Consider the following 71,089-nt stretch of genomic DNA (forward strand, 5'->3'; position numbering starts at 1 on the left):
TTAACGGTCAACAAAATGCAGACATCACTAAACAATAATCTGTCCTCACTGTTCAAACATTAGGAGCCACTATGTGTTGACAGTGAGATCTGAATAACTCCTCTGTTTACCAGAGCATGGTGCTGCACACATGTGTGTGTACCAAAAACAAATCAGCGACCGTACCTGGGAGTTGAATTTACCCAAATAAACACGGTGAGTCCACCCCAGCCACAGGCCAATGGACAAAGGCCAGACTCAGTGACAATTCTGGACCATGTGGATCGCAGTCTGTGCCAGCACACCTTAGCATCTCAGGAATGACAGGGGAAGAGAGGGGTTGGGAGCTGGGTGGTGGAGGGGGGGAGGTGAGGGGGGGATCACTCAGGGCTCCCTGAGCACCGTGAGAACGTGGCGATCTCTCCTATGGTATGCCTGTGCCCGCTGGAAGCCCACCATCACCCCATTGTCGCTTTGAGATGGCAAATCAGTCGGGCAGTCAGCTTTCCTCCACCAATCCCTACCTGGAAGAGGACAAGGATTGGGAATGGCTGCAACTCATACCATTCCTTGCAGTTCAGCAGAGGCCATTTGGCCCTTCAAGCCAGTGGAGGCGAGATCATTGGGTACATTTAAGACAGAGATAGATAGGTCAGGGGATCAAAGGTGGGAGAATGGGGTTGAGAAACTTATCAGCCATGATTGAATGGCAGAGCAGGCTCATTGGGCCGAATGGCCTAATTCTGCTCTTGTACTTTATGGTCTTGTGGACTCTCTGACAGAGTTACTTACCCAAGCCCACTCCCCCGCTCTATTACTATAATCTCACACATTTAACATCACTAATCCCCTCTAACCTATACACAGACACTGCACCAACTTACCAACAGAGCACCTTACCCAGGTCCTATCCCTCCTCATATTTACCCCACTAATTCCCTCTAACCAACACGTATTTGGAAACTAAGGGGCAATTTAGCAATAGCCAATCCACCTAACCCGCACATATTTGGACGCTGAGGGGCAATTTAGCATGGCCAATCCACTTAATTTGCAAATCTTTGGACACTAAGGGGCAATTTAGCGTGGCCTAGCCACCTAACCTGCACATCTTTGGACTGTGGAAGGGAACCGAAGCACCCGGAGGAAACCCGTGCAGATACGGGGAGAATGCGCAGACTTCACACAGATAGTGACCCAAGCTGGGAATCGAACCCTGGTCCCTGGTGCTGTGAGGAAGCAGCGCTAACCACTGTGCCTCCGTGCCGTGATGGAACTGAGCAACACTCTGGCCTCCTCCTGCGCCAGTAGAGTCGGGAGATCGGGGGTGAGGGAAATTTATGAATGATTCTGCGGATTGTGAGTGGCTTTATATTTGAATGAATAACAAGTTCATTCATTGGCTGTAGGACTCAGGCGAGGTGGTGGCACAGTGGGAATGTCATTAGTAATCCAGAGGCGAATGCTCTGGGGGAGTGGGGGTGGCGGTGGGGGGATTGGATTCCACGGTGTGGGTTGTGTGGGGGGGGGGTGGTGGATTCCACGGTGGCACAGTGGCAGTGGTTGGCACTGCTGCCTCACAGCGTCAGGGACCCAGGTTCAGTTCCTGGCTTTGGGTCACTGTCTGTGCAGAGGCTGCACATTCTCCCCGTTTCTGCGTGGGTTTCCTCCAGGTGCTCTGGTTTCCTTCCGCAGTCTGAAAGATGTGCTGGTTAGGGGGATTGCCCATGATAAATTGCCCCTTACTCTCCAAAGGTGTGCAGGTTCGAGGGACCGGCCATGGTAGACATGTGGGGTTACAGGGATAGGGCAGGGTGAGGGCCTGGGTAAGATACTCTGTCAGAGAGCATCAGTGCAGTCTCGATGGATCAGATGGTGTCTTCTGCACTGTCCGGACTCTATGAATCTATTTCCCCCCATCTCTCCAACCCCATGTTGGCATGTACCCTGCCTCCCCCAGGATTGATCCCACAATCCAGACCACCCCCCAACCAAACGCTGCAACCTCCAACTCTGCCCCCACACCCTCCAGTTCCCCTATACAGCCCCCCATCCAGGAATGACCCTTCCACCCACCAATCCTGGAACCAGTGAGAAATCCACTGTCTCCCATCCATGCGGTGGCACAGTGGTTAGCGCTGCTGCCTCACAGTGCTAGGGACCCGGGTTCAATTCCAGCCTCGGGTCACCGTCTGTGTGGAGTTTGCACGTTCTCCCCATGTCTGCATGGGTTTCCTCCGGGTGCTCCAATTTCCTCCCACAGTCAGAAAGACATGTAGGTTAGGTGCATTGGCCATTGCTAAATTCTCCCTTAGTGTCCACAGATGTGCGGGTTAGGTTGGTTGGCCGTGCTAAATTGCCCCTTACTGTCCATAGATATGTAGGATTGGCCATGCTAAATTGCCTCTTAATGTCCAAAGATGTGTAAGTTAGGTGGATTAGCCATGCTAAATTGCCCTTAATGTCCAAAGATGTGCAGTTTAGGGGGATTGGCCATGCTAAATTGCCCCTTAGTGTCCAAAGGTATGTAGGTTAGATGGATTGGCCATGCTAAATTGCCTCTTAATGTCCAAAGATGTGTAAGTTAGGTGGATTGGCCATGCTAAATTGCCCTTAATGTCCAAAGATGTGTGGTTTAGGTGGATTGGCCATGCTAAATTGCCCTTAATGTCCAAAGATGTGTGGTTTAGGTGGATTGGCCATGCTAAATTGCCCCTTAGTGTCCAAAGATATGTAGGTTAGATGGATTGGCCGTGCTAAATTGCCCCTTAGTGTTCAAAGATATGTAGGTTAGATGGATTGGCCGTGCTAAATTGCCTTTTAATGTCCAAAGTTGTGCGAGTTAGGTTGGTTGGCCATGCTAAATTGCCCCTTAATGTTGAAGGGGTTAGCAATTTAAATTCTTGGGATTAGCGGGATAGGGCCTGGGTGGTCAGTGCAAGCTCGATGGGCCACATGGTCTCCTTCTGCATTGTAGGGATTCTATGATTAGGATTGGTCAGTGAACAACACTCACCCTGACATGCGCCACCCACCCTAGAGTCTGCTGCGGCCTAACTCACTGGAGCAAAAAAAACACAAGATATAAAAAAAAACCTGGGCGGATTTGTCGGGGCAAAGTTTGTATCTGCTCGATGACTTCACAAAATGAGACTTGTGTAATTAACTGATAAGGTGAAGGGAGCAAGGATCGCAGGGCACGGGGGAGATAACGGGATTGGACTTTGTGACAATCCGGAACCTCAGAACTGGCCAAGTCCAAACAACATGCAGAGAGAAGGGTCATAAAATAACACACTGTACCAAATCCAGCAACTCAGATAGAAGCTAATGGAGTTTGTGGCACACTTTACACACTCCCACGGACAGTATATCAGCGTGCTTTTCTTTCTGAATGAGTTTATAATTTATTTATTCATCACAGCTAGGCTTACATTAACACTGCAATGAAGTTACTGTGAAAATCCCCCCGTCGCCACACTCTGGCGCCTGTTTGGGTGCACTGAGGGAGAATTTAGCACAGCCAATGCACCCTAACCCGCACGTCTTTCAGACTGTGGGGGGAAACCGGAGAATCCGGAGGAAACCCACGCAGATACGGGAAGAACATGCAGGCTCCACACAGACAGTGACCCCAAGCCGGGAATCGAACCCGGGTCCCTGGCACTGTGAGGCAGCAATGCTAACCACTGTGCCACCATTAAAGATAAAGTTTACTTATTAGTGTCACAGGTAAGGCTTACATTAACACTGCAATGAAGTTACTGCGAAAATCCCCTAGTCGCCACAGTCAGGCACACTGAGGGAGAATTTAGCATGGCCAACACACCTAACCAGCACGTCTTTCAGACTGTGGGAGGAAACCGGAGCTCCTGGAGGAAACCATGTGAGATGGAGGAGAATGTTCAGACTCCACACTGACAGTGATCCAAGCTGCTAATCGAACCCGGGTCCCTGGCGCTGTGAGGCAGCAGTACTAATCACTGTGCCACCGTGCTGCCCATGCAGAGGTTAAAATATGAAAGAAATGTCCATGACCCACCCCACGCCCCACCCCCCCCATCCCCTGGGATGGTTCCCCACACACACATCACCACATCAGGCAAATGGAGATGAGAGAGTTGGATCAGCCCAGTCACTGGGTACCGAGAACAACTGAACTCTACTGCACAGATCTCAGAAGCTGCAAATTACAGAAATTCATTCACTCAAAGAACAAAGTAAAGTTCAGCTTAGGAACAGGCCCTTCGGCCCTCCTAGCCTGTGCTGATCATGATGCCCCAACTAAACTAAAAATAAATCTTCTGCCCTTACTCAGTCCGTATCCCTCTTCTGCCTCCCTATTCCTGTACCCATCCAAATGCCTCTTAAGTGTTGCTAATGTTTCTGCTTCCACCACCTCCTCTGGCAGCGCGTTCCAGGCCCCCGCCACTCCCTGTGTGAAAAACCTCCCCCCGCACATCTCCCTGAAACTCTCCCCCCTCTCACCTTGAATCTGTGCCCTCTTGTAATTGATACTTCAACCCTTGGAAAAAGCCTCGGATGCTCCACCCTGTCTCTGCCTCTCATCGTTTTGTAGACCAGGTCTCCCCTCAGCCTCCGTCTTTCCAGTGAAAACAATCCTAGTTTATTCAAACTCTCCTCACGGCCAACACCCTCGAGGCCAGGTTAACATCCTGGTGAACCTTCTTTGCACTCTCTCCAAAGCTTGCATACCCTTCTGGTAGTGCGGTGACTAGAACAGCACACAATACTCCAGATGTGGTCTAACCAATGTTTTTACATAGCTGCAACATGATTTCCCAGCTCTCATAATCCTCCTTGGAACTGTGCATACCTCTTCTTAAGCAGTTTCTCGGGAGGGAGGATGATTTGTTTCCTCTCTGCTTCAGTGGGTTCTGAGACGCTTGATGAATCCAGCGTGTGACCTGCACCGCAGCCAGATGTGTGAGGCAGCTGGTGCTGGCAGGGTCGGGTAGACGGGTTATTTGGAGCTTTGTGTTTGAAAGGCGGAACCTAGGGTAGTGCTGCATTTGCACCGTGCTGCACTGGAATCACCAGATTAAAGGCTCTGCATAGAATTCCTACAGTGCAGAAGCAGGCCATTCAGCCCATTGAATCTGCACTGATTCTTTAATACAGCATCTTACCCAGGTCCTATCCCTGTGACCCCGCTATTTACTGACTAATTACCATAGCCCACACATCATTGGACACTAAGGAGCAATTTAGCATGGCCAATCCAACTAACCTCCACATCATTGGACAATTAGGAACAATTCAGTATGACCAACCCAACTAACTTGTGCATCTTTGGACACTAAGGGACAATTTAGCATGGCCAATCCACCTAACCTGCACATCATTGGACACTAAGGACCAATTTAGCATGGCCAATCCACCTAACCTACACATCATTGGATACTAAGGACCAATTTATCATGGCCAATCTGCCTAACCCGTACATCTTTGGGCTGGGGGAGGAAACTGGAGCACCCGAAAGGAACCCACGCAGACACAGGGGGGGAGAATGCAGAAACTCCACACGAGGCTGGAACTGAACCCGCTCACTGGAGTTGTGAGGCAGCAGAGCTAATCAAATTAAACACAAACGTATCATGAAATGTGTGCCTATGTCAGTTCCTAGATGTGTACAGGGTGGTTAAGGAGATAACAACTCATTCCAGCTCGATTTTGCAGTGTCTCTGTGTCAGCTCTCGTAATGTTAATGCAGAATGATTCATTCAGCTGTGAAGTATTGCGGTGAGACTGTGGGAGTAAAGGCTTTGTAAAGGATGAATTGGCACTTATATCTAAACTTATAATGTGCATGCTCCATACATTTATACAAATATACCAGGATACATTAATGAATGGACACGCAAGTGCATATTGATGTACACAGACTGTAGTCTGACGTCACATACCAACCAACTCAAGAACAGCTTCTTCCCTGCTGCCATCAGACTTTGGAATGGACCTACCTCACATTAAGCTGATCTTTCTCTACACCCTAGCTATGACTGTAACAAGGGTGTGGCACGGTGGCACAGTGGTTAGCACTGCTGCCTCGCAGCGCCAGGGACCCAGGTTCAATTCCCATCTTAGGTCATTGTCTGTGTGGAGTTTGCACTTTCTCCCCATGTCTGTATGGGTTTCCTCCCACAGTCTTAAGGACATGCTAGGTACATTTACTCGAACAGGTGTGTGGCGACTAGGGGAATTTCACAGTATCTTCATTGCAGCGTTAATGTAAGCCTTGCTCTGGACTAATAAATAAATTTTATTCTGTACTCTCTTCTCTCCTTCTCTATGAATGGTATGCTTTGTCTGTATAGTGCGCAAGAAACAATACTTTTCACTGTATCCCAATTCATGTGACAATAATAAATCAAATCAAACCAGACATTGGATCTGAAGGATGTGCTGGTTCGGGTGCATTGACCCAAACAGGCACCGGAGTGTAGCGATTAGGGGCAGTTCACAGTAACTTCATTGCAGTGTTAATGTACTCCTTACTTGTGACTAATAAATAAACTTGAAACTTTAAAGTTTATGGATGTACACACAAACCAGGACATAGAAACATATGTATGGACACATACAGACATAAGGCAAGGAAGAACACCCGCAAATACACATTTTCTGAAGTTTAAACCAGTAAGTGTCTCAGGCATGGCTTTGTGCTGAGTTGGTTAATGTGCTGGTGACCTTGAGACTTTGACTTGGTTTTCTGGCTGCTAAAACAATTGAAATCCTGTCATTAGTCATTGTGCAAAAATAATTTACTGATTAGATTAAGCCACCTTTGAACCTTCACCTTTGTTGACTCCCGGTCATTAATTCCAACTTTATCCATCCTCAACAATCTAAATTGTTCATTATGTTTCGCAAAGTTCAACTTAAAAGACAAACATAATTGGCTATTGTCGCAAACTGTTTATCGGGTACGTACTTATCGTACCGCGCCAATAGAATACAGATCAAGGATCTAGTTTCTTGTTGCGTTACTATCGCGAATGTTTGGGAACGTCATTCCAAACAGCAGCAGAAACTGCTCCCAACATTAGGCTGCCAATGAAATCCCTTTCGTTAAATTAAATTTAAAATGGGTGGCACAGTGGTTAGCACTGCTGTCTCACAGCACCAGAGACCCAGGTTCAATTCCCAGCTGGGTCACTGTCTGTGTGGGGTCTGCACATTCTCCCTGTCTCTGCATGGGTTCCCCTCTGGGTGCTCCGGTTTCCTCCCACGTTCTGAAAGACCTGCTGGCTAGAGTGCATCGGTCGTGCTAAATTCTCCCTCAGTGTAGCCGAACAGGCGCCGGAGTGTGGCGACTGAGGGATTTTCACAATAACTTCATTGCAGTGTTAATGTAAGCCTTGCATGTGATTTTGGGTCGGCACGGTGGCACAGTGGTTAGCACTGCTGTCTCACAGCGCCAGGGCCCCGGGTTCAATTCCTGCCTTGGGTGACTGTGTGCAGTTTGCACATTCTTCCCATGTCTGCGTGGGTTTCCTTCGGGTGGGGGTTAGATGGATTGGCCATGCTAAATCGCCCCTCAGTATCAGGGGGATTAGCAGGGTAAATATGTGAGGTTACGGAAATAGGGCATGGGTGAGATTGTGGTCAGTACAGACTTGATGGGCTGAAGGGCCTCATTCTGTACTGTAGGGATTCTATGACTAAGAAATAAACTTTTAAACTATTTTAAAATAAAATTTATTTTTCAGGGGGTTCAACAGCACCTGCTGCCCATCGCTAACTGCCCCTGACCTGGAGTCACATGTAGGCCAGACAGGGTAAAGATGGCAGATTTCCTTCCCTAAAGGATGCTAGTGAATCAGATGGGGTTTTTTTTACAACAATTGACGATGGTTTCATGGTCACCATTCCACCTTCTTATGTCGGGAAAAAGATACAAAAGTCTGAGGTCACGTACCAACCAACTCAAGAACAGCTTCTTCCCTGCTGCTGTCAGTTTTGAATGGACCTGCCTCATATTAAGTTGATCTTTCTCTACACCCTAGCTATGACTGTAACACTATATTCTGCATTCTCTTCTTCTCTTTTCTATATGCGGATTGCTTTGTCTGTATAGCGACCAAGAAACAGTAATGTTTTACTGTACACTAATACAGGTGACAATAATAAATCAAATCTTCAAACTTCACCATCTACCATAGTTTAAAGTTTATTTATTAGTGTCACAAAGAGGCTTACATTAACACTGCAGAGAAGTTACTGTGAAAATCCCCTAGTCGCCATGCTCCGGTGCCTGTTTGGGTACACTGAGGGAGAATTTAATACGGACAATATACCTAAACAACACGTCTTTTGGACTGTGGGAGAAAACTGGAGCACCCGCAGGGAACCCCATGGACAGAGGAGAACATGCAAACTCCACACAGGCAGTGACCCAAGCTGAGAAATGAATCCGGGTGCCTGGCACTGTCAGGCAGCAGTGCTAACCACTGTGCCACCGTTAAGGGTTATCTATTCGTGTCACAGAGAGGTTTACATTATCACTGCAATTAAATTACTGTGAAAATCCCCTAGTCGCCACACTCCGGCACCCGTTCGGGTCAATGGACCTAACCAGCACATCTTTCGGACTGTGGGAGGAAACCGGAGCACCCGGAGGAAACCCACACAGACATGGGGAGAACATGCAGACTTCGCACAGACAGTGACCCAAGCCGGGAATCAAACCCAGGTCCCTGGAGCAGTGCGAACCACTGTGCCACCATGGGAATCGATGGTAGTCATGATGTGGATATGCCGTCCATTCACCTGACGAAGGGGGTAACCTCGAAAGCTAGTGAGTTTACTATCAAATAAATCAGTTGGACTTAAACCTGGTGTTGTCAGACTTTTTACTGTGCCACCATGGGAACCCACATTCCCCCACTCCCCCGAGCGTTATCCTGGGTCTTTTGCTTACTAGTCCCAGTCAACACCACGGTACCACTGCCTCCCTGTAGACTGTAGGGTCTGTGCATATGTTACCGCAGAGCAGTCAGGAATGTACCAGGCCCCGATACAAACAAGCTGCTCACGCACCTCTGAGGGTTCAATGGCTTTTAACATTTAACTTGCCCTTGGATGTAAAAGTAGGTACCCAGAGGAGTTCGCAACGTGACAGAAAAACAATTTCGAGAGATCACTGATCACGGGATGAGTGTGTGTCACGCGGCAGATCTCTTCCCCACTTGTTCCCCATTCCCAGCTGGGACACTGTGTTACCGATACTTATCTCCCATTTTGCTAATCTAGCTCCCTCACATTGCTGAGTCACTCTGAACAACACGTCATTCGAGCTTACAACATTACATTGTTGAAATGCTGGGAAGATGTCACTCCATTTGGCAATTCTGGGGGAGCCGTCAGCACAATTACTTCAGTGACTTTGCAAATTTTTCAGATTCCAATCCCTGGGCATTTTCATCTTATGTTTATGATACCACTGGGGCTGGTACAAATTGTCCCTCAGTCGGAGAGGTTCCATTTGATTTGATTTTTGATTTATTATTGTCACATGTATTAACCATACAGTGAAAAGTATTGTTTCTTGCGCCCTATACAGACAAAGCATACCATTCACAGAGAAGGAAATGAGAGAGTGCAGGGTGCAGTGTTATATCCCGCCCTTACACAACAGCTTCCTGTTACTGCAAAGCCTGACAGACAGACTGTCTAAAATCACTTCAGGTATGAGTCACTGCCAGGAACTGTTAACACTGACTGTGCAGTCTCTACTACTGTGCAGAATACTGTGTTAATACAGTTACCTAATATCAAGCACCACGGGGCAGCTTTGTCACAGAGTCAGATCCTACAAGCGTGCAGTGTGTCAGCTGAAGGGGATTAATTTTCTCCCATTTATTCATGTACATGTCATGTGTACATGTTTGTGTGTACCATAGAATCATGCAGTGCAGAAGAGGCCCTGTGGTCCATCAAGTTTGCACCCACACATTAGGAAGACGTGAACTTGTATGTTTGTATATGTGTGCGTGTGTGTGTGTGTGTGTGTTTGTATGCGTATTTGCGTGTTGTGTTTGTGTACATGTGTGTGTGTTTGAGTGTACATGTGTATGTGTATATATGTATTTGTGTGTATGTATGTGCATGTGTGTTTGTGTGAACATGTGTGTGCATTTGTGTGTTTTGTATCTGTGTGTATGTGTGTGCGAATGCATGTGTTTTTATGTGTTGTGTTTGTGTGTGGACGTGTGTATGTGTGTGTATTTGTGTGTTGTGCGTGTGTGTCTTAGTGTATATTTGTGTGAGTGTATACCTGTGTGTGTGTGTGTGTGTGTATTTGTATTTGTGTGTATATCTGCTTGTTTTGTGTGTATGTATGTGTGTATGTATGCGTGGGTGTGCTTGTATATTGGGATGGCAGATCTGTCATATGAGGAGAGACAAAGTTGGTTAGGATTATATTCACTGGAGTTTAGAAGAGTGAGAGGGGGATTGCATAGAAACTTACAAAATTCAAACAGGGTTAGACAGAGTGGATTCAGAAAGAATGTTCCTGATGGTGGGGGAAGTCCAGAACTAGGGGACATAGTTTGAGGATAAGGGGTAAACCTTTTAGGTCTGAGGTGAGGAGAAATTTCTTCACCCAGAGGGTGGTGAATGTGTGGAATTCACTCCCACAGAAAGTAGTCGAGGCCAAAACGTTGTGTGATTTCAGGGAGAAATTAGATATAGCTCCTGGGGCTAAAGGGATCGGGGGATATGGTGGGGAATGCGGGGATCAGCCATGATCAAAATGAATGATGGAGCAGGCTCAAAGGGCCAAATGGCCTCCTCCTGCTTCTAGTTTCTATGTAAAGCACATCTCCTTAACAAAAGGTCTGGTTACTTTTCTTAACATCTCCCTACAAGGTAGCCCTGAGTCACATTTTGTTACCGTACTCTGGCATGTGACTGTCCATTCCCCCCCCCCTGCGCCCCCCCCCCCCACCCCACCCCATACGTGTGCAGCGTGCATCAGGTAAAAGGGAACCATTCTCTTTCGGTGGAACGATATGACTCACACATGTCTTCACATGACATCTTTCTGTCACCTGCGGTGCACAGGCAGTAGAGAGGAACAACCACGACCTGCATTTATGTAGCACCTTTAACGGTGGCTTGCGGGACTAGCAAAGTGGAGCCACGTTGTGATCTTAGTCACAGAGGTCGGTTCACTGGGGATTTTAAAGAGGAAGAGAACTGCTTAGAGGAAGGAATCCCAGAACTTAGGGCTCAGGCAGCTACGAGTACAGCCACTAATAAGTCATCGGGGAGGTGATGGCCTAGTGGTATTATCGCTAGACTATTAATCCAGAAACTCAGCTAATGTCCTGGGGGACCCGGGTTCGAATCCCGCCACGGCAGATGGTGGAATTTGAATTCAATTAAAAAATATCTGAAATTAAGAATCTACTGATGACTGATTGTTATAAAAACCCATTTGGTTCACTGCTGTCCTTTAGGGAAGGAAATCTGCCATCCTTACCTGGTCTGGCCTACGTACGACTCCATAGAATCTATGGCACGGAGACAGGCCCTTCGGCCCAAATTGCCCATCTAAGCTAACCCCATTTGGCCCATATCTCTCTAAACCTTTCCTATCCATGTATCTGCCCAAAAGCCTTTTAAATGTTGTCAATATCTCTGCCTCAACAATGTCCTCCCGTAACTCATTCCACACACGTACCACCCTCTGTGTAAAAATGTTGCTCCTCAGGTTCCCATTAATTCTTTCCCCTCTTGACTTAAACCTGTGCCCTCTAGTTCTCGATTCCCCAGCCTTGGGAAAAAGACTGAGTGCATTCACCCTATCCATGCCTCTCATGATCTTATGCAGCTCTATAAGATCACCGCTCAGTCTCCTACGCTCCAAAGTAAAAAGTCCTAGCCTGTTCAATCTCTCCCTAAAACTCAGTCCCTCGAATCTGGCAACACCCAGAGCAACAAGTCTCACAACACCAGGTTAAAGTCTAAGGTTGGACGTTAACCTGGTGTTGTGAGACTTCTTACTGTGTTTACCCAAGTCCAGCGCCAGCATCTCCCCATCATAACATCCAGAGCCACAGCATTGTGGTTGACTCTCAACTGTCCTCCAACTAGGGATGGGTAATAAATGCGGGCCAACCAGCGACGCCCATGTCCCATGAATGAATAAAAAGTATCTAAAAAAGAAATTGCATTTATATAGCATCTCATCATACCAACTAGGCTCCCATCTATTGACACTGTCCACACTTCCTGCTGCCTTAGAAAAGTAGCCAGCGTAATCAAGGACCCCGGACATACTCTCTTCCACCTTCTTCCATTGGGAAAAAGTCGGAGGACATGTGCCAACTGACTAAAGAACAGCTTCTTCCCTGCTCCCAACAAACTTTTGAATGGACCTACCTTGAATTAAGTTGGTCTTTCTTTACACCCTAGCTATGACTGTAATGCTATATTCTGCACTCTCCCCTTTCCTTCTCCCCTACGTACTGTACGAACAGTATGCTTTGTATAGCGCGCAAGAAACAATACTTTTCACTGTATCTCAATACACAGAATCATAGAATCCTACAGTGCAGAAGGAGGCCATTCAGCCCATTCAGTCTGCACCGACCACAGTCCCACCAGCCCTTTTCCCAATAACCCCACATATTTACCCTACTAATCCCCCTGACACTAAGGGGCAATTTAGCATGGCCAATCCACCTAACCCGCACATCTTTGGACGTGTGACAATAATAAATCAAATTAAATCAACTGTTGCATTCTCGAGATATTCCAAAGTTCTTCAGGTTTTTTTTTGGCCTATTCTCACTGTTATGTTGAAGGCAAGTTTGGTAGACAACTGTAAGCACAGCAAGATCCCACAGACAGGTCAGGCTCCCGAACAGAGGCTCGCTGGTCGGAATTTTACCGGCACGTACGCCCCGATTCCGGCATTCTCCGTCGACCTCGGACGGGATCTCACGAACCTTGGGCAGACGTGCCAGTAAAACTCCCCCCAAGCGTCTGGCCTTTCTCACCGAGGTTAGACTGGGAACACAGGAAGAACGACGTCAACCGATGACAGGTCGGTCAGCACCGACAAAAGGGAAGGAACGTCAGCATGATTCAGCCAAAAGAAAGTCATGGGTTCGAGCAGCATCCCAGGACCTTGTGCTTAACACACGCAGGACGAGGGAGAACATAAACCAAAACACTGCAGGCGCTGAAAATCTGAAACAAGAGCAGGAAATGCAGGAAAGGCTCAGTGAGTCAGGGACCCAACGGGGAAAAGATATGGGGGTGTGGGGCGAGGGGGCAATTCTCCGACCTCGCCACACCATCGATTCCAGAGAATATCACGCAGCCAAAAAAACCTGCTTCACATCCACAGTTTGAGATTCTCCCAGACCCTTCCTGATGGTGCAAGTCCGATTAACATATTTGAAGTACAATTTAAGTATGCAGCCCGTTCTACGACCCCCACACCACCACACCACCCCCCCTCCCCCAGCACATGGAATTCACCAGCACAGTGCAGTAACAGTGAGAATCACCTGGTGTGATGGTCACACTGGGGAGGCTCTTAGGCCATTGAAGCTCCCCCCCCCACTGTCCGCCTGGCAGTGCCCACCTGGCACACCGGCAGTGCCCGGCAGTGAACACCAGACAGCTCTGGCAGTGGCAGTTGGGCACCAACATTGTACCGTGGCAGTGCCAAGTGGGTAGGGCCTCAGCAGGGCCTATTAGGGGAGGGTGGGGCTATGCAGGGGCATTATGGCGGGGGGGGGGGTTCGCGATGCAGAGGGCTCTCAAAGATGGGGGGGGCTATGCAAGAGGGCTCTGAGGGAGGTAGTTATACAGGGAGGCTATGAAAGGGGAGCTTTGATGGGGAAAGGTTATGCAGGGGTGGATCACATCAGGGATTCTGACTGGGAGTTGGGGGGCATGTCAGGGGTCAGGCAGAGGATCTCTTTGGGAGAACCCCAAGGCCAGTGACCAATGTGGGGGAGGGGACGGAGGGACATGCTGCCATCCATTGGCACTGGGGTGGGGTCCCGATGTCTGTAGAGGGAGTGAGGGGGTCTCCCTCTGAGACTGGGGCACACTCAGGTGCTCTGAAGCCATGTAGCTTCCAGCAAGCATGAGTGAGCTGCCTCACAAAATGTATCAGTGTCACAAGTAAGCTTACATTAACGCTGCAATGAAGTTACTGTGAAAATCCCCTAGTTGCCACACTCCGGCACCTGTTCAAGTACACTGAGGGGGAATTCAGATGGCCAATTTGCCTAACCAGCATGTCTTTGGATTGTGGGAGGAAACCGGAGCATCCGGAAGAAACCCACGCAGACACGAGGAGAATGTGCAGACTCCGCACACACAGTGGTCCAAGCTGGGAATCGAATCCAGGTCCCTGATGCTGTGAGATAGCAGTGCCAATCACTGTTCCACCGTGCTGCCCCAGGTTGACAGCTAAACTTAAATCGGGTGTCAGTGTAATTATTAACACACTCAGGATTGTTCCGTGAGTGCTGTCCAATCAGGGACTCACATCTAATGCTAGACGTGATGTGCTGAGTTTTGCGAACAGGGATTCGTTGAGTACAATCAGTACTGTACCTATTATAAATACTCAATACCCACGTTCTGTATAAAGTGCTTGATGTCTTTGAGGGCATGTTGGAACAAGGTGCTTGGAATCACCGAGGGATATTTAGAAAGTATTTTGTTTAACTCAAGTGAGAAGATCCAATGACTTGGCATATTATTCGAATACCTGCACAAACAGAAGGAGGCCATTTGGCCCAGTGAGACTGCACTGACAAAAATCCCACCCAGACCCTATCTCCGTAACCCCATTTATTTACCCAACTCATCCCTCTGACACTAAGGGGCAATTTACCCTGGCCAATCGATCTAACCCGCACATCTTTGTACTGTGGGAGGAAACCGGAGGAAACCCACAGAGACATGGGGAGAACATGCAGACTTCGCACAGTCAGTGACCCAAGGCTAGGATTGAACCCAGGTCCCCAGTGCTGTGAGGCAGCAGTGCTAACCACTGTGCCGCAGTGCCGGTTATTATATGTTGTGTGGTGATAAATAGTAGTGAGTCTGATTAGAAGCTAGAATAAAACAGAATACAATCTCTACAGCACAGATGGAAGCCATTCAGCCCATTGAGACTGCATCAACAACACTCCTACCCAGGCCCTATCCTGGTAACCTCATGTATGTGCCTTGCTAAAACCCCCCAACACCAAGGTGCAATTTAGCACGGCCAATCATCCTAACCTGCACGTCTTTGGACTATGGGAGGAAACTGGAGCACCTGGAGGAAAACCCATGGAAACATGGGGAGAACGTGCAGACTCTGCACTGACAGTGACCCAAGGCTGGGATTGAACCCGGGTCCCTGGCGCTGTGCTAACCACTGTGCGCCCTTCCCTTCTGCACCTCCAATTTATTGTGAAATAATGGGCCTCAGTTGAACAACTCATTTGAAAGGAGAACAAGTAGCCAGTTAATCTGTTTCAGGTGATGTGGATTGAGGGATGAATGTTGACCAGGACCCTCTTAGAGTTCTTCCTCTTCTTAGTGTCACAGAGATCTTTTACACCCTGAATGTGCAGACGGGATTTTGGGATTGACATTTCGGCCAAACAACGGCACCTCTGACACTACAGCATTCCCTCTATGCTATACCAGTGAATGTGCTTAGATATGTCCTCATGACCTCATGTAAAGCGGCAACTCATGATCTTATGACTCCCAATAGGAATATCGCCACCAAGGCCTGCTGACAGGCCTTTATTTCTCAATGGGTGGGAGGGAGGCAGCAAGACCTTCAGTAGCTGATATCATTTATATTGCTCTCTTAATAATGATAGACTTCATAAAATACTCTGTTGCGTTATATGTCCTGGTGTGTGTTAAACGTGCTTGCAGTCACATACCATGTCCACTGTAAATATTTATAACCCACTAATCAGCTTTGTACCCTGAACATTTATATTTGCTGCTGACACTTTCACTTAGCTCGAATATCACCAGATCTTTAAAGAAAGAACATTTGGTGCCTTTTGCATCCTTCTGCTATCTCACGCAGTACAAGTTATTTTTGAAAGTGCGTTCTGTTGTTTTATAGGCAAACACAGTAAATAAATCAAAGCCTCTCGAGCAACAACATGATGAGCAACCTCATTAACGTGGTCCAAAGATGTGCAGGTTAGGGGGAATTGGCCATGCTAAATTGCCCCTTAGTGTCCAAAGATGTGAAGGTTAGGTGCATTGGTCATGCTAAATTGACCCTTAGTGCCCAACGATGTGCAGTTTAGGTGCATTGGTCATGCTAAATTGACTATTAGTGTCCAAAGATGTGAAGGTTAGGTGCATTGGCCTTGCTAAATTGACCCTTAGTGCCCAACGATGTGCAGGTTAGGTGGATTAACCATGCTAAATTGCCCCTTAGTGTCCAAAGATGTGAAGAATAGGTGGATTGGCCATGTTAAATTGCCTCTTAGTATCCAAAGATGTGTAGGTTAGGTGCATTGGCCATGCTAAATTGCCCCTTAGTACCCAAAGATGTGCCGGTTAGGTGGATTAACCATGTTAAATTGCCCCTTAGTATCCAAAGATGTGCAGGTTAGGTGGATTGGCCATGCTAAATTGCCCCTTAGTGTCCAAAGATGTGCAGGTTAAGTGGATTAACCATGCTAAATTGCCCCTTAGTGCCCAAAGATGTGCAGGTTAGGTGGATTGGCCATGCTAAATTGCCCCTTCATGTCAGGGGAACGAGCTAGGGTAAATGCATGGGGTCATGGGGGTAGGGCTTGGGTAGGATTGTTGACAGTGCAGACTCGATGGGCCGAATGGCACAGTAGGACTCTATGATTCGATTATTAGCCTGTCCTGAAGGTGCGCAAAGGATAAATCTTTGCCTCTAAAGTGAGAGATTTCCTCACTCTTTTTGTCACCACCCCTCAGTGGTCTTTCACATCCCAAGTTTCCAATTTCAAATTGCCGATAGGAAAGAAAAGATTTACATTTAGGAAGGATCTTTCACAACCACAGGATGTCCCAACATGTGATTACAGCTGCAACGTAAGAAATGCCACAGCAAATTTGTACACAGCAAGCTGCCACGAACAACAATGACCTGTTACCCCGTTTTTTGTGATGTTCACTCAGGCGTAGATATTTGGCCAGGAACTGGGCTGAAAACCCCTGCCACCTCTTCCAATTGGACCATGGGGGTCATTTAGTCCACTAAAGAAAATGGACCAGTTTCTCCTCTGGCTGCTCCGGTTTCCTCCCACAGTCCAAAGACATGTGGGCTAGGTGGATTGGCCGTGCTAAGTTCTCCCTCAGTGTACCCAAACAGGCGTCAAAGGGTGACGACTAGAGGGTTTTCACAGTAACTTCATTGCAGTGTTAATGTAAGCCTACTTGTAATACCAATAAGTAAACTTTTAAAAAAAACATTTTAACAGATGCATCACAGCTTGGTATGGGCTCCTGTTCTGCCCAAGACTACAAGAAACTACAAAGCACTGTGACGGCAGCCCAGTCCATCACACAAACCAACCTCCCATCCATTGACTCTGTCTACACTTCCCGCTGCCTTGGGAAAAGCAGCCAGCATAATTAAGGACCCCACGCACCTCGGACACATGCTGGAATCTTACTGTCTCGCCTGCCTGAGGTTCATAAGATCCCACCTGAGGCTGATGTAAAATGCCATTCTGTGAACCTTAGGGCAGGTGTGCTGGTAAAATTCCAGCCATATTCTCTTTCACCTTCTTCCATTGGGAAAAGGTCTGAGGTCACGTACCAACCGAGTCAAGAACAGATTCTTCCCTGTTGCCATCAGAGTTTTGAATGGACCTACTATATATTAAGCTGATCTTTCTCTACACCCCAGCTATGACTGTAACACTACAATCTGTACCCTCTCGTTTCCTTCTCTATGAACGGTATGCTTTGTCTGTATAGCGCGCAAGAAACAATACTTTTCACTGGATGTAATACTGGTGACAATAGTAAATCAAATCAAATTGAATCAAATTAAACATTGTCCCCTATTTACCTGCACCCTGGTATGACCCAGGGGAGGAGGGGTGGGGTGGGGGGAGGACAAACTCTTGCGCTGTTTGTGTGCAATTATATAGAAAGGTGGTAAATTTTTTATTGCTCGTTCTAAAGGGGAAAAGCGCTTCCATTTTGTGGATTAATCACTTTTCGTCTTGATACTTTGTTCTGTAAACTTGCAAGAATAAATTTTTCTTATAAGAACCCCTTATAAGATAGAAGCAGCAGTTTCTTTTTCTCTGAACTGAAACTGTGAGTCCTGACTCATTTGAAAAAAAACCTGACACATTTTTAATAATCTCTCTTACTCAGCATGACACTGAAAGATCAGTCTAGACCAGCGCTGGGCAATCTGTAGGTTGGAGGGCCCCATTGTGACTAATCTGGGCCCTGAGTGCGGCCTCCAAGAGACACTTTGTTGACCATTGACCGAGGGGCAGGGCTGCCACATTCCGCTGATTCCCGTCCAAGTAGCTTTTTTCCTACCGAGCGGATTGCTCACAACTTTGACTGTGAGAGCTGCACGCTCCCTCTGTGTCCAAAGCATCAATATTTCTATTGTTTTTACCATGTGAAGTTGAGGAAAGTTTCTCTTAATATATAAACGATTCAGCATTTTCTATAACCCGTTATGAAATATTCAGTGTGGATTCAATGTATTTAATCTTATTCACGGGTCAGTGAACAAGCTCGATTTCAATGTTGCAGCCTACTGAAAAGTTCATTTATTAATATTCACAAGTAGGTTTACATTAAAGGACAATCCACCTAACCCGCACATCTTTGGACCTTAAGGGACAACTTAGCATGGCCAATCCACCTAATCTGCCCAATTTTGGACACTAAGGGGCAATTTAGCATGGCCAATCCACCTAACCTGCACATCTTTGGACACTAAGGGACAATTTAGCATGGCCAATCCACCTAATCTAGATATCTTTGGACACTAATGGGCAATTTAACATGACCAATCCATCTAACCTGCCCATCTTTGGATACTAAGGGGCAATTTAGCATGGCCAATTCACCTAACCTGCATGTCTTTAGACTGTGGGAGGAAACTGGACTACCCGGAGGAATTAGAGTTTCTTCATTTTGTCCATGGGGTATAACATTAGACTATTCTTAAATTTTGTCATTTTACTTCGTAATTCAGTTATTGTTTGACTTCTGTAGATGGTGGAAAGTATTTCTGTGGTTAACAAGTCATTTAATAGGCAGTCCCTGTGGAGCAGTGGGGGGTGAGCTGTCTCCTTGAACCTTTGCTATCCATGTGGTGTAGGCACATCCACAGTACTGTTAGCGTGTTCCAGGATTTTGACTCAGTGACAGTAAAGGGATGGTAACACAGGTGGACAGCAAGTTCTGGGTCCGAGACCCACACCATGACTCGATCTCCATGGAAGGTTGGTTCATATTATGGTTACACAGAGATGGGAGAGATCAGCTATTCAATGGAAAGAAAGATGGAACCTCAACCATCACTATCCAGAGCCAGACTACAATATGGATGTAAAATGCATTTGTACACCACAAGTGATATACAGAGGCAGCACAGTGGTTAGCACTGCTGCCTCACAGTGCCAGGGACCCGGGTTCGATTCCTGGCTTGGGTCACTGTCTGTGTGGAGTTTGCACATTCTCCCCATATCTGCGTGGGTTTCCTCTGGGTGCTCCAGTTTCCTCCCACAGTCCGAAGATTGCAGATTAAGTGAATTGGCCATGCTAAAATTCTCCCTCAGTGTACCTGAATAGGCACCGGAGTGTGGTAACTAGAGGATCTTCATTAACTTTATTGCAGTGTGAATGTAAGCTTACTTGTGACACTAATAAGTTAACTTTAAAACTTTTACTCCTCTATGGGGCATCTGTAAAAGTGCCGCTGTGCCACCAATAATTGCCAATAAAACTAGCTGGCTACAAATCAATTGCCTCCTTTAGAAAGGCACAGATAATAAGAGTAAACTGTAAATAAACTAATTTAATTTGATTTATTATCGTCACATGTATTCATATGCAGTACTGTTTCTGACGTGTGATACAGACAAAGCATACTGTACATAGAGAAGGAAAAGAGAGAGTGCAGTCTCCCTGTGTTAGTGTGGGTTTCTCCCATGGTCTGAAAGACTTGCTGGTCAGGTGCATTGACCCGAGAGTGTGGCAACTAGGGGAATTTCACAGTGACTTCATTGCAGTGTTAATGTAAGCCTTACTTGTGACACTAATAAATAAATGTTTTAACTTTTAGAATGTAGTGTTACAGTCATAGCTGGAGCGTAGCTTCTCCCACCCATTGGGTTAAGTGGTGGAATTAGAAGCCCAACATTGATGCAGAGACGCTGACATTGGACTGGGGTGGGCACAGTGAGAAGTCTCACAACACCAGGTTGCGGTGTCCGCAGGCGCAGTCAACGCCTTCTGTGCCTGTTGGGCACCGCAGGGGCTGAGGTGCGTTATAGACCCCGACAATCACGTTTTGATTTGACATGTCTTAAGTTTCCTTTGTACTTTTTGTTTCTGTTCAGGCCGTTCCCCCTCCTTTTGGGGAGCTGCCCCCTTTTTCTTTGTCCGAATGTAATTTAAGTTTGTTTGCTTGGTTCGGTGCACCCAAAAGAACGACCTGAAAGACCTCAAACTGGGACAGTTAGTGAGATTTTGCAAACCCAGGCAAGTCGTTTGGGGTTTACAGATTATCTTGTAAGCAGCACACAGCAAAATCTGAAACATGTATATAGTATAAAGTAATGAAGTGTAATGTGTAAATAAGCACAGTATTGTACTGGGAAAACAATTCTTTTTTGCACTGTTTGTAATTTTTGCATCTGTCGTTTTGCAATGGTTTATTTGAGAGTTTTTTTATGAATAAAGTATATTTTTTAAATAAAAACAATTGTGTCTTTGCCTACATATGCCTTGTGAAACAAATCCTGCACTCACCTGATGAAGGAGCAGCACTCCGAAAGCACTTGCTACCAAATAAACCTGTTGGCCTTTAACCTGGTATTGTGAAACCCTGATGTGGAGATGCCGGCATTGGACTGGAGTAAGAAGTCTCACACAAAAAAAAGTTTATTAAGGCAACAGAGCAGTCTGAAGCCGCTGGCGTCTCCGCAGAGCAGAGTGAGTCCCTTCCCACACAGGGAGTGAAGGATGTCAATGTCTTCAAGAGAGAGACCTGGGTCAACCTTTCCAGAGTCTGCACCGTCACTGGATTCACTCCCTTTCCCTTCAGTTGCTGCAGGTTCCCCCTCAGAATGAGAAAAGAAATGGGAAGGGGGGAGAGAAGAAAGTGTTTTACTCGCAGATGTTGGCCTCTTTTAAGGTCAAACCAAATTTAAAAAACTCAAGTTAAACCAGGACAAAGGGGCAGCTCCCCGAGAAGTCTCGCAACACCACCAGGTTAAAGTCCAACAGGTTTATTTGCTAGCACAGCATTGTAGGGGTTAACCAGTTTGTGCTGACTCATCTGTGAAGGGCGGACCAAGGCTGGAGGCGGTGACTTGTTCAAGATATAAGAAGGGTTGGTGTGCGATCGGCTCAGAATCTGGGTAGTATTCTTGCTTCAACAGTGTTTGAACGGAATAGAACCCATCGGCTTCCTACTTTCAAGTTTTTTTGGAGGAAAAAAAATTTAACACTTGTTTCGACAACTTGCTGATTTTGGGAACAAGAATGGCTTGTCAAATTCGCCAGAACTACCACCAGGAATGCGAGGCAGCGATTAATCGCCAGATCAACATGGAGCTGTACGCTTCCTATGTCTACATTTCCATGGTAAGGTTACAATTGTTCTTGGGGAGGGAGAGAAATCTGAATAGTGGGGGACACTAGATGCTAAATTCCATCTGTGAGTGGGAGAAAAGGAGGGGGGTGGTCAGATCTTGAGGAAATCCCCTTATCTTTCAGACAAAGACTTCTTCACCCAGACCCCGTCTTCGCTTTGTGATTAGAAGGGAGTGGCCCCACTTCAAGCTTTAAAAAAAACCCCTGATCTAAGCTGGTAAACATCTCCAATAGTTTAATTTGTAGCAGATTCGAATTTCATAGAATCTCAGTGATATTTGGGGGAATTTGTAAAATTTTTTTCAGTTCTACTTTAACTCTTTTTCTCCTTTCCATTCTCAGTATGCCTTCTTCGACAGAGATGATGTCGCCCTGAAGAACTTTGCCAAGTTTTTCAAAGACCAATCACACGAGGAGAGGGAGCATGCAGAAAAGCTGATGAAATTCCAAAACCAGCGTGGGGGCCGTGTTATCCTGCAGGATGTGTCGGTTAGTACAAGAGGGCTGCCTTTCTCTCTCTCTCTCATATTCTGTCTCTCTCAATTTGTGATCTAATCACTTTTTTTTGTCTGTCTTCTAGAAACCAGACCGGGATGAGTGGAGTAATGGTCTTGAAGCCATGAGATGCGCCCTTCATCTGGAGAAGACCGTGAACCAATCCCTCCTGGATCTGCACAAACTGGCTTCTGACAAGGGCGATGCACACGTATGTATCAGCAGCCTCTTTGTTCTACCCACGGCCAGTTTTCTCCTGCTTTTAAACTCTCTCCAAGACTCCTTCCGTTAAGGCTGTGTGGACTGCAGACTTATCTAACAAGTATTAATAACTTTGGATTGTAGAATATTGAGAGCATACTGTTTATTAGACTTACCATCTGAAAGCAAAGTGCAGCTGGGGGCTGGTGTGTGTGTCGTAGACCCTTACAATCACATTGATTTAATGTTTTGAGTTTCCTTTGGTTTCTGGGCTATCCCCCTTCCTTTTTGGGGGGCTGCCCCTCTTAATTTGTCCCAAGTTAATCTGAGTTCTTGGGTACATGAAAAGAACTACCATCTGAAAGCAAGAATTTTCCTGTGGGAAGATGGATGGAATAGTCTATGAATCATGAATCTTTTTTCATATCTTGCAAGTGATTTGTTGCTTAACTGGTGGCAGTGGTTGGCACTGCCTCCCAGTGCCAGTGACCTGGGTTCAATTCTGGATTTTGCACATTCTATGTCTGTGGGTTTCCTCCCACAGTACAAAGATGTGCCGGTTGATTACCCTTCTGCATCAGGCAGATGAGCAAGATAAATATATAGGGGGACAGGGCCTGGTTAGGATTGTGGTTGGTGTGGACTGGATGAGGTAAATAGCTTCTTCATCTTGTATGATGCTATGTCAGTCACTCTGTTCACATGGTAGTTAGCACTACTACCCCCTCAGCTCCAGAGACCTGGATTCAATTCACAGCTTGGGTTGCTATCTGTGGAGTTTGCATGTTCTCCCAGTGTCTGTGTGGGTTTCCACCAAGTGCTTAGGTTTCATCACAGTATGTAAGATGTACTAGTTAAGTGCATTGGTCATGGAATCAGAATTCCTACAGTACAGAAGGCCATTCAGCCCATTGGGTCTCATCTGTGCCTGCTGGGTACAGCAGGAGCTGAGGTGTTTATAGACCCCAACAATGACATTTTGATTTGTATCTTAAGTTTCCTTGTACTTTGGTCTGGGCTGTTCCCCTTCCTTCCTGGGGAGCTGCCTCTTTTTACTTTGTCCCAATTTAATTTGAGTTTGTCTATTTCTTTTGACCTAAAAGACACTGATCACAATCCCACTCAAGCCCTATTCCTGTAACTCCACACATTCACCCTGCTAATCTCCTGATTACTAGGGTCAATTTAGCATGGCCACTCAACCCAACCTGCACATCTTCAGAGACTGGGAGGAAACACTCTCAGACACAAGATGTGCAAACTCCACACACTGACCTGAGTCCCTGGCACTGAATTCATGTTAATTCTCCCATAGTGGACCCGAATAGTCACCATACTCTGGTACCTAGGGAATTTTCATACTAACTTCATTGTGGGTTAATGTAAGCTTTTGACTAAAACTTTACTTTTACTCTTGACTACCTAACCTTCAGGATAAACCAAACTGATGTTAGTTTATGATGGCCAAAGACTGATTAAATATTGTACAAGCTAAACAATAAGGATTTAATGGAGCAGTGGTCAGTGTCTCCCAGTACCAGGGACCTGGAATCCAATTCTGGCCCTGATTAACTGTAGCTTGCATGTTCTGACATGTCTGGGTTTTCTCCCAGTAAAAGGTATATAGGTTAGATGGATTAGCCATGCTGCATTGCCCCATAGCATCTGAAGATGTGCAGGTTAGGTTGGCCACAAGTTGCTTTTTTCCAGAGTAAAATGTCAGTTACCAGGGATATTTCCTGGGTAGGATTCCAACTGGAGTTGGTGCAGGTTTGAGGGAAAATGGCCTCTTGCACTATAGAAATTTTTTAATGATCAATATTAACCATTTTTTAAATTCTTGCTCTAGATGTGTGACTTTCTGGAATCTCACTACTTGAACGAACAGGTTGAAGCCATTAAGAAACTTGGTGACTTCATCACCAACCTGGTCCGTTTGGGAGCTCCCCAGAATGGCATGGCGGAATATCTGTTTGACAAGCACACTCTGGACGAGAGCAGCTAAACACCCACCAACAGAACAACCAGTGCCTATATTTCCACCACTTTCTCTATTGATGCTGTTGTTTGTCTACCATTTTTGAACTTGAGTCAGTTTTTTGGTATTAACTTGATTTGTAAGTTTTATAAATGGAAAGGTTAAGATCATGTTATGAAATGAACATTTTTTCCTATCAAATTGGCACAACTGGTTTAAGAAAATAAAAGTTGTTCAAGTGTTAATGTCTGTTTTCTTGTAGAAACATTGCAGTTACTTGCCAGAACTCTGGGGCAGAATCCTTTAATCTCTCATTCCAGCCTAATTTCCCCCATGCACCACTGACACATGAGTATAACTAGTTTTCATTTGAGCTATAGATGTCAGTATTAGGTGGTGCATGTTGTAATACTCCATGCATTAGAGGGTGCAAACATTATCAAAAATTAGCCACTGACATACCTATGCTGGCTGTCTGCAGCTGGACCTGCTATAGAACTATAAAGGGTTGCTGGTCCAGTATTATCACTGCAATATTTAATACACAGCTAATATTGTGGAGGCCTGGATTCATAGAATCCTACAGTATACAGGAGGCCATTTAGCTGACCAAGTCTGCACTGACCACAAACTAACCCAGACCCTATCCACATAAGCCATGTGGTTATCTTGGCTAGTTGGTACAGTGGTTAGCATTGCTGCCTCTATGGGACTGCATTTTGATTCCCAGTCTCTGTGGCTTTCACAAATTCTCCCTGGATTTGCATAAGTTTCCTGCCATAGTCCAAAAAAATGTGCTGAATGGATTTGATTTGGCTATGCTAAATTGACCCCCCACCCCAACTGCCAGGGGCTTAGTTGGGTAAATATGTAGGGCTATGGGAATAGGGGCCTGGATGGGATTGTTGCCAGTGCTGGCTCAATGGGCCAAATAACCATTAACCACTGCATTGTACAGTGGTTAATGCTGCTGACTCTCAGTGCCAGGGACCTGGGTTCAATTCCTGGCTTGTCACTGTGTGGGATTGACACATTCTCCCTGTGTCTGTGTGGGTTTCCTCTGAGTGTTCCAGTTCCTTCCCACAAGCTTAAAGAAGCATATCTTGGTGCATAGGCTGTGCTAAATTCTCCCTCACTGTACCCAAACAGGTGCTGGAGTGTGATGACTAGGGGAAATTCACAGTAACTTCTTTGCCATGTTAACACAAGCATTACTTGTGACTAACCTTAAAGAAAGGATTCTATAGTTTCCCCCTGACATTAAGGGGCAATTTAGCATTGCTAATCCACTGCATATCTTTGGACTGTGGGAGGAAACTCTGCCAACATGGGGAGAATATGCAAATACACAGTGACCCAAGCCAGGAGCCAAACTCTGGAGCTGTAAAGCAGCAGTGCTAACCAATGTGGCAGATAGTGGAATTTGAATTAAATAAAATTGTGAATTAGCATCAATGATAATCCATTGTCAGGAAAAACCCATCTGATTCACTATTTAGGGAAGGAAATCTGCTGTCCCTGCCTGGTCTGGCCTACGTGTGACTCCAGAGCCACAACAATGTGGGAGGATACATTGACTTTTATCTGTCCTCAGGCAACTGGGGTTGGGCAATAAGTGCTAGCCAGCCAGCAATGCCCAATGAATTGAAAAAAAAATAGATTAGCTACTCCTTCCCCGAGGAGTAAGTTCAGCCCCACTCAAAATAGTTTGTGGCTGGTACAGTGGTTAGCACTGCTGCCTCACAGCGCCGGGGACCCAGCTTTGATTCCTGGCTTGGGTCACTGTCTGTGTGGAGTTTGTACATTCTCCCTGTGTCTGTATGGGTTTCCTAGGCTGGCATGGTGTTACAGTGGTTAGCACTGCTGCCTTGCAGTACCAGAGACCTGGTTTCAATTCCCAGCTTGGGTCACTGTGCAGTTTGCACATTCTCCCTGTGTCTGCGTGGGTTTCCAACTGATGCTCTGGTTTCCTCCTTCAGTCCAGAGATGTGCTGGTTAGGTGCATTGGCCACGCTAAGTTCTCCCTCAGTGTACCCTAACAGGTGCTGGAGTGTGGTGACTCGGGGATTTCACAGTAACTTAATTGCAGTGTTAACGTAAGCCTTACTTGTGACTCTAGTAAATAAACTTAAAAACTCCAGGTGCTCCGGTTTCCGCCCACGGTCCAAAGATGTACGGGTTAGGTGGATTGGCCGTGATAAATTGCCCCTTAGTATCAGGGGAACTAGTTAGGGTGAATGCATGGGATTATGGGGATAGGGCTTGGGTGGGATTGTGGTTGGGACAGACTCAATGGGCTGAATGGCCTCCTATATTGTAGGATTCTATGAGTTGCCTTGCCATTTCCCCAACAACATTTTCTTCAAGGGCCATGGATGTCACTGGCTAGGACTGCATTTAATTGCTCTTGTTCTGTCGTGGCTGAGAGTCAACCACATTGACTAGGTCTGGAGTCACAAATAGGGCAGACTGGGTAAGGATGGCAACTTCCTTTGGTAAAAGGTGTTGGCAAACTGGATTTTTTTTTACACAATTGGACCAGTGTCCCCCTGAGCATGAGGCTTAGTCTCCGGATTACTAGTATAGTGACATTAGCACTACAGCGGTGTATTCATACATATCGTGAGCAAATGAACTTGCCCAAAGATGGTGGTCAAAGGTTGGTTACTAATCAAATGGGGTTCAGTTACATTTCAACAAAATTGCACTGCATGAAGCCTATTTCAATGGCACAGTGGTTAGCACTGCTGTCTCACAGCACCAGGGATCCAGGTTCAATTCTCGGCTTCGAGTCACTGTCTGTGTGGGGTCTGCACCTTCTCCCTGCGTGGGTTTCCTCCGGTTTCCTCCCACAGCCCGAACGACGTGCTGGTTAGGTGCGTTGGCCGTGCTAAATTCTCCGTCAGTGTACCCGAACAGGTGCTGGAGTGTGACAATTTTCACAGTAACTTCATTGCAGTGTTAATGTAAGCCTACTTGTGACACTAATAAATACTCTTTAAACTTTAAAACTTCACATGCATGCATAGATATAATGTTCAAATTTACAAATTTGAACAACTGGGCACTTAATACAGCTCTAACAAAGGGTCATCCAGCTTGAAATGTTGGCTCTATTCTGTCTCCACGGATGCTACCAGACCTGCTGAGATTTCCCAGCATTTTCTGTTTTTGTGTGGGCACTTAATACAGTTTCAGTATTATTGGTGTAACCTAATTGCTCCTGAGTGACTTCCTTTAATGTCGAACTCTAGCTTTTCAAACCTGTGTGCTGGCATTTTACCACCGCGCCCAGACCACGGCTCACAGAACGGTATTCTCCGCTGGCCTGGGGTGGGATTTTACGAGCCTTGGTCATGATCACCACTTCTTAGTTTTAGCCCAATCTGGAGGTTACTCTTGTCTGACGCTCTCAGTGCAATTTTGAGGGAATGCTGCACTTTGCACACAGCTGTTTTGTGTGTCAAACCTCCCAAGTCAGTATTAAAACACCCTTCGTATCATTGGGAGAAGGGTGGTTGAATTCTCCAGTTGTCCTGGTTAATTCATCCCTCAGCCAGCTAGAGGCCCTGTCAGAATCCGGTTACGGCAGATGCTGGAATGTCAATTCTACAAAAATATCTGGAGTTAAGGATGATGACCCATTGTTGATTGAGTGTCAGAAAAACCCATCTGGTTCACTAGTGTCCTTTAGGGAAGGAAATCTACTCCTTTCCTGGTCTCCATGATGTGGAGTTGTTGGCATTGGGCTAGAGTGGGCACAGTAAGTAATCTTGCAACACCAGGTTAAAGTCCAAAACGTTTATTTGGAGCATCACTCCTTCATCAGGTGAGCTACTCTTTTTATAAAATTCATTCATGAGACTTGGGTGTCACTGGCTGGGCCAGCATTTATTGCCCATCCCGAGTTGCCTGAGGGCAGTTGAGGGTCAACCACATTGCTGTGGCTCTGGAGTCACACGTAGGCCAGACCAGGTAAGGATGGCAGATTTCCTTCCCTAAAGGACATTAGTGAACCAGATGGGTTTTTCCAACAATGGGTCATCAGTAGATTCTTAATTCCAGATATTTTTTATTGAATTCAAATTCCACCACCTGCCATGGTGGGATTTGAACCACGTCCACGGAGTGTTAGTGGAGTTTCTGGAATGATTAATGGTATAGCCATAATACCACTAGGCCATCACCTCCCGCTCTTGTTCCTTTAAGAATTCTGGAATACATTGTCAGGTGTGAGACAGAGCCATAATCGATCAGGAAGGTTTCTGGTTCAGTTTTACATCAGGCAAGTTGCCTTAAGTGCACCAATAGTCAGAGGACAAGGATGGACCCTGGAATTCTGAAGGTTTTGTGGGAAAGCTAGCATCCTTGTTTTGGTCACTATATTAAGAAATGACAGGCAGGAGAAGACATGCGGAGTCACAAAAAACGGCTGGTCATTCGGCCAAATTCCAGGATAGCTAGCTACTCACGTGGCTGGTGTGAAAAGGGACCCTAGTCTTTCCCTGTGGATCCAAACAACACTAAGAGGCAAAAGAGTAAAGGTTTAACAATTTTTATTTGGGAACAGATTGCAAAGTTGTTCTTTCTGGAACTTTTGTCCAGTGGATTACTGTTGCCAGATGGGAACACTTTAATGTCACATTGCAATTACTGCAACAGTTTTGGTAACAAGAGTGTGGTAAACGTAACATACGGGGCAGCAAGATCGACGGCCCGTCTGAACAATGGAACCCTCTCTGGCCAATGATGAGTTTGCAAAAAAAAACTAGGGAAGGCAGACCTAACAAGACGTCAGCTGGACTCTAACAAGTCAAGGTTGGCCCAATGTTACCCATCCTTAACTGCTCTCCCCCAGGGTGTGCTTATCAAACAGGTACTCTCCCATGCCATTCTCAGGGGCTCCCAGTCTCTTCAGGTTGGTGATGTGATCTCCAAGCTTTTTGATGGCCTCAATTTGCTCATTCAGGTAGTTTGATTCCAGGAATTCGCATAGCTGGAACAGAAAGAAAATGCAGTCTCTCCATATTGTAGCTTAGTTCACCAACTGGACCCACCCCAGCTTACTATGACCAGACCCTGCTGATGGTTTTAGTGTTAGCAGCTCCAATTCTTTTGCATCGTCCAGTTATTTAATACAACGCATTTCAAGGTCGAAATTGTTCATAACCAATTAAATATTACCAGATCCTGTCTCTGAGTGTCCCAATACAAAAAAAAAGCCATCCCTTAGACATCTTTACTTTCCTTCAACTCTGGCGAACCTTGATTTCATCAGTTCAACACTGGTAAAGGCACAGCGGCACAGTTGGTTAGCACTGCTGCCTCACAGTGCCAGGACCCAGGTTCAATTCCAGCCTCGGGTGACTGTCTGTGTGGTGCCTGCACGTTCTCCCCGTGTCTCTGTGGGTTTCCTCTGGGTGCTCCAGTTTCCTCCCACAGTCCAAAGATAAAAGTTTATTCATTAGTCATAAGTAAGGCTTACATGAACACTGCAATGAAGTTAGTGAAAATCCTGTAGTCGCCACACTCCGGCGCCTGTTTGGGTACACTGAGGGAGAATTTAGCAAGGCCAATGCATCTAACCAGCATGTCTTTCGGACTGTGGGAGGAAACTGGAATACCCAGAGGAAACCCACGCAGACATGGGGAGAACATGCAAACTCCACACAGACAGTGACCCAAGCTGGGAATCAAACCCAAGTCCCTGGTGCTGTGAGGTAGCCACCCCTTTCTTCCAAAAAAGGACATCAGTGAACTAATTGAGTCTTTCCAACAATGGTTTCATGGTCATCAGTAGATTCTTAATTCCAGATTTTTTAAATTGAATTCAAATTCCACTATCTGCTGTGGGGGGATTTGAACCCAGATCCCCAGAACATTAGCTGAGTTTCTGGATTAATAGTCTAATGATAATACCACTGGGCCATCGCCTCCAACAGGGATCTGGCTTCTAAAGCTGCAGGGATGTAACTCTGAGGGAGTTCTGTGTCAGGGTGGAACTTGTCTCTATATTTTACTCAGTCAATGTTGGGGTAGGGGGACACTGTACACACTCCCCTTCCCGATTCTCATTCCTGACCAGTGATCACAGGGACATTCTCATAATCTTTACCTACCCAAGAAGAGCAAAACGTGGCAGAGTCATAAAGTCCACACTTTGTTCGACTCTCCCTTTTTGCCTTCAATCAGAAACTATCTGGTGTAGAAGGAGGCTTTCCCATCTATCATGACAGAGTTATCTAACTCATCCCACTCCCCTTACTCATTCCCCATGGCCGTTTAAACTTTACCTCTTCATTTATCCAATTCCCTTTGGGAAATTACCACTGGATTTTCTTCCCCTGCTCTTTTAGACAACTCAGAATCCCTATAGTGCAGGAGGAGGCCATTCAGCCCATTGAGCCTGCAGTGACTTTCCATACAGCATCCCCCGAGGCCCTATCCCTATAACTCCACATATTTACCCCGAATCACATCTTATACATCTTGGGACACTAAGAGGCAATTAAGCATGACCAATCCAGCTAAGCTGCACATTTTTGGACACTAAGGGGCATTTTAGCATGGCCAATCCCCCTAACCTGCACATCTTTGGACTGTGGGAGAAAACCCACGCAGACACAGGGAGAATGTGTAAGGTCCACACAGACAGTGACCCAAGCACTATGGCACTAAGGGGCAATTTGGCACAGCCAATCCACCTAACCTGCACATCTTGAGACACTAAGGGGCAATTTAGTATGGCCAATCCACCTAATCTGCACATTTTTGGACTGTGGAAGGAAACCCATGCAGACACAGGGAGAATGTGCAAACTCCACACAGACAGTGACCCAAGCTGGGAATCAAATCCAAGTCCCTGGTGTTGTGAGGCAGCAGTGCTAACCATTGCGCTCTGAGAAGTTGATGTGATTCCAAATCATGACAACTCACTTCCTTAAATTTAATCTTTAATCTTCATCTATCTCTCTGCTTCTTTTGCCAATGATCTAAAATCTGAGTCATACCAGCCCTCCTGACAGTGGAAACAGCTTCTCCTCATTTCCTCACGCCATCATTTTGAACATATCGATCTTATCTACACAGAAATATTTCTACTCTAAGGTGGATAGATTTATACATGTAATTCAGGGTGGCAGGACTCACAATAGGATCGTTGTGCTCGGAGGCCAGTTTGTGCAGGTCCAGGAGACACTGATTCACCTCTTTCTCCAACTGCAGAGCCTCTTCCATAGCTTCCAATCCATTGCCCCATTCATCCCGATCCGGTTTCTAGAAATAAAGACAGCAAACTCAGTGGGGGGGTGGCGAAGGGCATTTATTAATGTGGGGGCAAGAAAAAAAGTGGTCAGAAGGGAAAGAAAAGGAGGAGGGAGAGCTCTCCCTTGTGCTAACCTTGATATCCTTCAGGATGATGCGGCCCCCTCGCTGATTCTGGAACTTCATCAGCTTGGCAGCATGCTCCTGCTCCTCAAACGACTGCTCCAGGTAAAACTTGGCAAAATTGCTCAAAGCAACATCATCCCGGTCGAAGTAGTAAGACTGAAACAGAGAAGAGGAGCAAGTGATGGCAGGATTCAGGGCACGTAAGGTGTGCGCCACCCCCGCACAGACATACCCCACCCATCTGTCACCATCACTGTCGCCTACCATTCACTACCTAACATGGCTGAGAACACCACATGGACTTCAGCCCATCAATATGCTAGCCCACAACATAGGGAGGCGGTTAGCACTGCTGCCTCACAGCATCAGGGACGCGGGTTCGATTCCCGGTTTGGGTCACAATCTGTGTGGAACCTGCACGTTCTGCCAATGTCTGCGTGGGCTTCCTTCGGGTTGCTCTGGTTTCTTCCTACAGTCCCAGGATGTGCAGTTTAGGCTGACTGGCCATGATAAACTGCCCCTTAGTGTCTGGGGGGGATTAGGGGGGTAAATACATGGGGTTATCTGGATAGGGGCTGGGTGGGATTGCTGTTGGTGCAGGATCAATGAGCCGAATGGCCTCCTTCTGCACTGTGGGGATTCCATCTGCTTAGGCCCCAAGATCTGCAGTTCCCTCCTAAACCTCTTCTCCTTTCAGATGCTACTTAAAACCGCTTTATTATTCTGCAGGCTGTGGACTGTAATTTAGCCAATCCACTGAACCTGCACATTTTCAGACACTAAAGGATAATTTAACATGGACACTCACCTAACCTGCACATCTTTGGACATTAAGGGACAATTTAACATGGCCAATCTGCCCACCCTACACATCTTTGTACACTAAGGGACAATTTAGCACGGCCAATCCATCTAACCTGCACATCTTTGAACTGTACGAGGAAACCGGAGCACCTGGAGGACACCCATGCAGACTTGGGGAGAATGTGCAAACTCCACGTAGTCACCAAAAGCTGGAATTGAACCCAGGTCCCTGATGCTGTGTAGCAGCAGTGCTAAGTGCTGTTGATGTAATAAAATGCAATAATCTGCCTTGCAATAAAGGGCAACATTATATTTGCTGATTCTTGTATAAGGCCAACCAGATCCCTCTGTATTATAGCAATCTGCAGTCTTGCACTGTTTAAATAAGTTTGATTTTTGTTCTTGCTGCCACAGTGGACAAACTCAGATTTTCCTACGCTATATTTAATCTGCCAATTCACTTCACCTGTCGAAACTCTTTTCTAGATAGTACCATCCTTACATTTAGCATTCTGACCCATCTTTCTATCAATGGCAAATCTGGCTACAATACAGACTGACTCTTCACCCAAGTCACTAGTATATGAAGTTTTACTTATTTATCAGTCACAAGTAGGCTTGCATTAACACTCAATTAAGTTATTGTGAAAATCCCACACTCTGACGCCTGTTTGGGTACACACTGAGGGAGAATTTAGCACGGCCAATGCACCTAACTGGCACATCTTTCAGACTGTGGATTGAAAGCAGAGTGCCCGGAGGAAACCCACGCAGACACAGGGAGAACGTGCAGACTCTGCACAGACAGCGACCCAAGCCAGGAATCAAATCCAGATCCCTGGCACTGTGAGGTAGCAGTGCTAATCACTGTGCCACCGTGCCGCCATGAATAAGTTGTTCAGGGTCCTGTACTGCTCCAGTAATTAACAGTTTGCCAACCCGAAAGTGACCAGTTTATCCCGACATTCTGTTTCCTGTTCGCTAGTCAATCCTCTAATCCATAGTAACATATCACCCAACACCATTAGCTCTTATCTGGTCCAGTAACATTTTATGTGGCACCATACCAAAATGTCTTTTGGAAATCCAAATACATCCACAGGTCCCACTTTATCCACCCTGCTTGTTACACCCTCAAAGAACTCTTAATAAATTTGTCAAATACCCTTTCACAAAACCAAAATGACCCTGCCTGACTGTATTATAATTTTCCTAAATGAGCGTTATCTCGATAATGGATTCCAGCATATTCCCAATGACAGATATTAGAATATAGTCCCCACCAAATCTACACCCCAACCCTTTCCAACAGTATAAAACCCATCACATTTTAACCTCTCTTCAGTTCTGAAGAAGTCTTACAGGCTGGAAACATTAACTCTCTTTCTCTCTCTCTACAGATACTGGCAGAACTGCTGAGATTTTCCCCCGGCATTTCCTGTTTTTATTTCAGACTTGCAGCATTTGTGGTATTTTGATTTTATTATAGGTTCCTGCTTTCCGTCTCTCTCCCTTCTTGAATACCGTGGTTCCATCTGTGGTTTTCTAACCCACTGGCTGCTTTCTATGGAATTTTAGAAGGTTACGAGTGCACCTATTGTCTACAGCCATTTCTTTTAAAAAGCTAGGGGTATGGTGATCAAGCAGAGGACTAACTGGATTGTTCCGCAAAGAATGGGCTGAATGACCTCCTCCTGTGCCTTACAGGACTCAATGCTAGCGATCGGTTTCAGGGCAATGTATCCAACTTTTAGTCCCATTAGCTTTCCTAGTACTTTGGCACAGTGATTCGCACTGCTGCCTCACAGCGCCAGGGATCTGGGTTTGATTCATGGCTTGGGTCACTGTCTGTGCGGAGTCTGCACATTTTCCCTGCGTCTGCATGGGTTTCCTCCCACAGTCTGAAAGATGTGCTGGTTGAGTGCATTGGCTATGCCAAATTCTCCCTCATTGTACCCGAAGAGGTGCCAGAGTGTGACGACTAGGGGATTTTCATAGTAACTTCTTTATAGTGTTAATGTATACCTACTTTTGACACTAATAAATAAATGAAAATAAACTACTGGTCGTGACTGTTTTAAGTTCCTCCCTCCTATTTGCATCTTGATCAACTATTCATGGTATGCTTAATGCAGATAGTTAGAAAATACTTGTTCAAAATCTCTGCCATTTCCTCGTTCCCAATTATTAATTCCCAGTCTCACCCTCTAGGGGGCCAATGCTTACTTTAGCTACTCTCTTCCTTTTCATATACTTGTAGAAACTATAATAGTCTGTTTTTGTATTTCTTGCTAATTTCTCTCACATTCCAATTTTTCTATTATTTTTCAAGCCTTCCTTCACCAGTTTCTAAAATTTTCCCAACCTCCTGTTCTGCAATTAATCTTTGCAGCAAATGTACATGTTATCTTTCAACTTGATATTACTCTTAACTTCCTTCCACAAATGCTGCATCCTACTCCTAGCATATTCTTTTCCCAATGAAATACACTTTCATTCAGAGTCAGGAAATATCTCCTTAAATGTCTGCCACTGCTGCACTACCGTCTAACTTTTCTTTTGTCATTTCACTTTAGCCAACTCTGTCCGTATGACCTTGTAACAGTCTTTATTTAAATTTCAAACACAAATTTCTCACCCTCAAACTGGACCGGATATTCTCTCATGTTATGATCGCTCTCGCTTAGAGGATTCTTTACAATGAGGTCATTAATTAATCCATACTAATTACACATTACTAATGTAAAATAGCCTATTCTGTGGTTGGTTCCAGAACATATTGTTCTAAAAAAAACTGTCCCAGTTACACTCCATGACCTCATCTTTCTGCCTACCACGGCAGCACAATGGCACAGTGGTCAGCACTGCTGCCTCACAGTGCTAGGGATCCAGATTCGATTCCCAGCTTGGGTCACTGACTGTGCATAGTCTGCACATTCTCCCCGTGTCTGTGCGGGTTTCCTCCCACAGTCCAAAGAGGTGCTGGTTGGATACATCGGCTGTGTTAAATTCTCCCTCAGTGTACCCCAACAGGTGCCAGAGTGTGGTAACTTAGGGGATTTTCACTGTAACTTCATTGCAGTGTTAATGTACAACTACTTGTGATACTAATACTTTATACTTTTGCCAATTTGATGCGTCCAATCTTTATGAAGATTAAAATCTCCATGATTCATAAAATTCCTAGTGCAAAAGGCCATTCAGCCCATCGAGCCTGCACCGACAACAATCCCACCCAGTCCCTAATGCTACGTATTTACCCGAATAATCTCCCTGACACTAATGTGAACCTTTGTTCACATTATGTCATGATTTAAGCTCTATTATGTTTTATAGCTACTGTTATGGGACTTGTAAACAACTCAAAGAATAAAGAAAAGTACAGCACAGGATCTGGCCCTTTGGCCCTCCTAATCCATACTGATCATGATGTCCCAGCTAAACTCAAAGAAAACCTTCTGTCCTTAGTCCGTATCCCTCCATTCTCTCCCTATTCATGCACCCATTCAGATGCCTCTTAAATGTTACTAATGTGCCTGCTTCCAGCATCTCCTCTTGCAGCTCATTCCAGGCATCCAATACTCTGTGTGAATAAATCCCCCCAAGCCCGCACATCAGTAACTTATTTCTTTGGCTATTCCTTATCTCTACCCAAACTGATTCTATATTTTTAGGATTGTGGGGAAATACTCTGGAATTGTGTGCTGCAAACAGGAGTGAATATGTTTGGTTTCTCTGCTGGTTTACCCGTTGGGATTTGCCACCTGGGATGTGTTGGTATCTGTGGGATTCTGCCCTTGGATCTGTTTTCCCTGCGGGGGTGTGCTGGGATTCTCTCCTGGAATGTATTAAACAGTGAGGATCTGCTGCGATTCCATCCTGAGATATGTTGGGTTAAGTGGGATCTGCTGGATTTTCTCCTCACATCATTGGGATTGCCTCCTGGCATATCCTGGATTGAATGGAATGTTCTGGTATTCCCTCCTGGGATGTCCAGGATTGGGATTCTCTGGGATTCCCTGTTGGGATGTGCTGGATTCTCTGTGATGTGGATTCTGTGCTGAAAGTCTCCATTGGGATTCCCTGTTGGGATTCTTTGGGATTCCCTCTTGGTACATGCTGGAATCTCTGTTGGGTTTCTCTTGGATTCCCTGTTGGGATTATCTGAGATTGGGATTCTTTGGGATTCCCTGGGATTTGGGATTCCCTGAGATTGCGATTCTCTGGGATTGGGATTCCCTGTTGAGATGTGCTGGGATTTGGATTCTCTGGAATTGGGATTCCTTGGGATTTAGGATTCCCTGGGATTTGGAATTCTCTGGAATTGGGATTCTCTGGAATTGGGATCTCTGGAATTGGGATTCCCTGGGATTTGGGATTCTCTGGGATTGGGATTCCCTTGGATTGGGATTCCCTTGGATTGGGATTCTCTGGGATTGGTATTCCCTGGGCTGTGTGGGGCTCTCACCATGGACAGGTAGACATAGCTTGCATTCAGCTCCTGGTTGATCTGCCGGTTGATGCCCTCCTCACACTCCCGCGGGTAGTTCAGAGAGCTCTGGCTGCCGCCGTGGCGCTGGGAGCGGCTGCGGATGAGTGTCGGTGCCCGGGCCGGAGGCAGGCGGCGGCCGGGCTGCAGGCCCAACACCAAACCGCCCAGGAAGCGCCAGCGGCTGCCCATGGGAGCGCGCACAGGCCGCGGGAGCGAGCGAGCGAGCGCACCCGGCGCCCGCCCCCAACAGGCCGCGCGCAGCCGGATCCGCAACCGCTGATTGGCCAACGGTGGGCCTGGCTGCTGCCATATTAGGAAGGGCGGGATGTGTGGCGCGGGGGAAGCGGCCACCATATTGAGAGTGGCGCGTGCGCGTCGGCCGTTATGCATCGCCCGCCATTTTGAGTGGTCTCACACCGAGTCCCCGCTTATCAGCCATGTTGGGTGTGGCAGTGGCAAACAGCAGTTATCACGGGACTAGCAATCCAGAGACCCAGGGTAAAGCTCTGGGGAGTTGGGTTCGAATCCCGCCGCGGCAGATGGTTAAATTTGAATTCAAAACAAATCTTGAATTAATAATCTAATGCCAATGGGATAGAAAATAAATGCTGACCAAACCAGCATTAAATAAATATTTTAAAAAACGACACCAAAAGAGAAAATGCTGAAAAATTAAGGTTTCAAATTCCAGCAGTTGTAGTAATTTGTGTTTACAAAAAAGACAGCCCAACTAAGTTAACAGAAAGAGACCATTTGGGCCATTGTCTCTATGCCAGCTCTCTGCAAGCACAACTCAACTTAACCCCCACTGCATTTGGACAGGAGATCGTCTTGGTGGTATTATCGCTAGACAATTAATCTGGAAATTCAGCTCATGTTCTGGGGACCCGGGTTCGAAATAAAAAATATCTGGAATTAAGAATCTACTGATGACCATGAAACCATTGTTGATTGTCGGAAAAACCCATCTGGTTCACTTTAGGGAAGGGAATTTGCTATCCTTACCTGGCCTACATGTGACTCCAGAGCTACAGCAATGTGGTTGACTCTCAATTGCTCCTCCAATGGCAACTAGGGATGAGCAATAAATGCTGACTAGCCAGCGAATTCCAGATCTTAGTCACTCACTGCCCAGGAGAAGATTTTCACCGATCTAGCATGACTTCTTCTCTTGTCTTAAATCAGCATCTTCGGCCTTTCTGTCCGTGGAAAATGTCTCGACCTCCCTTGTCCAGTCCACTCAGGATTCTGAATGCCTCTGTCAAATCTCCTCTCAACCTTTCTGAGATGGAATAGTGTACGTTTCATCTGAAATACTAATGTCTCTGCCACTCTTCTGCTCTGAAGAGTCAGGCAGACTCAAAACATTAACTCTGTTTTTCTCTCTCTCCACAGGTGCTTCCAGGCCTGCTGAGTTCATACCATCCTTACAGTGCAGAAAGAGGCCATTGGGCCCATCGAGCTTGCACCGGCAACATAGAGTCATAGAGTTTTACAGCATGGAAACAGGCCCTTCAGTCCAACTTGTCCATGCTGCTGTTTTTTAAAACCCCTAAGCTAATCCCAATTGCCCGCATTTGGCCCATATCCCTCTACACCCATCTTATCCATGTAACTATCTAAATGCTTTTCAAAAGACAAAATTGTACCCGCCTCTACTACGACCTCTGGCAGCTCGTTCCAGACACTCACCACCCTCTGTGTGAAAAAATTGCCCCTCTGGACACTTTTGTATCTCTCCCCTCTCACCTTAAATCAATGCCCTCTCATTTTGGGAAGAGATATTGACTATCCAGCTGATCTGTGCCTCACCTAGGCTCTATCCCCATAACCCCATGTATTTACCCTGCTAATCCCCCTGACATTCAATTAAGCACAGCCAATCCAGCTAACCTGCACGTCTTTGGACTGTGGGAGGAAACTGGAGCGCCCGGAGGAAACCCATGCAGACGCCGAGAGAACGTCCACACACAGACAGTGACCCAGGGCTGGAATTGAGCCCGGATCCTTGGCGCTGTGAGGCAGCAGTGCTAACCAATATTATTAATTACAGCTGCTGTGAAGATCTCATCCCGAGTCGACTGGCCTGGCTGAATTATCCAACCAGAGTTACATCTCCTCTGCAACACCATCTTTTGCACATGGTAGCCAGACAGAAGAAGCTGAAAAGGATTTGGACATGACCCGCGGATAGTTCCGGTGTGTGAATCAGAAGATAGTGGGAATAGTTGGATCTATTAGGACATAAAAACAAGGGGGCCAGGAGTTCCGTTGCAAGACTGCTGAAGCAGAAACACAGATTACATAAGAACATAAGAAATAGGAGCAGGAGTAGGCCATCTAGCCCTTCGAGCCTGCCCCGCCATTCAATAAGATCATGGCTGATCTGAAGTGGATCAGTTCCACTTTCCCGCTTTCTCCTCATAACCCTTAATCCCCTTGCCTACCAAAAACCTATCTACCCATGTCTTAAATATATTTAGCGAGGCAGCCTCCACCACTTCAACAGGCAGAGAATTCCAGAGATTCACCACCCTTTGAGTGAAGAAGTTCCTCCTCAACTCTGTTCTAAACTGTGCCCCCACCCCCTTATCTTGAGGCTGTGCCCTCTAGCCCTGCTATCCTTTCTAAGCGGGAAGAATCTCTCTACCTCTACCCTATCCATCTCCTTCATTATCTTATACGTCTCGAAAAGATCCCCCCTCATCCTTCTAAACTCCAACGAGTACAGACCCAGTCTATTTAGTCTCTCTTCATAGGCCAACCCCCTCATCTCCATCTTCCTAGTCCAACCCCCTCATCTCCCCTCATTGTGTGTAGCTACACAAAGGAATCTTTACATTTGCTGTGATTGGGGCATAGCCTATTCTCATTTTGTAGGCCGTGTTGGCACTTGTGAAAACTTGACTTTTCTTTCAAAAGTTAATTAGATGAAAGCGATGTCTAAAAGCATCAAATATTGTGTGAGAAGGGAATGGGCAGGGCCACTGCCCAGAGGCACGTGCAATTAACTGTTCACTCATTTCAACATTGCTTAAGGAAAATTCACTGACATAATTTAGGTTAAAAAGGAAATATTGCGACCCCTTCCGTGCACCAGATGTTCGGAAGGATTTGAAGGCCTGAGAGAGGAAAGATTCATGAGAATGAGATATTGGGAACCCATCCTATCTGGTTGTATCACAGCCTGGTGCCTGCTCTGCCCAAGACTGCAAGAAGCTACAAAGGGCCATGAATGTAGCCCAATCCATCTCGCAAACCAGCCTCCCATCCATTGACCCTGTCTACACTTCCCGCTGCCTCTGCAAAGCAGCCAGCATAATCAAGGACCACACGCACCCCGGACTTTAGCCTTTCCACCAGTTTATTTATTAATCACAAATAAGCTTACATTGACACTGCAATGAAGTTACTGTGAAATTCTCCTAGCCACCACACTCAAACGACACCTAACCAGCACATCTTTCAGACTGTGGGAGGACACCAGAACAACCGGAAGAAACCCACACAGATACAGGGAGAATGTGCAGACTCCACACAGATAGTGACCCAAGCCAGGAGTCAAACCCAGGTCCCTGGCACTGTGAGGCAGCAGTGCTAACCGCTGTACCACTGTGCCACCCCTTGTTACAGTCATAGTTAGGGCGTAGAGAAAGATCAACTTAGCGCAAGGTAGATCAAAGACAGTGACCCAAGCCAGGAATTGAACCTGGGATACTGGCTACACTTCCCGCTGCCTTGGAAAAGCAGCCAGCATAATTAAGGACTCCATGCACCCTGGACCATCTTGTTCCATTGGGAAAAAGGTACAAAAGACTGGTCACGTACCAACTCAAGAACAGCTTCTTCCCTGTTGCCGTCAGACTTTTGAATGGACCTACCCCACGTTAAGTTGATCCTTCTCTACACCCTCGCTATGATTGTCACACTACATTCTGCACCCTCTCCTTTTCTTCTCTATGAACGGTATGCTCTGTATAGTGCGCAAGAAACAATACTTTTCACTTTACGTTAATACATGTGACAATAATAAATCAAATCAAAAATTGAAAGATTTCCTTCAGAAAAGGTCGAGAGGAGATTGGATAGAAATATTCAAAATCAATAAGAATCTGGACAGAGAGGAACTCTTCCCATTGGGAGCAGGATCCAGAGTTAGCGAGCACAGGATTAAAGTGACTGTCAAAAGAAGCAATAGAGAACAAGGTAAAATCCATCTGCACAGTGAGTGGTTAGGATTCAGAGTGTATTGCCTGAGAGTGTGGAGGAGGCAGGTACATAGAATCCCTATAATGCAGAAGGAGGCCATTCGGCCCATCGAGTCTACACCGACCACAATCCCACCCAGACCCTATCCCCGTTATTTACCCCGCTAACCCTCTGACACTAAAGGACAATTTAGTACAGTCTAACAACCTAACCCGCACGTCTTTGGAGTGTGGGAGGAAACTGGAACACCTGGAGGAAACCCATGCAGACATGGGGAGAATGTGCAAACTCCGCACAGAGACCCAAGGCTGGAATTGAACCCGGGTCCCTGGTGCTGTGAGGCAGCAGTGCTAATCACTGTGCCACCGTGCCACCCAAGGTGTTCCATGGGGAATTTGATCATTACCTGAGAAGGAAAGATTTGCTGGGCTACAGGGCAAGTGTAGGGGAGCAGCAAGAGATGACTGATGTGGAGTGTTTGAGGACACTGGGTGTGTACTCGATGGACTTTAATAGGATGAGGAGGGGAATCTCATGGAAACTTACAGAACACTGGAAGGTCTGGATAGAGTGGATGTGGGGAAGATGCTTCCATTAGTCGGTGAGACTGGGATCCGAGGGCACAGCCCCAGAATAAAGGGACAACCCTTTAGAACAGAGATAAGGAAGAATTTCTTCAGCCAGGGGGTGGTGAATCTGTGGAACTCTTTGCCACAGAGGAGGCCGGGTCACTGAGTGTCTTTAAGGCGGAGATGAATAGGTTCTTGATTGGTAAGGGGGATCAAAAGTTATGGGAAAAAGGTGGGAGAATGGGGCTGAGAAACTTATCAGCCATGATTGAATGGCGGAGCTGACTCGATGGGTCGAATGGTCTAATTATGCTGCTAAATCTTATGATCATATGGTCTAATTGAGACCAATGGCCAAATGGCCTTCCCTATTCCATGATAGAACAAAAAAACTGTTTGAGTTAATAGAGAATTTTGATTAGTGTTTGAGTAATGTATTAAAGATTTGAACTCAAATTCAGGAAATAATTTACTCAAAACTGTAGGGATTTTTTTCTGAGCTTTCCCCTTGCTGTTCCTCTGGACTCTCCCTAACTCTGCACTGTTCCTGCACCCGTGCTAATAGAATACTGGGTAATAGAGCCAAAACAGAAAGCAGTGATCAAAGTCTACTTGTTGACCTCACTTGTGTACCAGCCATGCTGCCTGACTGAACAAAAATCCCCAACTCTTCTCAGGGACCGAATCCCTCTATTCCCATCCTATTCATGGATTTGTCAAGACGCCCCTTAAAAGTCACTAACGTATCTGCTTCCACTGCCTCCCCTGGCAACGAGTTCCAGGCACCCACCACCCTCTGTGTAAAAAACTTGCCCTTTGCATCTTAAATCGGTGCCCCCCTAGTAATTGACTCTTCCACCCTGGACTATCCACTCTGTCCATGCCCCTCATAATTTTGTAGACATCTATCAAGTCGCCCCTTAACCTCCGTTGTCCCAGTGAGACTAAACCAAGTTTCTCCAACCTCTCCTCATAGCTAATGCCCTCTGTACCAGGCAAAATCCTGGTAAATCTTTTCTGTACCCTCTCCAAAGTCTCCACATCTTTCTGGCAGGGTGGTGACCAGAATTGAACACTGTATTCCAAGTGCAGCCTAACTAAGGTTCTATATATAAGATTCAATGCTACTGGCCAATATTCAAGATGCAGAAAGGTGCCATGAGGCTGATTCTAATCCCTGGAGAGAATCATACAGCGCAGAAGAGGCCCTTTGGCCCATCGAGTCTGGACCAACATTTGAGAGACACCTGACCTCTCACCTAATCCCATTTACCAACACTTGGCCCATAGCCCTGAATGTTATGACGCGCCGAAGTGCTCATCCAGGTACTTTTTAAAGGATTTGAGGCAACCCACCTCTCCCTCATGCTAACCTTGATATCCTTCAGGATGAAGCAGTTGATTCTGAAACCTCATCAGCTTGGCAGCATAATCCTGCTCCTCATGTTAGAATGTAACAGGTGACAACTTTGTATTTGATGTAATGTGACCAGTGGTAACAAGCTGACCCTGTAAACCATGGAACCAATGATGTGATGGTTAGTTGACTCACTATAAATAAGAACCTGTTTGGAATTGTGGGGCGCTGGATTGGCCCAGGGTGAGGCCCGAAGTAATGAAGTTTCTTTATTAAATCCTTTCTTTGATTTATAAGTAAGTTTTGTTGTATTTTTATTGTCTGCCTTTGAAGAGTTTCTTCCAAGGAAACACCGCAAACGACTGCTCCAGATAAAAGTTTGGCAAAATTTCTCAAAGCAACATCATCCCAGTCGAAGTAGTAAGACTGAAACAGAGAAGAAAAGCGAGTGACGGCAGGATTCAGAGCACCCTCACTACCCATGGTGCGCGTCACCCCCACACAGACATACCCCATCCTTCTGTCACCATCGCTGTTGCCTACCATTCACTACCTAACACGATTGAGAACATCACAGGGACCTGGGCCCATCAATATGCTAACCCACAACATCTCCCCAGGGCAAATGAAAATGGCAAAGTGTCAGCTGTGCATCAGTGGATAGCCCTCTTCCCTGATTCAGAGGGTTATGGGTTAACACAGTGGTTAGCACTGCTGCCTCACAGCACCAGGGATCAGGGTTCGATTTTGACCTCGGCCATTGTCTGTGTGGAGTTTGCACATTCTAACCGTATCTGCGTGGGTTTCCTCCGGGCGCTCCGGTTTCCTCCCACACTTCGAAGGCGTGTAGGTCAGGGTGGATTGGCCAGGCTAAATTGCCCCTTGGTGTCCAAAGATATGTAGGTTAAGAGGGGTAAATATGCAGGGTTACAGGGTAAGCCTGGTTAGGAGATGGTGCATGCCCGATGGGCCAAATGGCCTCCTTCTGCACTGTAGGGATCCTGTGATTCCCCTAACTGCAGAAAATGACCTAGCATTAATTTAAAATGCTAGATTAGGTCCAGGGGACACAGTTTCCAACTGGTAAAAGGAAAATGTTGGACATTTTCATCCACGGAATCGATCTCTTGGTGGAGTCAGAGGGACAGAAACCCCCAAACACCCTTAATTACTAATGATGTGGGACAATGGCGGGCGAAGGGCTGGAGTTTAAGATCTTCCTGATCAGTAAAGCAAAGGTCTTTGTTGTCTGGGATTATCTTAATCTTGATGTGGAGATGCCAGCGTTGGACTGGGGTAAACACAGAAAAAAGTCTCACAACCGCAGGTTAAAGTCCAACAGGCTTATTTGATAGTAAACTTTCAGAAATAGTGTCCCTTCGTCAGGTGTGTTCGTCAGAACCTTCCACACACCTGACGGAGGAATAGTGTTTCTGAAAGTTTGTGGGTTTACTATCGAATAAACTGGTTGGACTTTAACCTGCGGTTGTGAGACTTTTTACTATATTATCTTGATCTGCCAGTGGATAAACATTGGTCAGGTTAGCATGATATTCCTGTGTCCACTCCTTAGGTCATGGCGTTCACTCAGTTAATAAAAACTGGTCGCTATAGAAACTAGAAGCAGGACTAGTCCATTTGGGCCTTCGAGCCTGCTCCGCCAATCATTATGATCATAGCATAGCATCAAATTCAATATCCTAATCCCCCTTCCCCCCCCATATCCCTCGATCCCTTTAGTCCAAAGAGCGATATCTAATTCCTTCTTGAAATCACACAACATTTTGGCCTTTCTGTGGGAGTGAATTCCACACATTCACCACCCTCTGGGTGAAGAAATTTCTCCTCACCTCAGTCCTAAAAGGTTTACCCCTTATCCTCAAACTATGACCCCCCCCCCCCCCCACTTCTGGACTCCCCCCACCATCAGGAACATTCTTTCCAAACCTTAGAATCATGCAGGGCAGAAGGAGGCCCTTCAGCCCATCGAGTCTGCACCGACCATAATCTCATCCAGACCCCATGCATTTACCTTATCTAATCCCCCTAACACTAAGGAGCAATTTAGCATGGCCAATCCACCTAACCTGCACATCCTTGGACTGTGGCGGGGAACTGAAGCACCCGGAGGAAGCCCACGCAGACACGGGGAGAATGTGCAAACTCCACACAGACAGTGACCCAAGCTGGAAATTGAACCCGGGTCCCTGGTGCCGTGAGGCAGCAGTGGTAACCACTGTACCACCCAATGTCTAATCTATCTAAACAAAGGACAAAGAAAATTACAGCACAAGAACAGGCCCTCCGGCCCTCCAAGCCTGCACCGACCATGCTAAGTGTCTGAACTTGAACCCCGTACCTCTCCTGGGGACCATATCGCTCTATTCTCATCCTATTCATGTATTTGTCAAGACGACCCTTAAAAGTCACAATCGTATCTGCTTCCACTACTCCCCCCAGCAGCGAGTTCCCTGTGTAAAAAAAAACCTTGTGGAAAGTCCTGTTAGAGTTTTATAAGTTTCCCCTTTCACTCTTCTAAGCTCCAATGAATATAATTAATCCTAACTGATTTAGTCAAACAACCGGATTTGTAAAGATGACTAACATAAGATCGCCACACCCAGCGTGTTGCTGAGTTCACCAGAATTCATTGTTAGTTGAATAGCTTAAAATAGGGAGAGAAGATTTTGATGCCAAGACGTCCGAGGCAATTAGACAGCGAGAGGTGGGCAGCCAGGCAGAAGAGCCAATCTTTGCAAAGCTTCACGCCGTTCGCCCCCGCCACCCATTCTGCCCTCCTGTCGACACCTGAGCCTAAGCAGCTGTCCCGTTGGTTGAAAGAGCAGCCACTCACAGTGCAGTTTGAAGTTAAAGAGCTAAGTTGTATAAATTCAGGTGTCCCCCCCCTCCCCAGACAGGTTTGCACACTGTTACCTCTGCAAGGCCTCTCCACAGCAGCTCCTTCTCGTCTCCTGTCAGCTCCTGCCGAACCCCGATTATTTTTACCCCGGCTTGGGCATGGACCATAACATGCGTCTGAACTACCACAAGGACTGTGAGGGTGCGGTGAATCGCATGATTAACATGGAGCTCTACTCTTCCTACGTCTACCTCTCCATGGTGAGTCTCTGAAAGCAAACCTCCTTAAGCTTGAAATTTGGGATGGCAGTGGTTAGCACTGCTGCCTCAAGGACCCAGGTTCGATTCCCAGCCTCAGGTCACTGGAGTTTGCAGTTCTCCTGGTGTCTGCGAGGATTTCCTCCACTTTCCTCCCGCAGTTTAGCTTATTTATTGGTATCACATATAGGCTTGCATTCACACTGCAATGAAGTTACTGTGAAAATCCCCTAGTCGCCACACTCCAATGCCGCTGGGTACACTGAGGGAGAATTTAGCACCCTAACCGGCATGTCTTTCGGACTGTGGGAGGAAAACCGGAGCACCCAGAGGAAACCCACACAGACATGGGGAGAATGTGCAGACTCCGCACAGACAGTGACCCAAGCTGGGAATCGAACCCATGTCCCTGGTGCTGTGAGGCAGCAGTGCTAACCACTGTGCTGTGCAAATCTGAAAGATGTGTGGGTTAGGTGGATTGGTCGTGCTAAATTCTCCCTCGGTGTACGTGAACAGGTGCTGGAGTGTGGCGACTAGGGGATTTTCACAGTAACTTCATTGCAGTGTTAATGTAAGCCTTACTTGTGACACTAATAAATAAACTTTAATTTGAACGGTGCTCTGGTTTACTCCCACACTCTGAAAGACGTCCTGGTTACGTGTATTGGCCGTGCTAAATTCTCCCTCAGTGTACCTGAACAGGCGCTGAGTGTGGAGACTAGGGGACTTTGTCAGTTTTGACAAAGGGTCATCTGGACTCAAAACATCAGCTCTTTTCTCTCCTTACTGATGCTGCCAGACCTGCTGAGATTATCCAGTATTTAGTCTTTTGGTTTCAGATTCCAGCATCACAATCATTTGCTTTTATTAATCCAGAAACTCAGCTAATGAGTTTATTTATGAATCCGAAAGATGTGCTGATTAGGTGCATTGTCCGTGCTAAATTCTCCCTCGGTGTATCCGAACAGGCGCAGAGCATGGCGACGAGGGGAGTTTCACAGTAACTTCATTGCAGTGTTAAGTTAAAGTTTATTTATCAGTGACAAGTAAGGTGTACATTAACACTGCAATGAAGTTACTGTGAAGTTCATCTAGTCACCACAATCCGGTGCCTTTTCAGGACAATCCACCCTAACCAGCACGTCTTTCAGGCTGTGGGAGGAAACCAGAGCACCCGGAGGAAACCCACGCAGACATGGGGAGAATGTGCAGACTCCACACAGACAGTGACCCAAACCGGGAATTGAACCCAGGTCCCTGGCACTGTGAGGCAGCAGTGCTAACCATTGTGCCACCCACTCTAGCTCTGTTGCCCTTAATTTACTGCTTAATGTATAGTTATGTAATCCACTGCTGACACTTAATGTAATGCTAATAAATAAATTTTAAACTTAATTCATGTGGGTATTTTGAAAAGTTTTCTTTTCCCTTAACGGAGTCGGTGGTGGCTTGTAGGAAACTTTCGTCAAGATTAAAGTTTGGGAAATAATTTTTTCCCTCTCCTGTTCATGTGGCGTCTCCAGATACCCCTCATTCAGTGGGATGAGAAAATCTGGGATTGGTTAAACCTGGAAGCCGACTTCCGAATCATCTTAGATGTTTTTAATGAGCGCAGGCTACATTCTTGGGCATGCCCTTTCATATTGTGGTAAACACCAGGGCGCTTCTGTTTAAATTAGCATTTAATGAATGTTATGAGTTTGCTTAATGGTCAAACCTCAATTTTGCAGATCTGAAGTGCTAAATCCAAAAAATGCATGTTGAGTGGATTGGCCGTACTAAGTTGCCCCTTCGTGTCCAAAGATGAGCAAGTTAGGGGGACACTAATGGTTAATTTAGCATGGCTAATCCAACTAACCCGCACATCTTTGGTCACCAAGGGGCAATTTAGCATGGCCAATCCACCTAACCTGCGCATCTTTGGACACTAAGGGGCAATTTAGCATGGCCAATCCACCTAACCCACACAAGTTTGGACACTAAGGGACAATTTAGCATGACCAATCCACCTAACCCACACAAGTTTGGACACTAAGGGACAATTTAGCATGCCCAATCCACCTAACCCACACATCTTTGGACACTAAGGGGCAATTTAGCATGCCCAATCCACCCTAACCTACACATGTTTGGACACTAAGGGGCAATTTAGCATGGCCAATCCACCTGTGCTGGTTAGGTGTCTGTGGTCTGGAGTCAAATGTAGGACAGACAGGGTAAGGACAGCAGATTTCCTTCCCTAAAGGGGACATTAGTGAAGCAGATGGGGTTTTCCAACAATCGACAATGGATTCAGGATCATCAGTGGATTCTTAATTCCAGATTGGAATTGGCGGGAGTCAAACCTAGGTCCCCAGATCATGAGCTGAGATTCTGGATTAATAGTCTCCTGATAATACCACTAGGCCATTGTGTCCCCATAAACTCAAGTGCAATGAGTGATGAATGGGGGCCTTTTAACTGATACTCATATACCATGATAAAAGAGGGTTTTACAGCCCCCTGCGTATCTTATTCTGGGAAGCATGTTGTGGTGACCGGCCCCTTTAAGGGACAATCATCTGAAAGGCTCACATGACCCAGGCTGACCAATCGGGAACCAAGCTGGGAGCTTCACTCCGATTTGTCTGGGCTTGCCCCGGCAGTGACATCCTAGAGTCACACCTGGAGGCATCGAATCTACGTTGTTATCTAGGGAGGCAATGGCCTAGTGGAATTATCGCTAGACTCTTAATCCAGGAACTCAGCTAATGTTCTGGGGGACCAGGGTTCGAATCCCGCCACAGCAGATGGTGGAATTTGAATTCAATAAAATGTATCTGGAATTAAGAATGTACTGATGACCCTGAAACCATTGTCATAAAAACCCATCTGGTTCATTAATGTCCCTTTAGGGAAGGAAATCGTCCATCCTTACCCAGTTTGGCCTAAATGTGATTCCAGAACCACAGCAATGTGGTTGACTCTCAACTGCCCCTCAAATGAATACTAAAAAACCCTGTAATTATTTGGTATTTGTTGCTAAACACCTATGGTTGTTCTCAGCTGGTGTTGTCAAGTTACCTCACAGATCATCTCACTTTGATAACACATTAGATTCATTTTCTGGTTAATTATCCCACGCCCCCGCCACCCCCCCCGCAACCCTGTCCACTGTTCTGCAGTCATATTACTTTGACCGAGGTGACGTTGCCCTGGACAACTTTATGAGGTTCTTCAAGAAGCTGTCAGAAAAGGAACGTGAACAAGCGGAGAAGCTGATGAGATTTCAGAACCAGCGTGGTGGCCAGATCAACCTCCAAGACATCAAGGTTAGTGCGTAAGAAACAGCCCTTCTGGGCGTGCCTTCGTTAGATGACGAACGTTGTGAACTTGCCACAAAAAGAGACATACGGTCGAAGTTTTTTGCCTTGCACTCATCAGGACCTACCAAATTTCAAAGGGAACAACCGCGCGAGGAAAGGGTGCTGATTGGTTGGTGATTAGACTCTGGTTAGCCGGGGTGTTGACATGGAGAACACACCAGGGAACAGTTAAACCCCAATTGCATTTAAATTTAAAAAAGGCACGTTGACTTCAATTAGTCGAGACGTTGTCATGAAGAATTCATCAGCGCACCATTGTCTCCAACCGTGCCCATGTTTAATCAAAAACGGCACAATGCCTGGACATATTCTTTCCGTTTGCAGAGGACAGAGCTCTGAATTTAAATATTGCATTGGCTACTGTTGCATCTGTCCTGTTGAGTCCTTGGTGAAAAGCTTTGACAGCACATCTCTTTTCTCAGCCCAATGGTCAAATTCCACACTACAAAGTGACTCGGAGTCTACTTACTTGCTTCGATAGTCAGAGTTTTCCATTCTGTCCTCCCCCTCCTCCCCCCACAGCAGTTACTTCGGTGATGGGGACAGATCACTGCTGGTGGGACCTTCTGGCCCGGGCGAAGTTAATGATCATTTGCGTTGCTCGCCGGCAGCGCTGTAACAACATAGAAACTAGAACAGGAGGAGGCCATTCGGCCCTTTGAGCCTGCTCCGCCATTCATTATAATCACGGCTGATCATCAAATTCAATATCCTGTTTCCCCCCTTCCCCCCATATCCCTCGATCCCTTTAACCCCAAGAGCTATATCTAATTTCTTCTTGAAACCACACAACATTTTGGCCCAACTACTTTATGCGGGAGTGAATTCCACACATTCACCACCCTCTGGGTGAAGAAATTTCTCCTCACCTCAAACACGGGGAGAAATTCGGCCTCGCCTAAGTGCTTCTTGAAAACATTCAATGTTTTGGCCTCAGCTGCTTTCTGTGGTAGCAAATTCCACAGGCTGACCACTCTCTGGGGGAAGAAATTTCTTCACATCTCTGTCCTAAATCATCTACCCTGTATCCTCAGACTGTGGCCCCTGGTTCTGGACACCCCTACCATCAGGAACATCCTTCTTGCGTCTACTGGTCCTTTCTTTATTCATCTGTGGGACATGGGTGTTGTTGGCTAGACCAGCATTCGTTGCCCATCCCTAATTGCCCAACTGAGAGTCAACCACATTGCTGTGGCTCTGGAGTCACATGTAGGCCAGGCCGGGTAAGGACGGCAGATTTCCTTCCTTAAAGGACATTAGTGAACCAGATAGTGAACTAATATCCTTAAAGGATATTAGTGAAAATTGACAATGGTTTCATGGTCATCAGTAGATTCTTAATTCCAGATATTTTTTATTGAGTTCAATTTCCACTCTCTGCTGTGGTGGGATTCGAACCCGGGTCCCCAGAACATTAGCTGAGTTTCTGGATTAATAGTCTAGCGATAATACCACTAGGCTATCGCCTCCCCTGTTAGAATTTAGTAGGTTTCTTTGAGATCTCCTCATATCCTTCCGAACTCCAGTGAATACAATCCTAACCGGCTCAATCTCTCCTTATGCATCCCCGGAATCAGCCTGATAAAACTTCACTGAGGTCCCTCTAGAGCAAGAACATCCTTCCTCAGATAAGGAGACTAAAACGGCACACGTTATTCCAGATGTGGCCTCACCAAGGCCCTGTGTAATTGTAGCGAAACATCCCTGCTCCTGTACTCGAATCCTCTTGCTATGAAGGCCAACCTACTATTTGCATTTTGTGCTCCCTTGTACGTATGTCTGACTATCAGTAACTGGGCTACACTTCACTCTGCAGAGACCAGAGCAAGATGACTGGGATAATGGGCTGCAGGCAATGCAGTGTGCTCTACAACTGGAGAAGAACATTAATCAAAGCCTGTTGGAGTTATACAAACTGTCCAAGGATAGATCTGACCCTCACGTAAGTGTTCAGAGAAAAATAAATCTAGGTATGTAGGGTTTTTGGGAATCCAACATGCATCGTGAGATACATTGGTCAAAAGATTTAGATTTATACCCTAAACTCATTTTGATTTGATTTATTATTGTCACATGTATAAGTATACAGTGAAAAGTATTGTTTCTTGCACGTTATACAGACAAAGAGAAGGAAAGGAGAGAGTGCAGAATGTACAGTTACAGTCACAGCTAGGGTGTGGAGAAAGATCAACTTAATGCAAGATAGGTCCATTCAGAAATCTGATGGCAGCAGAGAAGCAGGCACCATATCCCCATAACCTCATGTATTTATCCCAGCTAGTGCCCCTGACACTAAGGGACAAAATAGCATGGCCAATCCACCTAACAATGAACTACAAAAGGTCGTGAATGTAGCCCAATCCATCACACAAACCAACCTTCTATCCATTGACTCTGACTAACACTTCCTGCAAACAGCCAGCATAATTAAGGATCCCACACACACCGGACATTCTCTCTTCCACCTTCTTCCTTCGGGAAAAAGATACAAAAATCTGAGGTCACGTACCAACTGACTCAAGAACAGCTTCTTCCCTGCTGCTGTCAGACTTTTGAATGGACCTACCTCGCATTAAGTTGCTCTTTCTCTACACCCTAACTATGACTGTGACACTACATTCTGCACTCTCTCCTTTCCTTCTCTGTGAACGGTATGCTTTGTCTGTGTAGCGTGCAAGAAACAATACTTTTCACTGTATGTTAATACATGTGACAATAATAAATCAAATCAGATCAAATCAATGTTCTGACCGATGTTTTTGTTTACTTCCAGTTGTGTGACTTCCTGGAGATGCACTACTTGGACAAACAAGTCAAGACAATCAAGAAACTTGGGGACCACGTCACTAACTTGCACCGCCTGGGTGCCCCCCAGAATGGCACAGCTGAATACCTGTTCAACAAGCACACCTTGGGAGCAGAGTAGAGAATGCGGCAGCGATTGTTCGCCTCTCACCCTGAATGCAGAGATATCTATTTCTCAACAAGCATTCTCCCATCTCCCCCACCGACCCACCCCTCCCCTGAATAAATATTGTTCAGTTCTAGAATTCTCTACCATTTGATGTCTGTTAGAAAACTTCTCAGTGTTTCACACAGTTTATTTTCACAATTGATGTTGCAGGGTTGTAGAAACGCTCTCGTTGGCTAATTTGGCAGCAAGGTTAAAACAAGTCCTGATGGAATGAATAATTGTCTCGTGTAACACATTAGAAGAAGTTTGGCCAACAGACTAAAAGGAAGTATGAGCAGAAATAGGCCATAGGGACTCTTGAGCCTGATTCCCATTCATAGAATCACAGACTCCCTACAGTGCAGGAGGAGGCCATTCAGCCCATCGAGTCTGCACCAACTCTCCAATGGAGCATCCAACTCAGGCCCACCTCCTTGCCCTATCTCTGCAACCCCATTCATTTACCCTGCTAATCTCCCTATTCTACACATGTTCGGATGCTAAGGGGCAATTTAGCATGGCCAATCCACCTAATCTGCACATCTTTGGACAATAAGGGGCAATTTACCATGGCCAATTCACCTAATCTACACAGCTTTAGACACTAAGGGACAATTGAGCATGGCCAATCCACTAAACCTGCACGTCTTTGGTTACTAAGGGGCAATTTAGCACAGCCAATCCACCTAACCTGCACATTTTTGGACATTAAGGGGCAATTTAGCATGGCCAATCCACCAAACCCACACATCTTTGGACATTAAGGGGCAATTTAGCATGGCCAATCCACCAAACCCACACATCTTTGGACATTAAGGGGCAATTTAGCATGGCCAATCCACCAAACCCACACATCTTTGGACATTAGCGGGCAATTTAGCATGGCCAATATACCTAACCTCTTCGCGGTTGGAGTGTGGGAGGAAACCGGAGCACCTAGAGAAAACCCACGCAGGCACGGGGAGAACGTGCAGACTCCACACAGGCAGTGATCCAAGCCGGGAATCGAACCTAGATCCCTGGCGCTGTGAGGCAGCAGTGCTAACCTTGTGGCCGATCTTCTATCTCACTTTCAACTGTCCCATCAACTTCCCAAATCCCTTGATTCCCTTTGGCTGAGAATTTCAGCATCTGGCCAAATCGTTGTGGGTGGGACGGGAAATTTGACAGGTTAGCTATAGATCGTTGGAGTGTAGGAGGAAACCGGAGCAGCCAGAGGAAACCCACGCAGACACGGGGAGAATGTGCAGACTCCACACAGGCAGTGACCCAAGCCGGGAATTGGACCTGGGTCCCTGGTGTTGTGAGGCAGCAGTGCTAACCACTGTGCCACCGTGCTGCCGGGGCGGGGAGCAAGTGGGACCTGAAAATCCCACCCTTAGGGTGGAATGTTACCGGCATGTCCACCCAAGGTTCATATGATCCCGCCAGAGGCCAATGGAGAATGCTGTTCTCCGAGCCTCACCCCCCCACCGGAATCGGGGAAAGCGTGCCGGTAAAATTCAACCCTTAGTGTTCAAGAATATTGACCTCAGTCTTGAATTTACTCAATGATTGAGTTTTGATAGCCTGCAGTTCTGGATAAAATTGGAAGTCGTGTACTTGAGATTTCTCACCCACAATGTGACCTGCCGTCCAGGGCACGACTGAGAGCTTCCTGCTCCCGGGTGACTCCCCACCCCACCCCTGGCCTTCTCTGTCCATATGTAGAATTGCAACATGGAAACAGATCATAAGACCCTTGTTAGTCCTCATGCCCCCTCCTGCCTTTGCCCAGATGTAGCAAGATATATAAATGTTAAGATCCAGATGTTGAGAGCAGCGTAACATTGGGATGTCTTGCCGAGAGAGTTCACTCACCCTGTAACCAATAATGAGCACTCACTGCCATCAAATGTAATTCAAAGAATTTATCAATAAAACAGACCATGGAAGCTTTAGTTGTTGCATGCTTTATTTTTTGTGACTAGGATCTGTCGCTGTAAATACTCTGGGCCGGAACCTTACCAGCGTTCAGGTTGGCAGGATTTTCCCAACTCACCGCGGTGAATGCTGGCTGCCACATTCTCCAGCCCCGCCGCAGAGGGAGCGTGGTGTGAACAGCTGGTAAGATGGCACCCCTTCATTCCATTAGTGACTGGATGGGGTCAAATTTATCCACCTATTTACTTATCTACATTTATTTCTCTGGATAGGGGTGGCACGGTGGCACAGTGGTTAGCACTGCTGCCTCACAGCGCCAGGGATCTGAGTTCAATTCTAATCTCGGGGCACTGTCTGTGCGGAGTTTGCAAATTCTCCCCATGTCTGCGTGGGTTTCCTCCAGGTGCTCCGGTTTCCTCTCACACTCCAAAGATGTGCAGGTTGGGTGGATTGGCCATGCTAAATTGCCCCTTAGTGTCCAAAGATGTGCAGTTTTAAAGTTTATTTATTAGTGTCACAAGTAGTCTTACATTAACACTGCAATGAAGTTACTGTGAAAATCCACTAATTGCCACACTCCAGCGCCTGTTCGAGTGCACTGAGGGGGAATTTAGCATGCATCTAACCAGCATGTCTTTCAGACTGTAGGAGGAAACCACAGCACCCGGAGGAAACCCACGCAGAAACGGGGGTGGGGGAGGATGGGGGGAGAACATGCAGACTCCGTGTGGAGAGTGACCTAAGCCAGGAATCAGACTCCAGAGCCACAGCAATGTGGTTAACACTCAACTGCCCCCTGAAAAGTCTGAGCAGGCCACTCAGTTGAATCAAATCGGTGGCTCATCACCACCTTCCCAAGGACAACTAGGGTTGGGCAATAAATGCTCACCCTGCCCGTGTCCCATGAATAAAATAAAACACTGAAAGTGCTCCGGCGAAGGGCTGTCCAGACTCGGAACATCGGCTCTGTTTCTCTCTCCACAGGTGCCAAATTTCGATTCTGGCCTTGGGTCACTGTCTGTGTGGAGTCTGCACGTTCTCCCTGTGTCTGCATGGGTTTCTTCTGGCTGCTCCTGTCTCCTCCCACACTCCAAAGATGTGTAGGTTCGGTGGATTGGCCATGCTAAAATTGACCCTTAGTGTCAAATAGTTTAGCAGTGTAAATATGCTGGTCATGGGGGATAGAGTTGGATGCAGGCTCGATGGGCTGAAAGGCCTCTTTCTGTATTGTAAGGGTATGTTTATAGAAAAAACGGGGATGTTCAACTATGCACGTACAATAATGTTGACCGTGAAAGTGTAGGATTATCATCAAAGCTCACCTGGTTCATGAATGGTTAGGAAATCTGAAATTCTTACCAGGTCTGGCCTACATGTGACTCTAGAGCTACAGCACGGTGGCACAATGGTTAGCTCACAGCACCCGGGACCCGGGTTCGATTCCAGCCTCGGGACACTGTGTGTGCAGAGTCTGCACATTCTCCCTGTATCTATGTGGGTTTCCTCGGGTGCTCCGCTTTCCTCCCACACTCCAAAGATGTGCAGGTTAGATGGATTGGCCTTACTAAATTGTCCCTCGGTGCTCCAAGGTGTGTAGTTTGGATGGATTAACCATGGTAAGTATATGAAGGTGTGGGGATAAGGGCTGGGTGGGATTATTGTTAGTGCAGGCTCAATGGGCCAAGTGGCCTCCTTCTGCACTGCTGGGGTCGTATGATCATTGGCCTGTGTCAGTTACCCCCGATATTCCTCCAACACTGCAGGAAATTTGCTTCGGCAATGCTAAATTGCCATTACTGTCCCAAGATGAGTAGATTCGGCAAATTAGCAGGGTACATACATAGGGTTATAGGGATAGGGCGGAGGAGAGGGCCTGGGTAAGATACTCTGTCAAACTTGATGGGCTGAATGGCCTCATTTTGCACTGTGTGGATTCTACAATAACTGTCATGAATTGTCGTAAAAATCCATCTGGTTCTTAAATACACTTTATAGGAAGGATATTGGCCACTCTTACTTGGTTTCCAGACACACAGCAATCTTATTTTATTCATTCGTGGGACATGGGCCTCGCTGGCTGGGCCAGCATTTATTGTCCATCCCTAGTTGCCCTTGGACGGTAGTTGAGAGTCAACCACATTGCTGTGGCTCTGGAGTCACATGTAGGCCAGACCGGGTAAGGATGGCAGATTTCCTTCCCTAAAGGACATTAGTGAACCAGATGGGGTTTTCCGACAATCGGCAATGGCTTCATAGTCACCAGTGGATTCTTAATTCCGGATATATTTTTATTGAATTCAAATTTCGCTACCTGCCATGGCGGGATTCGAACCCGGGTCCCCAGAACATTACCTGAGTTTCTGGATAATTAGTCTAGCAATAATACCAGTAGGCCATCACCTTCCCAATTTGGTGACTGTAGTCTTGGTGGGGGGGGGGGGATAATGTTCAAGATGAATAAAGATCAAATTGTCACGTTGGAAATAGCAATGTTAGTTCCAATGCAATGCCTTCCAAAATTCTGGCACATTAAGATACCTTAGAACAGAACTGGCTCCACCCTCCAATCATCAAACCTCAAGGGTAGATTAAGAACAAAGAACTCTTGGTGAAAACTCACCCATCTGAAGCACAGAGATAATTGACTTAACGTTCACTGGGACACAACTGTGACAACTCCTTCCAGGTAGGGAGCAATCAACCAACTGAATTCATAGAGCTTTGGAAAATTGCCTCCGCTAAGATAAATGAAAACGGATCTCAGCAGAAACCAACCGTTAACAAAAAAACTAACAAGAATTTCAGCAATTAGGCCTCAGTTGAATTATTGTATCTAAGCCTGGTCTCCAGGAAGGATGTCAAGGCCTTGGCGAGGGGACAGGAGGAGGTTAATGGAAGCTTCAGTTACATGGACAGACTGGAGAAGATGTTCTTGAAGAAAAGAAGGTTGAGGGCAGACTTAATCGAGACGTTCAAAGTTACAAAGCATTTTGAACAAGTAACAATTTGTATTGACAGAGACGTTGGTAACTAGAATTTATCAGATTTAAGAGAATTGCTGTTAGAAGTAATGGCGAGGAGATTTCTTTACACGGTGAGTTGTTGAGATAATAGCATTCCAACCATTCAGAAGGAGGCCATTCAACACGAGTCTGCATCGACTCTCCGAAAGAGCACCCACCCAGGCCCATCCATTTCCCTATCCTCATAACCCCACACATATATCCCACTAATCTCCCTAACCTACATATCTTTGGACACTAAGGGGCAATTTAGTATGGCCAATCCGCCTAACCTGCACATCTTTTGATGTTAAGGGGCAATTTAGCATGGCCAATCTACCCAACCTATGCATCCTTGGACACTAAGAGACAATTTAGCATGGCCAATCCACCCAACCTGCACATCTGTGGACACTAAAGGGCAATTTAGCATAGCCAATCTGCCTAACCCACACATCTTTGGACTGTGGGAGGAAACCTACCCAGACATGGGGAGAACGTGCAGACTCCACACAGACGGTGACCCAAGCTGGGAATTAAACCAGTCCCTGACACTATGAGGCAGTGGTGCTAACCATTGTGCTACCCTCTGCCACAACAGATGGTGGAATTTGAATTCAATAAAGGAAATATCCGGAATTAAGAATCCACTGGTGACGATGAAACCATTGTCGATTGTTGGAAAAACCCATCTGGTTCACTCATGTCCTTTGGGGAAGGAAATCTGCCCTCCTTACCCAATCTGGCCGACATGTGACTCCAGAGCCACAGCAATGTGGTTGAGGCTCAACTGCCCTCGGGCAACTAGGGATGGGCAATAAATGCTGGCCCAGCCAGAGACGCCTGTGTCCTATGGATAAAGAAGAAAGTCTATCCCAAATCCTTATATCCTTCTGCAACATAAAACATCTGTTAAACGCAGCAACTGTAGAGGGAGATTAATGCATGAGTAACAAAATAACAAAGGAAAAATATCAAAAAAGGAAGAAGTAAATGGAGAGAGGAAAATATAATGTCAAGAAGAAAAAGAGAGGAGAGAGGCATGGGGCAGTGTATTATTGAACAAACTACTTACGCAGAATTCGTAAACTAACTCCTGGATCGCCTGGCATTCTGCACCCACCCCCCCCTCCTCCTCCCCACAAATAGCCTTTCACCTTCCTGAAGTAAATGGCATTGCCATCTGCTTTGTCAAATCAATCACCTTCCAACCGTGTTGAAGAGCCTTTTTGTGAATTAAGTTTATGGTTTGTAGGTCGGGTATTGGAGGGCGTAACCAGTTTTTGATCCAAGCTTGAAAAAAATTCAGACAAGTTTTTGCGGATCCACAGCAGCCTTAGGCAAATACGGTACATGATGCGCAAATAAGTCGGAGAAGATTGCTCATTTTGGCAAGGGCCCTGTTGCTGAGGTATCTCGATATTAATTCTCGGCCTTTTGGCTAAGATCAAGCGTATATCGACATGCTACACTTGGTTGAAGTCATTAGGCTACATCTCAGCTTTATTTGAAGCAATTTTTTAAAGCGGCTTCTCGGCCTTTTGGCTAAGATGAAAATAAGATCAAGCCTTGGAGGAGGAGCTACACCTACTCCAATCAGCTTGGACCATGGAGGTCAAGCCCAAGACAGGTGGTGAGAGCCCTGTCTTGTCAGCTTGGATCGGGAATGTCCCAACTTGTTGGGACTCTGAATTGGATTTAATTTGACTTGATTGGGTTGGAATAAAATTTTTTTAAATGTCGATGTTAGTTCTGGTGAAGTCTCAGACAGAAGCTGGAGCATGTACACTCGATAACCCCACAGGCTACTGGCATGTTTATACAATGTCTTTTCTTCAGCCAATGACACTAGTCAAAGTGTTGTCCAGTGCAACATGGTCAAAACAAGTTTACCAAAATAGATCAGACAAGGGCACCTGAAACACTGGAGGAGTCTCATTGCTAACAAAAAGTCCCTAGGATCATTAGGCAACACAGTGGTTAGCACTGCTGCCTCTTAGTACCCGGGTTTAATTCTGGCCTCGGGTAACCATCTGTGCAGACACTTCTCCCCTGCATCTGCGTGGGTGTCCTTCAGGTGCTCAGGTTTCCTCCCACAGCCCAGAGAGTACGCAGGTTAGATGGATTGGCCCCTTAGTATCAAGGGGATTAGCAGGGGTTACAGGGATAGGGCCTGGGTGGGGTTGTTGCCACTGCAGGCTCAATGGGCTGAATGGCCTCCTTCTGCACTGCAAGGATTCTATCATCACTGCCCTGTGTCAGCTACACCCGATACCCCTCCATCACTGCAGGAAATTCACTTTAAGCACCTCTATCAAATAAACGGCCATGTATAAATCCATGAGGGGCCTGGATAGAGTGGATAGTCAGACGTTTTTTCCCCCCAAGGTGGGAGAGTCAGTTACTAATGGGGTGGCATAAGTTTAAGGTGCAAGGTTTAAAGATGTACAAAGTAAGTTTTTAAAAAGAGCAGATACAATAGTGATTGTTAAGGGGTGTCTTGACAAGGATGGAAATAGAGAGATATGGTCCCCTGAAGGGTAGGGGGTTTTAATTCAGGCAGGCAGCATGGTCAGTGCAGGCTCAGAGGGCCAGTTCCTACGCTGTAACTTTTTTTTTTGTATTTACAGATTGAATGATGTAATCCTTCTGTGATCTTTAAACTTTGAGCTCAAGTGGCTATTCCAGAGATAGAGTGCGCAATGATTGAGGTGTTTGAGTAAATGGTTGGTGCAATAAAGCACAAATTTCATAGTTGCGATAATTTCAAAGCACAAATTTTCTTTTTACAGCAAATCTGTTTAAGAAAACATTGGAGGACATTTACCAGACATCCATTTTGGTTTATTATATAATAATATAATCCTAGGAGCATAACAATTAAGCCTGTCACACTGGGAGTGGCCAGCAATTGCATTGATGTATCAAATCAAATCCATTATTTGTCAAAAGCTTAAAAAATTCTAATAGGTAGCAGCTGTAGAAATCTTGATAATGGAATGGAAAGGTTACTCATTGAGCTAAAGCAATATATGGACAAGATTAAATTTCCTTAACTGGTTAAAAAGGGAGACACCCCTTTTGAGTTGCCCAAGTTTATTTGGTTGGAAACAAAAAGATGTCCTTAACTGATTAACAAAAATTAACATTGCAAACAAGTTAAATACCAGATATGATTTAAACAAATGTAGTCAATCTATTTAGAATGAATTTATCTAAACTGACTGGAATCCAAGAGAATCTTTAACCCTTGAAACTTTACTTGAAGGGTACAGATCAAATTGACATGGGATTCTATTTTAAGGCCTACCATAGAATCCCTACAGTGCAGGAGGCCATTTGGCCCATCAAGTCTCCACTAACCACAATCCCACCCAGGCCTTAGCCCTATATTTACCCTAGTCTCCCTGACACTAAGGAATAATTTAGCACAGCCAATCAATAGGCCTTAGGACATGCGTAGCCATAGACAAGTGGAACAAAACATGGGGCAGGAGCAGAGGCAGAATTCAAATCAGCTATTTCATTAAAATCTGGCCTCAGCAATGGCAAATATGAAAGTGATTTGTCTAAAACTCCAACTGGTTCAAAAACATCCCTTAAATCTGGTGTCTAATCCAATCTTGACCTGAGGGGAAAAGTTAGGCATCTGGACTTGAAATATTAGCTTCTCTCCTTACAGATGCTGCCAGACCTGCTGAGATTTTCTAGCATTTTCTCTTTTGGTTTGCCTTATTCATATGTGACTTTAGATCCACAGCACTGTTGTGGACTCTTCTTACCCCAGTAAGCCATTCATTTAATGGCTTCCTCCCTGCTGTCAGACTTTTAAAGTGGACCTACATTGCTCTGTGATCTTTGTCTACAGCCTGGCTATGTAACACCACATTCTGCACTCCCTTCTCCATGTACAGTATGCTTTGTCTGTATGGCATGCAAGAAACAATACCAATAATAAATCAAAACCAAAGCAATTAGGGAGAGCCAAATCATGGAATCCTATAGTACTGAGGCCATTCAGCCCATTGAGTTAGTACTAGTCACAATCCCATCCAGGCCATATTCCTGTAGTCCCACACAATTACCTTGCTAATCCCCCTGACACTAGGCTCAGTTTAGTATGGCCAATCAACCTAACCCACATCTTTGGAGTGGCCTGCTGGTGACACCCACATTTTAAGACCAAGGGCACCAGAGATATAGGGCTACAGAGCCAAATCAACTGTCTGTAACCAAGTGTGGCTCAAGCAGAGTGAAGGCACAAAAGTAATACAGAAGTTAAAGATTTCTTCTAAGTGGTTGGAAGGTAGAACCCACTAACAGAGACCAAGTCATGTAATTCCCAAGTGTTATAAACTCTACTAAACTGATTGAAATTGAACATCATTTCATTTATTTTGCATTAATGGCAGTTACAAGCATCTCCAACAGCATGTTGGCTAGAAGCCATTTTATTTTACAAGACAAAATTAGAGTGATATATTCAGTCCCTCTCCCCCAGGGTGAGCCTGTCAAACAGGTACTCTCCCATTCCATTCTCAGGGGCTCCCAGTCTCTTCAGGTTGGTGATGTGATCTCCAAGCTTCTTGATCATCTTCACTTGTTCATCCAAGTAGTGAGTCTTCAGGAAGTCACACAGCTGGAAAAACAAAGAACTATGAGCCTTGGAAATAGGGTTGCAAAAGATGAGATAACATCCAAAAGCAGGAGGGTTGCTTCTTGATACATTGAAAAGTTAACTGAAAAGAAAGTAATATTGAATAAATTTTCCATAGAAGTTAGCCAGTGCTTGGCACACCATTATACTCATGGTTAGTTGTACTTAATGGCCCCTCAACTAGTGACAGCACTCAAGTGAACTGATGGGCCATTGGTGGTTTGACATTCTCTGCTTGGTATGTCTCTTGCTCCAACTCAGGCTGGGGTTGAGAAAGTAGCCTATTCCACCATGCAAACTAGCCTCCCATCCATTGACGGTCTACATTTCCTGCTGCCTTGGAAAAGCAGCCAGCATAAGTTACTCTATGCCTTAAGTTTCAACAAAGGGTCATCTTTTCTTAGAGCTGCTGAGACTTTCCAACATTTTCTCTTTTGGTAGCATGGTTGTCAAATGAGGGGCATGCACATGGTGGGCCGTGTGTGGGCTGCTCTTGGAGGTTCTGGGAGTGGCCCAGTACTTCGTGTCAGTGTGTGCTTGATCGTGGACTGGTAGACGGGCGCTGCAACAGCTTGGTGACTAGCACTGCTAGCTGTGCAGATACATGATTTGGGCCTGTGTCTGTGGGAGTTTGTGCATTCTCCCTGTGGTTGTGTGGGTTTCCTCCCACACCCCAAAGACATGCTCTTAGCCTGATTGGTATACCAAATTGACACTATTCTCCCCTGAATCTGGCTAAGTCAGGGGTTCCATTCGTAGACATGCAGGGTAGAATAGGTGTAGGGTGATGCGGTGGTGTGGGCTCGTTGGGCTGAAGGGCCTGTTTCCCATGCTGGGTTGTTCTTTGTATCAAGGATCCCACACACTTCCACCAGAAAGACAAGTCCTAGGTCCTGCACCAACTGACGCAAGAATAGTTTCTTTCCTACTTTCAGATTTTTGACTAGACCTACCTCATGTAGAGTTGATCTTTCTCTACACCCTAGCTATGACTAACACTACATTCTGCACCCTCTGAGACACAGAATGCTTTGTGTAGTGCACAAGAAAATACTTCACTGTACCCAATACTGTGACAACCATCATTTTGAATAAAGATCTAAGGTTTACTAGTCACCTTGCTGCAAATCAGGAAATTGCCAACTTGCCAGTTAAAGAATCAAACACTTACATGAGGGTCAGTGTTCCCAGAGGAGAGTTTGTGCAGATCCAGCAGGCTCTGGTTCACATTCTTCCCCAGCTGCAGAGCTCTCTGCATTGCCTCCACACCATTGCCCCACTCATCCTGCTCTGGCTTCTGGAAGGAAATTGTAGAAGAAATTCCATCTCAAAACCACAGTGAAAACTGCAATAGCTTCTAGCATTCTGGCCCAGAGCAATGATATCAATACAAGGTGGTGGGTTATAGGGAAGAGGTTATTCCATATTAGTGATTACATTAGGGGGTAACTTCATAAACACCATCTCAAAATGAATCTCACCTCCCACCATTTCCAAGTGCATGGGTCAAACATGACAATAAAGATGGGATATCAAAATATTTATTCACTTGTTGGACATGGGTGTTACTGGCCAAGGCACTAATTGCCCATGAGATGGAGGCATTGAGGGAACTGCAGTCTACATAGTGAGGATATTTCACTCAGTAACAGCAAAGGAACTGCAATCATTTCCATCAAACCCTGTAGTGCAGAAAGAAACCAGCCCCCCCACCTCCCCCCATCCACACTTACCTCAGGAAACCAGCCAGCACAATTATGGACCCTATGCACCCTGGGCATTCTCTTCCACAAGAGAAGGAGGTACAGAAATCTGAGGTCAGCTACCAACTGACTCAAAGCAGCTTCTTCCCTGTCATTTAGATTTTTGACTGGACCTACCTTGCATCAAGTTGATCTTTCTCAAGAACCTAGCTATCACTAACACTATATTCTGCACCCCCTCCTATGAGAGGGGAAATGCTTTGTCTAGTGCACAAGAAACAAAGCTTTTCACTATGTTAAATACAAGTGATAATAAATCAGAGGCCATTCAGCCCATCAAGTGTGCACCATCTCTAATCCCACCCAGGCCTTTCCCTTATCTCTTTAAGGTACACATCTCAGGACACAAAGGGGTAATTTGTCATGATCAATCCACAACTGGAGTGTAGGAGGAAACCCACGTGGACAAATCACTCAGCCAGAAGCAAACCTGGCCCCTGGCACTGAGCTAGCTGTGCTAACCATTGTGCTGCCAAGTTAGACTGTTGAGTGGTTTGGAAGAGAAGTTGCAGGTTTTGCCATCCCTGGAATCTGCTGTTCATTTGAACAGGAAAGTGGAACTGATCCACTTCAGATCAGCCATGATCTTATTGAATGGCGGGGCAGGCTCGAAGGGCTAGACGGCCTACTCCTATTTCTTATGTTCTTATTTTTCTAATGAGAAATGCTGGGGAGTTTGGGAAGTGCTCTAAGGAGCCTTGGTAAGTTCTTAGTGCCAATTTTTTTTAAAAACTCATTTGTCAGACATTGCTGTCACTTGTAGGCTACATTTATTGCCTATCCCTTGCTAGGCCATTTCAAGAGGGCAGCTGAGTGTACCCCATTGCTGTGGCTTTGGATTCACATGTGGGCCAGGCCAGGTAAGGATGGCAGATTTCTTTCCCTGAAGGAAGTTAGTGAACCAGATGGGATCAGTTGGTTATATTTACTACTGCCAAGCAAAGCAGCTATTTTCTCCTGGATATGGAGAAGCAGCTGTCCAGGAAAATTGGGTGTGTGTCTCCTTGATGTTCCATTTAGATGGTGGATAGCCTTTTGGGAGTCAGGAATCCTAGCCTCTGACCTGTTCTTGTAGCCACAGTATTTACATGTCCAGGTCAGTTCCTGATCAAATGGTTATCTTCAATGAAGACAGGGTACTCTAATGTTATACTATTGATGTCAAGGGGTGATGGTCAGATTCTCTCACCCTGCAGGTCATGATTTCCTGGCATGAATGTGCCTTTTGCCACAAGTCTAGGTGTGGTTCCAGCCTTGCTGCATTTGGGTCTGGACTGCTTGAGAATCTGAGGAATCACCCTCAAGGTCAAACCAAATAAACTCAAACTAAATTGGGACAAAGTAAAAGGGGCAGCTCCCCAAAAGGAAGGGGAGCAGCCCAAACAGAAACAGAGTGCAAAGGAAACTTAAGACATCAAATCAAAATGTGATTATTCAGGTCAATATTGCACCTCATTCCCTGCAGTGCCCAGTGAGTGCAAAAGGCATCAACTGCACCCACAGACACCACATGCTCCCTCTCCAGGGACACCTGGCTGCCATTATAGCCACAGTAGAGGGGCAACCTTGTCAATTGCCTGCTGCCTGGAGCTATTGATGGTGCATCTCACCAGGCCCAGGAGCTGGTTCATGAGGTCCCAAACCTCCCCCCACCCCAGGTGTCCTTAGATCAGGAGCAAATAGGAAATATCCCACTCATGACATTAGTGATTACAGGGTCATTGATGGGGCAGTTAGAATTCCTGATGGACTCTATTGCAAAGGAGATTGGCAAAAGTACAAGCTTTCTTCTGATTACCAACCCCAAGCAGTACAAGTCAAGGGGGTGGGGGGTGTGTGTGTAACAGGCTACCTTGACATCCTCCAGGATGACTCTGCCTCCACGCTTATTCTGGAATTCCATCAGTTTCAGAGCGTGTTCCCATTCCTTGTGTGACTGCTCCTTGAAGAACTCAGCAAAGTGACTCAGGGCAACATCATCCCGGTCAAAGTAACCAAACTGTTGAGAAAAAAAGTTAACTCAGGACAAAAATTTCATCCACAACTCCAAATAATCCTACAGCAAAGTAGATAGTCAATTATGGTCCTGGCAAAATTCTACTAAAATGTTTTGTTAAGATGTTGACCATTCTTTTCATAGTAGGGGGATTATGTTGTATATGCAACAACTAACAATACCAATTTAGTCAATTGGCAATTCAGACAGTTAAGGTTTACTATTAATGGAGGAGAGCAAAATGCCTACTGACTCCAGATTTAAGTTTGATAGCATCATAGTATGCTTACATTAACACTGCAATGAAGTTACTGTGAAATTCCCCTAGTCCCCACACCAGCACCTGTTCAGGTACAGAGGGAGAATTTAAGCACAGCCCAACCAGCACATCTTTCAGTGTGTGAAGAAACTAGAACACTCAGAAGAAACCCACACAGATATGGAGAGAATGTGCAAACTCCACACAAAGAGTGGCCCAAGCCAGGAATCAAACCAGTTCCCTGGGGCTGTGGGCTAGCAGTACTAGCTGATTTAACAGGAGGGATAAGTGTAAAAGCAACAACTTCATGCTGCAGAAGCTTATCATAGCCTCCTGTACTGTAGGAATTCTATGCAGTCTGTACCATCCACAATCCCACTCAGCCCCTATTCCCATAGCCACACAAATCCTGCCAAGTGGGTCATTTTACATGGCCAATCCACCTAACCTGCACATCTTTGGACTGTGGGGGAAAAAAAAAGGGAACAGGAGCACCCAGAGGAACTCCATGCAGACACAGGGGGAAATATACAAATTCCACACAGACAGTGACCCAAAGTTGGAATTGAACCTGGGTTCCTGGTGCTGGTGAGGCAGCAGTGCTAACCACTGTGCCACCCTATCCTAAACTAATTTAGGATCAGAGATTCAGTATTAATTATAATCACAAGGCAGTTCTAGAAGTGACAAGAATTTGAAAAAACTTCCATTCAAACCCACACCCTTACACCAAGCACAGGAACCCAGAGGAGGTACAAATACACAAGGCAACTAGCAGTTGCTACACTTCTAGAGTTATGGCTGGTTCATGAGATCAAAGGCACTCAAAGTAAAAAAACTACATACCATGGAGAGGTAAACATAGGAGGAATAGAGCTGCAGGTTGATCTGCTTGTTAACAGCATCTTCACAATCCTTGTGGTAGTTCTGACACACTTGGGAAGCCATTTTACTGAATATCAACTGGCTAAAGAATCAAGCCAATCTCCCAAGTAAACCTAACCACTCTAACTACTATGATAGTGAGAACTGATACATTTAAACACATGGACCAGCAAGTATTTGCATAAGATAGGAGTGATAGTTATTTGGGGCCAATCAAATAACTAACACACTAAACTACTTGGCCAACCAAATAAGCCAGCTCAAATTAAAAGGGGTTGCTCCTAAAAGGAGGGGACATCTTTTTTTCCCTTACTTTAAATTATTTATTTTTTTCTATTTTTTTTCCTGGAAGAGAACAATCCCAATTCCACTAACCACAACACGGAGACCCCAAGTCCCCTTCCAGAATTCTAATCAAACTGACTCTTCAATATGAAGACACTTTATATGATCCTCCCTGCTTCAGGGATATTGAATGGTCTGTAACCCAATGTCTGTGACGAATTGGAATGATTAGACAGTAGAATTGGATCAGGACAACCCTCAAATATTCTGCTGGTGTTGGAAGCACAGTTTCAATAACCATAACACCAGATTGTGCAAGGAAAATGTAAATATTGGTTTAGCATCTGCACTGAAGATGAATATTAATTGAAGTGTAGAAAGTCACTGCTGGAAAAACTGTAAATACATTATAAACACCATTGAAATGAGGATTTAAGAAGTCAATTCTAGATGATAAAGTGTTAGAATTATAAGGATTACATCGCTACCATTTCACAATCAATTTCCATTACATAGTATCTTCAAATATAAGAAGACATTGATGTACTAATGAAGCTATAGGTTCCTAACCCAGAGAACACATTGCCTTTTTTTTAGGTCAAATTAAGCAGACAAACTCAAATTAAATTAGGACAAAGTAAAAGGGGCATCTCCCCAAAAGGAGGGGAGATCTTTTCTTTCCCAACCAAATAAACAAAATCAAATAAACTCAAGGACAACTCAAACGAAACAGCTCCCTAAAAGGAGGGAATTACCAAATCTTTTAGGCAAACCAAGTGAATTGTCTCAAACTAACTCGGGGATAAATTAAAAAGGGGCAGCCAGTTGAATGAGGGCGGATCTCAGAGAGACGTAGAAAATTCTAACAGCATTGGGCAGAGTAGATGCAGGGAGGATGTTCCCAGTGGTGGGGGGGGGAGAGTCCAGAACCAGGGATCACAGTCTGAGGATTCGGGGTAGACCGTTTAGGACGGAGGTGAGGAGACATTTCTTCACCCAAAGAGTGGTGAGCCTGTGGAACTCATTCCCACAGGAAGTAGTTGATGCCAAAACATTGGATGTGTTCAAGAGGTGGCCGGATATAGCACTTGGGGTGAACCGGATCAAAGGTTATGGGGAGAAAGCAGGATTAGGCTATTGAGTTGGACAGTCAGCCATGATTGTGATGAATGGTGGAGCAGACTCAAAGGGCCAAATGGCCTCTTCCTGCTCCTATTATCTATGTTTCTATATTTCTACGTCCATTCCCTGTTCCTGCTGCAGTGAGGACGGAGAATCTGGCCGAGTCTCCATTCATTGCAGCGAGGACAGAAAATCCCACTGGTGTGATCGGAGGTAATATTCCGGCCAATATTTTAAAAATCTATTTATTCATTCACGGGACATGGCTGTCACAGGCCTTGCCAGCATTTATTGCCCATCCCTAGTTGCCCTTGAAAATGTGGTGGTGAGCTGTCTTCTTGAACCACCGTGGTCCATGTGGCGTAGGTACACCCACACTGCTGTTAGGGCAGGGGTTCCAAGATTTTGACCAGCGGCAGTGAAGAAATGATAATATCTTTTCCAAGTCAGGATGGTGAGCAGCTTGGGGGGTGGGGGGGTGATCCTCCAAGTGAAGGTGTTCCTAAGCATCTGCTGCCTTGGTAGGAGAGATTTCAGGTTTTTCAGGTGCTGTCGAAGGTGAGTTGCTGCAGTGCATCTTATAGACGGTGCACACTGCTGCCAATATGTGCCTGTGGTCACAGAGCGGGATCTTACGGCCTCACTGGAGGAAATTCCCACCCGAGGTCATTCCCGTTGTCCCCCCCTCACCCACTCCGATTCCTTGGGTGGTAGAATTCTGGAGATAGAGTTGCACTGTGTACAAAAGGCCCTTTTTTTGGCTGGGTTTCCGCTTGAGGTTATGTAGCCTTAAGCTAAATACAAAGACTCAAAACGCAGTGTAGTGATGTTGAAGGTGAGACTTTATTTAACCAAACGATATAGTGAGGGGGATCGAATATAAAAGTAGGGAGGTCTTGCTGCAACTGTACAGGGCACTGGTGAGGCCGCAGCTGGAGTACTGTGTGCAGTTTTGGTCGCCACACTTGCGGAAGGATATTTTGGCCTTGGAGGGAGTGCAGAGGAGGTTCATAACATAAGAACATAAGAACATAAGAAATAGGAGCAGGAGTAGGCCATCTAGCCCTTCGAGCCTGCCCCGCCATTCAATAAGATCATGGCTGATCTGTTGTGGCTCAGTTCCACTTTCCCGCCCTCTCCCCATAACCCTTAATCCCCTCTCTTATCAAGAACCCATCAACCCGCTTCTTAAAAATATTTAGCGAGGCAGCCTCCACCACTTCAACGGGCAGAGAATTCCAGAGATTCACCACCCTTTGAGTGAAGAAGTTCCTCCTCAACTCCGTTCTAAACCGCCTCCCCTTTATCTTGAGGCTGTGCCCCCTAGTCCTACTGTCTTTTTTGAGCGGGAAGAGTCTCTCCACCTCTATCCTATCCATCCCATTCATCATCTTACACGTCTCAATGAGATCTCCCCTCATTCTTCTAAACTCTAACGAGTACAAGCCTAGTTTATTCAGCCTCTCCTCATAGCTCAATCCCCTCAACTCCGGTATCAGCCTAGTAAACCTCCTCTGCACTCCCTCCAGGGCCAAAATATCCTTGCGCAGGTGCGGCGCCCAAAACTGCACACAGTACTCCAGCTGCGGCCTCACCAATGCCCTATACAGCTGCAGCAAGACCTCCCTACTTTTATATTCAATCCCCCTCGCTATGAAGGCCAGCATCCCATTTGCCTTCCTGACCACCTGCTGCACCTGCAAGCTGGGTTTTTGCGACTCATGCACAAGGACCCCGAGGTCCCTCTGCACCGTCGCCTGCTGCAGTTTTTCGCCCCGTAAGTAATAGTCCTTCCTACCATTCTTCCTACCAAAGTGGACCACCTCACACTTGCCAACATTAAATTCCATTTGCCATTTCCTGGCCCATTACCCCAGCCGATCTAGATCCTTCTGCAGACTCTCCACACCTAGGCTGATACTGGAGATGAGGGGGTTGGACTATGAAGAGAGACTAAATAGACTGGGTCTGTACTCGTTGGAGTTTAGAAGGATGAGGGGGGATCTTATAGAGATGTATAAGATAATGAAGGGGATGGATAGGGTAGAGGTAGAGAGATTCTTCCCGCTTAGAAAGGACAGCAGGACTAGAAGGCACAGCCTCAAGATAAGGGAGGGGCGGTTTAGAACAGAGTTGAGGAGGAACTTCTTCACTCAAAGGGTGGTGAATCTCTGGAATTCTCTGCCCATTGAAGTGGTGGAGGCTACCTCGCTAAATATATTTAAGTCACGGGTAGATAGGTTTCTGATAGACAGGGGAATTAAGGGTTATGGGGAGAAAGCGGGAAAGTGGAACTGATCCACTTCAGATCAGCCATGATCTTATTGAATGGCGGGGCAGGCTCGAAGGGCTAGATGGCCTACTCCTGCTCCTATTTCTTATGTCCTTAGAATGATATGAGGGAGCCCCACACTCAAGCTAT

General features: G+C 46.0%; 4 protein-coding genes across 4 annotated transcripts; 2 read left to right on the top strand and 2 right to left on the bottom strand.

The window, feature by feature from the left end:
• The first annotated feature begins 21,588 nt into the window (after positions 1–21,588).
• Positions 21,589–24,763, top strand: LOC145361575 (ferritin heavy chain-like). The gene is made up of 4 exons (XM_080217413.1): positions 21,589–21,837; positions 22,189–22,335; positions 22,427–22,552; positions 24,392–24,763. The coding sequence occupies exons 1-4, from the start codon at positions 21,736–21,738 to the stop codon at positions 24,545–24,547; spliced, it is 531 nt and encodes a 176-aa protein (XP_080073539.1). The 5' UTR covers positions 21,589–21,735; the 3' UTR covers positions 24,548–24,763.
• Positions 24,764–29,059: 4,296 nt separating this feature from the next.
• LOC145361779 (ferritin heavy chain, oocyte isoform-like) lies at positions 29,060–37,400 on the bottom strand. The gene is made up of 4 exons (XM_080217747.1): positions 37,182–37,400; positions 31,919–32,065; positions 31,670–31,795; positions 29,060–29,516 (listed from the first exon to the last, which is right to left on the bottom strand). Exons 1-4 carry the CDS (start codon positions 37,392–37,394, stop codon positions 29,361–29,363), a joined length of 642 nt encoding a protein of 213 aa, XP_080073873.1. The 5' UTR covers positions 37,395–37,400; the 3' UTR covers positions 29,060–29,360.
• An 8,958-nt stretch (positions 37,401–46,358) lies between these two features.
• On the top strand, positions 46,359–52,748 carry LOC145361780 (ferritin heavy chain, oocyte isoform-like). Its single transcript, XM_080217748.1, has 4 exons — positions 46,359–46,460; positions 49,622–49,768; positions 51,639–51,764; positions 52,596–52,748. Exons 1-4 carry the CDS (start codon positions 46,359–46,361, stop codon positions 52,746–52,748), a joined length of 528 nt encoding a protein of 175 aa, XP_080073874.1.
• Positions 52,749–62,183: 9,435 nt separating this feature from the next.
• On the bottom strand, positions 62,184–67,323 carry LOC145361516 (ferritin, higher subunit-like). The gene is made up of 4 exons (XM_080217330.1): positions 67,222–67,323; positions 65,973–66,119; positions 63,529–63,654; positions 62,184–62,339 (listed from the first exon to the last, which is right to left on the bottom strand). The coding sequence occupies exons 1-4, from the start codon at positions 67,321–67,323 to the stop codon at positions 62,184–62,186; spliced, it is 531 nt and encodes a 176-aa protein (XP_080073456.1).
• Positions 67,324–71,089: the final 3,766 nt, after the last annotated feature.

The sequence above is a fragment of the Carcharhinus amblyrhynchos genome, chromosome 35, assembly GCF_965287045.1.
Source record: "Carcharhinus amblyrhynchos chromosome 35, sCarAmb.v2.hapA, whole genome shotgun sequence".
NCBI lineage: Eukaryota > Metazoa > Chordata > Chondrichthyes > Carcharhiniformes > Carcharhinidae > Carcharhinus > Carcharhinus amblyrhynchos.

What these genes read in the sequence shown, in the direction of transcription:
- LOC145361779 (XM_080217747.1), bottom strand. Translation starts at nt 37,394, where the DNA reads ATGGGCAGCCGCTGGCGCTTCCTGGGCGGTTTGGTGTTGGGCCTGCAG. An exon ending in GCTATGTCTACCTGTCCATG is followed by an intron (nt 32,066 to 37,181) that starts GTGAGAGCCCCA and finishes TCTCTGTTTCAG; the next exon opens with TCTTACTACTTCGACCGGGA. An exon ending in TCATCCTGAAGGATATCAAG is followed by an intron (nt 31,796 to 31,918) that starts GTTAGCACAAGG and finishes CTTTATTTCTAG; the next exon opens with AAACCGGATCGGGATGAATG.
- LOC145361780 (XM_080217748.1), top strand. Translation starts at nt 46,359, where the DNA reads ATGGACCATAACATGCGTCTGAACTACCACAAGGACTGTGAGGGTGCG. An exon ending in CCTACGTCTACCTCTCCATG is followed by an intron (nt 46,461 to 49,621) that starts GTGAGTCTCTGA and finishes ACTGTTCTGCAG; the next exon opens with TCATATTACTTTGACCGAGG. An exon ending in AGGATAGATCTGACCCTCAC is followed by an intron (nt 51,765 to 52,595) that starts GTAAGTGTTCAG and finishes GTTTACTTCCAG; the next exon opens with TTGTGTGACTTCCTGGAGAT.
- LOC145361575 (XM_080217413.1), top strand. Translation starts at nt 21,736, where the DNA reads ATGGCTTGTCAAATTCGCCAGAACTACCACCAGGAATGCGAGGCAGCG. An exon ending in TTATCCTGCAGGATGTGTCG is followed by an intron (nt 22,336 to 22,426) that starts GTTAGTACAAGA and finishes TCTGTCTTCTAG; the next exon opens with AAACCAGACCGGGATGAGTG. An exon ending in CTGACAAGGGCGATGCACAC is followed by an intron (nt 22,553 to 24,391) that starts GTATGTATCAGC and finishes TTCTTGCTCTAG; the next exon opens with ATGTGTGACTTTCTGGAATC.
- LOC145361516 (XM_080217330.1), bottom strand. Translation starts at nt 67,323, where the DNA reads ATGGCTTCCCAAGTGTGTCAGAACTACCACAAGGATTGTGAAGATGCT. An exon ending in CCTATGTTTACCTCTCCATG is followed by an intron (nt 66,120 to 67,221) that starts GTATGTAGTTTT and finishes TTTTCTCAACAG; the next exon opens with TTTGGTTACTTTGACCGGGA. An exon ending in CTGGGAACACTGACCCTCAT is followed by an intron (nt 62,340 to 63,528) that starts GTAAGTGTTTGA and finishes TTGTTTTTCCAG; the next exon opens with CTGTGTGACTTCCTGAAGAC.